Source organism: Nicotiana tabacum, chromosome 6 (genome assembly GCF_000715075.1).
Source record: "Nicotiana tabacum cultivar K326 chromosome 6, ASM71507v2, whole genome shotgun sequence".
Lineage (NCBI taxonomy): Eukaryota > Viridiplantae > Streptophyta > Magnoliopsida > Solanales > Solanaceae > Nicotiana > Nicotiana tabacum.
Window position 1 is genome coordinate 96143513 of NC_134085.1, and position 72089 is coordinate 96215601.

Genomic DNA, 72089 nt, shown 5'->3' on the forward strand with positions numbered 1-72089 from the left:
AATTGGTTATTTTCGAGTGGGCTTTGTTCCCTTAGAATATTTTGATTGTATAAATCTATTTTTGGATAGATTTGGAGCATTTGGAGGCCGATTCGAGATGCAAAGGCATTGTGGGCTAGAGTTTGGATCGGATAGAGGTAAGTAACGATTGTAAATGATGTCCTGAGGGTATGAAACCTCGAATTCCATATCATTGTGCTACTTTGAGGTGATGCACACGCTAGATGACAAGCGCGAGGTTGTGCACTGTTGGGGATTGTGACTTAGTCCGTCCCACGTGACTGTTAAACCGTGTATTTGGTTGAAATTTGTTTGCTATCACCGTGTTTTGGAAAGTATAATCATATTTTGGGCTAAATACTATATTTGGGCCTCGTGCCAACTATTTTGGACCCTTAAGGGATTTTTACTACTATTCCTCACTGCTTTGACTTCATATTTGTACTCAGTCATGCTGTATTCTACTATTTTCATAACTCAGCCATATTTACTCCGTTTTTGACATTTTAAATGACATTTTGGGCTGAGTATCATGTTTTAATTTTGCCCGAGTGGCTTGAGAGATTTCTGACTGACTGAGGCCGAGGTCCTATGTTGTGAGGATATTATGGGATCGGGCTGCGCACTGCAGCAGTGTGTACTGATTCATGATTATGAGGCTGAGGGCCAGTTCGATTATGCCACGATATGGCTTGATATAGCCCTTGGGCTGTAGGAGCCCCTCCGAAGTCTGCACACCCCTGTGAGCGCAGGTACCCAGTGTGAGATGTGATATTGTCCGAGCGACTGTTATCGTTTCATGTTATTGCCCGAGGGGCTGATATGAATGATTGTGAGATAGCCCGAGGGGCTGGTTCTTTTGGTATTTTGCTCGAGGGGCTGATTTATGTTTCTATACTTTTTCCCTTATTTTCATCACTCGTTTGAATTACTCAAATATGTTTTAAAGAGGTTTTTACTGAACTAAGGTGTTTCTACGAGTTTTTACTGTTTTATAGCATTGTCTGGTTTTATACTATTTTGTTGTAGCATTATGTTGTGTTCTACGTGTTTTCTTATCGCCCAGCTGCCTTTACTTTTATTACTTAGTGAGTTGGCATACTCATATTACTCCCTGCACCCTGTGTGCAGATCCAGGAGTCTCGGGGCATGCTAGAGAGTGCTGATTTTGCTTTCCAGCAGGCTTGTTCAGAGTTGACTAGGTAGCTGCTCGGCATTCGTAGCCCAGTTGTCACGACCCCCAGTTCGCCCTACGTGAACCATCATGACAGCACCTAGTCTCTACGACTAGGTAAGCCTAAAATGCGGAAGAAAATAATTTAAAACAGAAATAGAGTAATAAAACAGCATTTAAAAGTATCGCTCTACATACACAATATTTACTCTTAAAACCAATACATTTTCCCAAAACCCGGAAACCCATGAATCATAAGCTAAGAGATACATAAGAAGCTCTAACTCCAGAAATGTCTAACAAGAAAGAAAATATAGAAGGGCAATGTTTAACTGCTAGAATAGAAAGGGACTTCTTGGTCTGCGGACGCGGCAGATGTACCTCGAAGTCTCTAAAGTAGTCGCCTCCTCAAGGATGGTAGGCCTAAGTAGCGGTACCTGGATCTGCACATGAAAACATGCGCAGAAGGGGCATGAGTACACCACAGCAGTACTCAGTAAGTGCCAAGCCTAACCTCGGTTGGGTAGTGACGAGGAAGGTCAGGGCCCTACTAGATTAAATAAATATAAAAATGACAGGATAAGATAAGCAGTACAATTGAGAATCTACAGTAAGAATCTATACATGATAATAAGAGTACAATAACGGAAACAGAGATGAAGGCGCAAGGAAGTATCACTCATAACAAGGATGATAACCAGGGATCTCTTGGTATCCCGAGGATCTCTTGGTATCCTCAATATATTCTAGAGATCTCTCGGTATCCCGAGGATCTCTTGGTATCCTCAATATACGTGCCAAGGATCTCTTGGTATCCTCAATATACGTGCCAAGGATCTCTTGGTATCCCTCACCTCAGTTCAGATCATAAATACGTACATGGGATCTCCCGGGATGTCGTCCCGTAGTCCCAAAATAGAATCACATAGCAGCAACACAAGAATACTCAATTAAGCTAAATTTCGTACCAAGTAAACAGTTAATTCTAGCCTAACATGCTTCACGTAATGTAATTAAGGTAGTTTAAGCAAATAGGAAATTAAGTGAACTAAACATGCTTTTCTAAACTAGCAACAGGCTAAATTCGCAAGTAGAATAAAACAGGAAAAAGAACTCAATTGAAATACTTAAGGAAAAACCGGATTTTCAACAATTAGCTCAAGTAGCACACCTCACCTCACGTACAAGGAATTTCAATTATCAAATATATCATATCCTAAGGGGAAGGTCCCCCACACAAGATTAGACAAGCCACTTACCTCGAACCAGCTCAAATCACCCCGAAAACACGCTTTTGCCACGAGTACTCGACTCCAAATGGCCCAAATCTATTCAATTCAATTGTATAATGTAAATAACACTTCAAGTAACTGATTCTACAATTAAATTCTAAGTTAATACGCGAAATTAGGTAAAATGACCAAAACGCCCCTCGGGCCCACATCTCAGAATCGGGTAAAATTTGTAGTTTCAAAATCCTCAAACTCTCACGAGTATAACCATACCAAAATAATCCAAATCCGACGTCAAATTCCCAATCAAAACTCAATTTTTTGGTCTAAGAACTTTTCCCCAATTTTCATACGAATTTCGAAATTAAATGATGAATTCATGTTTAGATTAATGAGTTACAAGCAAAAAGGAGTCTAGAATCGTTACCCAATCAATATCTCTGAAAATCCCTCAAAATCTCGCTCAAATCCGAGCTCCCAAGCTTAAGTTTTGATAAAAATGGTTAAACTCTAGATTTTGAAATCTTATATCTTCCCAGGTAATTCGTTCTTCGCGAACGCGGTCAAACCCTCGCGTTCGTGAAGCACAAAATGACTTCGACCATTTTTCCTCTTACGCGATCACGGCCAATACCTCACGAACGCGATGCTTTGCACAAGTAGGCCTTCGCGATCGCGTTCCACCAATCACGAACGCAATACATTAAATCTACTGAAACTCAGCCGCTTATTTTCTTCTATGCGAACGCGACACCACCCACGCGAACGCGACGTACAACCCTTAGCCCTTTGCGAATGCGGTGCCTTCCTCGCAAACGCGAAGGCTTAATTTTTACCTTCCTCAATTGACTCTTCACGAACGCGAGGGCCCACTCGCGAATGCGAAGAGTAAAATTCCTCTGCAACAGCTGAACAAAATCTGCAACTTTTTTACAACTTAAAATGATCCGTTGAGCATCCGAAACACACCCGAGGCCCCCGGGACCTCAACCAAACATACAAACATATCCTATAACCTCATTAGAACTTGTTCCAACCCTCGGAATGTACAAAACAATATCAAAACACCTATTTCTCATCGGATTAAAGTTTAAGAATTCCAAAAACTCTAAAAATACGCTTTCGATCAAAAAGTCTATTAAACCTCGTCCGAATGACCTGAAATTTTGCACACACAACACATTCAATTCTACGGAGCTACTCCAACTTTTGAAATTCCATTTCGACCCTCGGATCAAAATCTCGCTATCGAACCAAAAACTTCAAAAATTCAACTTTCGACATTTCAAGCCTAAATTAGCTACGGACCTCCAAAATACAATCTGAACACGCTCCTAACCCCGAAATCACTCAACGGAGCTAACAGAACCATCGGATTTCCATTCTGAGGCTGTCATCATACTGTTCCGACTATGGACAACTCTTCGAAACTCAAAATCGAACATCCTGGCAAATCAAAATAACATAAATAAACTTGGGGAAAGCAGTTAATAGGGGATCGGGGCGTAAATTCTTAAGACGACCGGCCAGGTCGTCACATCCTCCTACACATAAACATTCGTTCGTCATCGAACGATCATAAAGACATACCTGAAGTAGTAAAAAGATAATGGTAACAGTTGTGCATATCCTGCTCGGTCTCCCAGGTCACCTCCTCGACCGGCTGACCCCGCCACTGAACCTTCACTGATGCAATGTTCTTTGACCTCAACTTTCTAACATGCCTGTCCAATATTGCCACTGGCTCCTTAACATAAGATAGATCCTTGTCCAACTGGACTGAACTGAAATCCAACATGTGCGATGGATCACCGTGATACCTCCGGAGCATCGAAACATGGAATACCGGATGAACTCCGGCCAAGTTGGGAGGTAAGGCAAGCTCATAAGCAACCTCCCCAACACGCCTCAATATCTCAAAAGGGCCAATAAATCTCGAAATCAACTTTCCTTTCTTCCTGAATCTCATAACGCCCTTCATAAGCGAAACCCGAAGCAGAACCCACTCTCCATCCATATAGGAAACATCATGAACCTTCCGGTCCGCGTAACTTTTCTGTCTGGACTGGGCTGTACGGAGTCTATCCTGAATCACCTTAACCTTCTCCAAAACATCCTAAACCAGGTTTATGCCCAACAATCTATCCTTACCCGGCTCAAACCAACCCACTGGGGATCTACACCGTCTCTCATATAAAGCCTCATACAGTGTCATCTGAATGCTGGACTGATAGTTGTTGTTGTAAGCAAACTCTGCCAATGGCAAGAACTGATCCCAAGACCTCCAAACTCAATCACACACACACATATGGAGCATATCCTCAAGAATCTGAATAGTACGCTCAGACTGCCCGTCCGTCTAAGGGTGAAGTGTTGTACTCAACTCCACCCGAGTACCCAACTCATGTTGAACGGCCCTCTAGAACCGTGATGTGAACTGAGTGCCTCTATCTTAAATGATGGACACTGAAATACCATGCAGACAAACAATCTCCCGGATATAAATCTCCACCAACCGCTCCGAGGAATAAGTATTACACACAAGAATGAAATGAGCGGACTTGGTCAGCCGATCCACAATCACCCAAATAGCATCGAACTTTCTCAAAGTCCGTGGGAGCCCAACTACAAAGTCCATGGTGATCCGCATCCACTTCCACTCCGGAATCTCTATCTGCTGAAGCAACCCACCCGGTCTCTGTTGCTCATACTTCACATGCTGACAGTTGAGGCACCGAGCTACAAATCCAAATATATATCCGCCTCCACTAGTAGTGCTGTCTCAAATCCTGATACATCTTTGCGGCACCCGAATGGATGGAATACCGCGAACTATGGGCCTCCTCTTAAATCAACTCTCGAAGCCCATCAACATTGGGTACACATATCCGACCATGCATCCTCAATACCCCATTATCACCAATAGTCACATCTCTGGCATCACCGTGCTAAACCTTGTCCTTGAGGACAAGCAAATGAGGGTCATCATAATGTCGCTCCCTGATACGATAAAATAAGGAAGACCGAGAAACCACGCAAGCTAGAACCTGACTGGGCTCCGAAAGATCCAATCTCATAAATTGGCTGGCTAAGGCCTGAACATCCATCGCCATAGGTCTCTCCGATGCTGGTAAATAAGCCAAACTCCCCAAACTCTCTGCCCGGTGACTCAAAGCGTCGGCTAACATATTGGCCTTGCCCGGATGATACAAAATAGTGATCATAGTCCTTTAGCAACTCTAACTACCTCCTCTGGCGCAAATTTAGATCATTTTGCTTGAACAGGTGCTGCAAGCTCCGATGGTCGGTGTAAATCTCACAAGGCACACTGTATAAGTAATGGCACCAAATCTTCAAGGTGTGAACAATGGTAGCTAACTCAAGGTCGTGAACAGGGTAGTTCTTCTCATGTATCTTCAAATGTCTGGACGCGTAGGCAATCACCCTACCGTCTTGCATCAACACCGCTCCGAGGCCAACCCTTGAGGCATCACAATAGACCATATAAGACCCCGAACCTGTAGGCAGTAACAAAATTAGGGTTGTGGTCAAAGCTGTCTTGAGCTTCTGAAAGCTCGCCTCACACTCTCCCGTCCATTGGAATAGAGCACCCCTCTGGGTCAACCTGGTCATAGGGGCTGCAATCGATGAAAACCCCTCCACAAAACGATGGTAGTAACCCGCCAAACCAAGGAAACTATGGATCTCTGTAGCTGAGGATGGTCTGGGCCAACTATACCCGGCCTCTATTTTCTTCGGATCCACCTAAATGCCCTCACTCGATACCACATGGCCTAAGAATGCCACTGAATCCAACCAAAACTCACATTTCGAGAACTTCGCATATAACTTCTTCTCTCTCAGAGTCTGAAGCATAGTCCTCAGGTGCTGCTCATGATCTTCCCGACTCCGGGAATACACCAGAATATCATCAATAAAGACAATGACGAACGAGTCAAGATACGGCCGGAACACACTGTGCATCAAATGCATAAAGGTTGATGGGGCATTGGTCAGCCCAAATGACATAACAAGGAACTCATAATGACCATACCGAGTCCTGAAAGCAGTCTTCGGATATCTGGCTCCCGAATCTTCAACTGATGGTAACCTGAGCGCAAATCAATCTTAGAAAATGCCTGTGCGCCCTAAAGCTGGTCAAACAGATCATCAATACGAGGCAAAGGATAACGGTTCTTCTCTGTAACCTTGTTTAACTAGCGATAATCAATACACATACGCATAGAACCATCCTTTTTCTTCACAAACAAGATAGGAGCACCCCCAAGGCGATACACTAGGCCGACTATAACCCTTATCAAGCAATTTCTATAACTAATCATTCAACTCCTTCAATTTAGGAGGAGCCATACAATACGGAAGAATAGAAATGGGCTGAGTTCCCGGCAATAGATTAATGCCAAAATCAATATCTCTATCAGGCGGCATGCCCGGAAGGTCAACTGGAAACACATAGGGAAAATCTCGTACTACTGGGACTGAATCAACTGAAGGGGTATCAATATTGACATCTTTCACATAAGCTAAATACGTGTTACACCCCTTCTCAACCATACGCTGAGCTTTAAGAAAAGAAATGACTCTACTAGGAGTGTGATCTAAAGTACCCCTCCACTCAACACGCAGAATACCTGGCATAGCAAGTGTCACGATTTTGGCGTGACAGTCAAGAATAGCATGATGGGGCGACAACCAGTCCATGCCCAAGATAATATCAAAATCAACCATGCTGAGTAACAATAGATCAGCTCTGGTCTCAAAATCACTAAGAGCAACCAAACATGACCGAATCCACAATAAGAGAATCTCTCACAAGAGTAGAAACATAAACAGAGGAACTCAAAGAATCCCAAGGTACACCCAAATACGAAGTAAAATAAGAAGACACATAAGAGCAAGTAGAGCCTGGATCGAATAGAACTGATGCATCTCTGTGGCAAACCAATATAATACCTGTGATGACAGAATCGGATGCAACAGCCTCGGTACGGGCAGGAAGGGCATAGTATCTGGCCTGGCCTCCCCCTCTAGGGCGAACTCTACCTCCCCAGCCTCCACCTCTAGTTAGTGAGCAGGTGGGGTAGCAACTGGAGCTGTAATCATAGCTTGAGAACTCTGCGGGACACGCTGTGGCTGAGATGTCTATGGAGGTGCACTTCTCCCAAGTCTAGGGCAATCCCTCACCAGGTGGAGTGTGTCACCACACTCAAAACAAACTCTGGGAGGACGTGGTGGCTGTGACTGGCTCGAGCCAGGTCTACTGGACTGACCTCTGAAAGCACCCCGCGCAGGAGGCGCGCTAGAAACCGAAGGTGCATAATAAGGCTCATGTGGCCTAGGAGGAGTTGGAGCACTACTGGCTGCTGGAAGAGCTGAATGAATAGGACGACTCATATAACCCCTACCATGACGACCTGCAGCTGGGGTACGGGCACCAGAATAATGGCCCGACTCTCGAGACCTCTTAGCCTCCCTCTCCTCTCTCTCCCTAGCATGCATACCCTCAATCCTCCTAGCAATGCTCACCACCTGCTGATAAGAAATATCCATCTCCCACTCACGAGCCATGCTAGACCTGATGCTGGGAATAAGGCCCTCAATAAACCGGCAAACTCTCTCGCGAACAGTAGAAACCAAGGCTGGTGCATGCCTAGCCAAACTAGTGTAACGGACAGCATACTCTGAGACAGTCATAGCACCCTGGCGCAAATGCTCAAACTCTGCACGCCAAGCGTCCCTGAGTCTCTGAGGAACATACTCTCTCAGGAACAGATCTGAAAACTGAGTCCTAGTCAGTGAAGCAGCCTCATCCAGATTGTCCAACTCATAAGTGCGCCACCACTCATATGCAGCTCCTCGAAGCTGGAAGGTAGTGAAGGAAACCCCACTCGATCCTGATATACCCATGGTACGGAGAATACGGTAGCTCTCATCTAGAAATCCCAGAGCATCCTCCGATGCTAGACCACTAAATACAGGAGGCTTGTACTTCTTGAACCTCTCATGCCTCAGCTGCTCCTCCTCGGAAGCCGCTGCCCTGTCCTCGAGCTGAACTGGCACTGCAAGTGGTACAAGAATAATCTCAGGGACCTGCTCAACATGAACTCGCTGCTCAAGAGTGCGGGCGGTGGGAGTCTGTGCTCTTCTCCGGCCTAAGATGTAGCTGCAGCAAGGGGAAGCAACCCTGCTTGAGCCAGAGTGGTGTACATGCTCATGAACTGTGCCAAAGTCTCCTGAAGGGCTGGAGTAGTGGTAGCAGTAGGCGTGTCAGGCGCCTGGACTTCGGCTGGAACTATTGGAGGTACTTCGGCAGTAGCTCGCGCAGGTGCTCTAGCTGCACCATGTGCGCATCCTCGGCCTCAACCCCGACCCTGACTTCTGACGACTGTAGTAGGAGGCGCGGGTGCCTGATCATCTCGGGTAGCACGTGTCCTCACCATCTGTGAGAGAATAGAAGACAGAAGTTTAGAATTGTGATGTCAAAATATCGCATGACAAGGAAATCAAATGAAGTGGAATTTTCCTAACAGTTACATAGCCTCTCGTAGATAAGTACAGACATCTCCGTAACGATCAGCAAGACTCTAATAAACTGGCTTGTGATCCATGACTCCTATAAACCTAGAGCTCTGATACAAACTTGTCACGACCCCTGGTTTGTCCTCCGTGAACTATCATGACGGCACCTAGTCTTTACGACTAGGTAAGCCTAAAATGCGGAAGATAAACAAAATTTGCGAAAGAAAACAATTTAAAACAGAAATAGAGTAATAAAACAGCATTTAAAAGTGTCGCTCGACATACACAATATTTACTCTTAAAACCAATACATTTTCCCAAAACCCGGAAACCCATGAATCACAAGCTAAGAGATACATAAGAAGCTCTAACTCCAGAAATGTCTAACAAGAAAGAAAATATAGAAGGACAATGTTTAACAGCTAGAATAAAAAGGGACTTCTCGGTCTGCGGACATGGCAGATATGCCTTGAAGTCTCTAGAGCAGTCGCCTCCTCAAGGATGGTAGGCCTGAGTAGCGGTACCTGGATCTGCACATGAAAAACATGCGCAGAATGGGCCTGAGTACACCACAGAGGTACTCAGTAAGTGCCAAGCCTAACCTCAGTTGGGTAGTGACGAGGGAGGTCAGGGCCCTACTGAGATTAAATAAATATAAAGATGACAGGATAAGATAAGCAGTACAATTGAGAATCTACATTAAGAATTTATACAGGATAATAAGAGTACAATAACGGAACCAGAGATGAAGGCAAACCACAAGGAAGTACCACTCATAACAAGTATGATAACCGGGGATCTCTTGGTATCCCGAGGATCTCTTGGTATTCTCAATATATGTTAGGGATCTCTTAATATCCTGAGGATCTCTTGGTATCCTCAATATATGCTAGGGATATCTTGGTATCCCGGGGATCTCTTGGCATCCTCAATATATGCTAGGGATATCTCCATATCCCGAGGATCTCTTGGTATCCCGTTCCTCAGTTCATATCATAAATACGTACAGGGGATCTCACGGGATGCCGTCCCGTAGTCCCAAAGTAAAAACCCACAGCAACAACACAAGAATACCCAATTAAGCTAAATTTCGTACCAAGTAAACAGTTAATTCTAGCCTAACATGCTTCACGTAATGTAATTAAGGCAGTCTAAGCAAATAGGAAATTAAGTCAACTAAACATGCTTTTCTAAACTAGCAACAGTCTAAATTCACAAGTAGAATAAAACAGGAAAAAGAAGTCAATTGAAATACTTAAGGAAAAACCGGATTTTCAACGATTAGCTCAAGTACGCGCTCGTCACCTCACGTACAAGGCATTTCAATTATCAAATATATCATATCTTAAGGGGAAGGTCCCCCACACAAGATTAGACAAGCCACTTACCTCGAACCAGCTCAAATCAACCCGAAACCACGCTTTTGCCACGAGTACTCGACTCCAAATGGCCCAAATCTATTCAATTCAATTGTATAATGTAAATAACACTTCAAGTAACTGATTCTACAATTAAATTCTAAGCTAATAAGCAAAATTAGGTAAAATGACCAAAATACCCCTTGGGCCCACATCTCGGAATCGAGTAAAATTTATAGTTTCAGAATCCTCAAACTCTCACGAATCTAACCATAACAAAATTATCCAAATCCGATGTCAAATCCCCAATTAAAACACAATTTCTTGGTCTAAGAAATTTTCCCTAATTTTCATACAAATTTCGAAATTAAAGGATGAATTCATATTTAGATTAATGGGTTACAAGCAAAAAGGAGTCTAGAATCATTACCCAATCGATATCTCTGAAAAACCCTCAAAATCTCGCTCAAATCCGAGCTCCCAAGCTTAAGTTTTTATAAAAATGGCTAAACCCTCGATTTTGAAATCTTATATCTGCCCAGGTAATTCCTTCTTCATGAACGCGATCGAACCCTCGCTTCGCGAAGCACAAAATGACTTTGACCATTTTTTCTCTTACGCGATCGCGGCCAATACCTCGCAAACGCGATGCTTTGCATAAGCAGGCCTTCGCGATCGCATTCCACCTATCGCGAATGCGATGCATTAAATCTACTGAAACTCAGCCGCTCATTTTCTTCTATGCGAACGCGACACCACCCACGCGAATGCGATGTACAAATACTTAGCCCTTCGCGAACGAGGTGCCTTCCTCGCGAACCTGAAGGCTTAATTTTCACCTTCCTCAAATGACTCTTCACGAACGCGAGGGCCTACTCGCGAATGCGAAGAGTAAAATTCCTCTGCCACTTTTTTACAACTTAAAATGATCCGTTGAGCATCCGAAACACACCCAAGGCCCCCGGGACCTCAACCAAACATACCAACATATCCTATAACCTCATTCGAACTTGTTCCAACCTTAGGAACGCACAAAACAACATCAAAACACCTATTTCTCATCGGATTCAAGTCTAAGAATTCCAAAACCTCTAAAAATACGCTTTCGATCAAAAAGTCTATCAAACCTCGTCCGAATGACCTGAAATTTTGCACACACGCCACATTCAACACTACGGAGCTACTCCAACTTCTGAAATTCCATTTCAACCCTCGGATAAAAATCTCGCTATCGAACCGGAAACTTCAAAAATTTATCTTTCGGCATTTCAAGCCTAAATTAGCTACGGACCTCCAAAACACAATCCGAACACACTCCTAACCCCGAAATCACTCTTCGGAGCTGACGGAACCATTGAATTTTCATTCCGAGGCCGTCTTCACACTGTTTCGACTACGACCAACTTTCCAACACTTAAGCTCTCATTTAGGGACTAAGTGTCCCTAAACTCTCCGAACCGAACATCCTGGCAAATCAAAATAGCAAAAATAAACTTGGGGAAAGCTGTTAATAGGGGATCGGGGCGTAAATTCTTAAGTCGACCGGCTGGGTCGTCACACCAGTGCTTCTCCTTCCTATCTCTATTTACACTTGTATTAGACTACTCTTAGATGGATTTTAGATGCTCATGACTAGTGACACCCCGATGTCGGACTGTGTTTGTTTCCGCACTATTCTATTCTACTCTATATTTTGGGATTTATAGCTTAGTAATTACTTAAAATGAATTATAATAACTGTTTAGTTGGTTTGGGGGTTTGTGTCGGCTGGCCTTGTTTCACGATAGGCGCCATCATGACCTGGTCCGGTTAGGGTCGTGACAAATTGTGTTAACCCGGAAGAAGGTGTTAGGCACTCCCGAGTTCCGTGGTTTTAGCATGGTCGCTCAACTATTAATATTTAGCCTAATTATCTGATTTATTACATGTTTAATACCTATTGTGCTTTCTTAAAACTTTATAACCGCTTTTATTTATTTATGGAGTTGTTCTAGAACATGTCACGATTGTCGTACACTTATCGTTTTGGTACATATTGCAAACCGCGTCACGGGAACCGTACTCACGATCTACAATATATTTATTTTTATTAGAAGTTATGGTCGGGTCAAATAAAATACATACCCGAATTGGAAAATTACGTATCATAACTATGCTACGGGAACCGTACCTATAATCACGATGATTTATTAAACATAAATAAAAAAATAAAATTCACTAAGTAGAGCTTAAATTTTTAATACGTAGTGTGAAGGAAAGTTAGAAATATTTTAAGGTCAGGAGGCAGTGCAACTACTTTTGCATCACACGGAAAAGTAGAAATATCTAGCTCCAACGGAAGAAAATCAAATAACAATTCTTCCTCATTTAAGAACAAAAGTTCTAGTGATATGTAGTTTTATCAATGTATTCAATGAAATCACGTTTCTGCATTAAAACGTTCAACTTCTCCCATTGATTTGGCATTAGGAACAAGAGAAACCAAGGGGAAAAGAGGAGCAGCAGCAGTATTATCTACATAAGCCTCATCATCGTCAAGTTCAGATTTAAATTATTTTAAGCTAGCTTAACACGATTCCTAACTCAAACTTCAAAAACAATTTTAGATATTATATCCAGGCAATGATTTTCAAAATCAGAATTGACTTTAAATTGACCAAATTCAGTTGCTTAGCATTCATAAATCTATCACTTATAACATTCAAACATGCTAACATATAGATTCTCACGAATAGGAATTTGAACTAAATTTTATTTCATTCATACACAAGTAAAAACACAAAAGAAACTCAGGGGTATATGTGTACCTAGTTTAGAAGCAGGAACAAGAGCTCGGATAGCAGCAAAATAAAGGGAGATCTGCAAATTATAGCTTAGCAAAACAAAATCAATGAAACACAGCATCAGCTTCTGAGATCACAATCAAAACTCGAACACCCAGGAATTGGAGAGATAAAGCATCGGTAATCAGCATAGGCTTTGAAACTCCCTGTTTTTCTTCTAATTTTGAAACCTTTTGTGTGTTTTCAACCTTCAAAATCTTTCAGAACTCTCAATTTTCTTCTTGCTTTTCATTTGTCGCTGAATGCGTTTGTATGTGTGTGCTCTGTTCTATTGAGAGAGAGATGGGGAAGAATATAGAGGGGAAAACGACGCTAATGAGTGAGAGGGAGAAGGGTTCTAGGGTTTCTAATTTTGGGAAGGGTTCCTCGGATTGTTATGATGATATTAGGATTTTTTCACAAAGTACCATCTTTTAGTCCTAATTAACCATTAATAGAAACCTTTTGCTATATTACGTCCTATAGATATCTTTTATGCAATTCTATAATGTATTTAATGTATTTAAGGTAGTGTATTTAATAATACAACAAAAATTAGCGGCGTACAAAAAGGAATCCAGCTAATCCTGATATGTATTTACTTGTATTCAAACGTATGTAGCGCTAAATACGTAACGTACCTGCGCAATATCTGGGTCGACGAAGATGTTAAAAATGGAAGGAAATCAAATCAATTCTGATTTCCCTAATTTTACTCAACAAACTTAAAAAGTTATCCCATCAATCTGTATTCTTCTCAAAGTCAGAAATACATAAACGTGAAAGAAGCGAAGAAACAGAGCAACTTGCTTCTATTTGTGCGATTTTCTTCTCCTCCTTATCGATTGATACAATTATATACAAAAGAAGGTATAACTCTTCTATATATATGGAAAGCTTGACAGTTTTGTTGCGTCATTCTGGAAAGTGGAACGATGAGGGCAATTATATCGACTTTTCCATTGAGGGAATACTGATTAAGGAGTATGCTTCCTTTAATGATCTAGTTGGTTCAATTTCTAATCAACTGGGTATAGATTTGAGCACAAATACCATTAAAATACAGTACAATGTTGAAGGCAATCGCACGCCAATGGAAATACACAATGATATGGGTTACAGAGTGTATGTAAAATTGCAAAAGAGAACAGAGGATTTGGGATGTATCCTCTGTGCATTACAACTATGGAAAAAGAGCTTATCTCCGGAGATGGTTTAAATCAAGGCGACATTGTGCAGATAGACGAAGCAGTTCAAATGTACGATTCCGATACAGATGATACACTAGCTATAGAACTTGCCAATTCAGGAGAAGCGATTGGAGTGTTCGAACTCCACAAGGATTTGATAATTTCAAAAAATAATCAAAAGGAGGTTATGGCTGGACAAGTTTATAAGGATAAGGCTACATTGAAAGAGGTGATGAAGAATTATGCTATAGCTCAAAGGTTTCAATTCCGTGTTGATCGGTCTAATGCTGTCAGGTTTGATGTTTGTTTAACTTTGTTGTATTTAATTGTAGTTGTGTGTTTCCTCCAGATGATGAACACCTTTGAAAATTTATATTTGTTTAGTATTCTTAATAATATCTATTCAGGTGTATTTTACTATTGAAAAAATACAACAGTGGCTATGATTATTTTCATATTATGTCTATAATGTTACTAAGTGTTTGATTATTCATACGAATGTATTTAGTTGTATTTATTGTATTTAATCACATCTAACAATATTGGAATTCGTTAGTATACAAAATTACATATACACAGATATCAATTTGGTACTTTATGAATAGGAAGTATATATGTCAGATTCGTTAAGTTGTCTGATGTATGAACTTTTTTTTCCAGCTATGCATTAATATGTATTTCAGAAGATTGTGATTGGAGGTTTAAGGCTTCAAGCATTAACAAATCAGAATTATTCAAGGTGAGAGAATTCAATGACAACCATAAATGTCCGCTGAAGGATAAAGTGTATGAGCAGCGGCAGGCTAGTAGCAGCCTTATAAGTGATATTATAAGGACAAAGCTTACAAACCATAAGAGGAAATACACTCCGAGGGACATTATTGATGACGTGAAATCAGATCTAGGTGTTGATGTTAGCTATATGTTGGCGTGGAGGGCTAAAGAAAAGGCAATGAATTTTCTTAGAGGTGAACCGGCTGATTCATACAAAAAATTACCAGGATACTTATATACAATGGATAAGACATATCCAGGTTCTCACATAAGAATGGAAAAATCGTCAAAGAATGAATTCATGTACGTGTATATATCATTGTATGTATTTATAAGGGGGTTTGATCATTGTAGACCAATTGTTGTAGTGGACGGAAGTCATCTAAAATCCTACTACACCGGGACATTCGTTTCTGCAAGCACGTTGGATGGTGCAGGTGAGTACCTCAATAATAATACAATTTGTTAATATTTAAAGCATTGGAAAACATGTATTTAAAAACAATTATATTCAATTGTATTAAACAGGTCATATATTGCCACTTGCATACGATGTTATTGATTCAGAGAACGATGCTGCTTGGACGTGGTTCTTTGAGCAATTCAAGATAGTATACGGTGTAAGGGAAAACATGTGCATTGTTTCGGATAGAAATGAGAGCATCATTAAATCTGTATCGAGAGTGTATCCGGATTTACCGCATTGTGCTTGCATATGGCATCTATGGAATAACGTATACAAGAAATTCAAAAAGAGCCATGCTAAGTTGAGTGAGATATACTTCTCGATGGCAAAAGCATACACACAAACTGAATTTGATAGTCTGATGGAGAAGGTTGAGAAGGTAGATATTAGGGTGAAAGAATACTTAGAGTTAGCTGGTTACGAAAAGTGGGCTAGGTTGTATGCACCTGTTAACAGGGGATGGACAATGACGTCAAATATCGCTAAGTCAATCAATGCAACACTAGTTTCAACAAGGGAATTGCCAATATATGACTTCCTCGAAGAAGTTAGGAAGATGTTTGGTCGTTGGAATTGTAGTAACCGTAAAGAAGCTACTTAGACATACAAGACGCTTGGGAAAAAATACCAGGAAATGCTGGAGTTGAATGAGACCATGTGTACCCGTATGACTGTAAGTTAATTTTTTATGGCATTGTTGTATACAACTGAATACAATTTTTTTAGGCAGAACTACCCGTTAATTTTTATGAATATTTGCTTGAACTAGTAAATAATATAGATGAATACAGTTAAATACATGTTATTATTAAGACTGTATGCACGTGATAATGATTACAATGGAATTCAGGTGATTGATATAGTTTAAATTGATTGGAAATACCTGAATACAGTTGCTCAAAAAAGGTTGAATACAAATGCATACAAATGCAGACTGTAGAGTAATACAGTTGAATACAGTTGCATACAGTTGCTGGAATCAGCTGAATTTAACTGAAATTGGATGAAGTTGCAATTTTCGAAGTTGATAGTAACCATTTAACTCAGTAGTATATATTTGTTAATTCATGTAAATGTGTTCAAAACTTATATTTCTGTTTTTAAATGTAGGTGGTACCCTCAACTGAATACTTACATATTGTTAACGATGGTGGGAGGAATTACACAGTCTGCCTGCTCGAGAGAAAATGTGTTTGTGGGAGATTCCAAATTGATGAATTGTCATGCCCACATGCCTGGGCTGTATTGAAGAGCAAGTTTTTAATGCCTGAAGAATATTGCTCTAGCTATTACAAGTCAAGTGCAATTGTAATGACATACGATGTGCCAGTGTACCCGCTACCGGACAAAAATGACTGGAATATACCAGAGCATGTTGCAGAGATGTTGTACTACCACCCAAATGGAAAAGACCTCCTGGAAAGCCAAAGAAGAAGCACGACAAAAATTTAAGTGAATTGTTGTTGCCGAAAAATCAACATTCATGTAGCATATGTGGGCAGGGAGAACATAACAAGCGAACTTGTAGGAATGCTCCACGTAATAAATAGTTGTATTCTGACATGTATTGGTGACTCGACAATTTCTCAACACTTATTATGACATTATCAGCTATAATAAATTCTCTTTTCGAAGTAATATATTGTGGAATGACTTTCGTTAATATTTTCTGAATTTATTTAGTTGAATCATTTTTATATAAATAAATATATATGAAGTGGCTGTGAGAGTATCTTAGTATAGTTGAATACAACTATATCAATTCCTTAATACAGGTGAATACAACATGTTGAACATAGTTGAATATAGGTTAATAATATAGTTTAATTCAATTGACTTTGGAGGAATACACTGTAATACAGTTGAATACAGATCTGGACAGCTGGTTGAAACAGTTGAATTTAACTGACATTGGATGAATATAGGTAATTCAATTGTTCAATACATTTGAATACAACATGTTCAATAATGTTGACTATAGGTTAATAATACAGTTCAATTAAATTGACTATAGCTGAATACATATGAAATCAGAGAAAAATACAGCTGAATACAACTGAATAATACAACTAAATACAAGTTAATAAATATAACTTGTATTGTTTTAGTCAATTCAAAGTTACATCTGAATGGATGCAGCTGAATATACTTGCATACCAACTGTAGACAACTGATAAATACACTTTAATACAACTGAATTGAATTGAATAATATAGATTAATACAATCAGCTAAACAGAATAATACAACTGCTTAATACTGAAAGATAAAGCTGATCTTATGCAGCTGAATACAATTCAAAAATTGGCATTAACAAAAATCATTCAGCATACATAAAGTTTCAGAAATTGTAACTAACATGTGTGTTAACTAAAACCTGTTCAAGCAAACTTAACCAAATTTCAGCATGTAAGTAAATAGCATCTACGACCAAAACCACTACAATCAGTATCATTGTTCAAGCTAAACTCAAAAAAAAACTAAAGCTATTCTAAAACTATCTGCATCTTTGCCTCCGACTCAAAGATTTGCCTTTCAATCTTTGAAGGTGCTTCACTCTCGCTTATTGCATCAGCATCTATCTTGCGCATAGCATAGTCCCATAACAGAGCACCATATCTTTGACGGAGAAGAGTTGCATCAAATGGTGTTTTTTGTGTAATCTCTCCAATAGTGCTCAGAAACTCCGCGAAGGCTGCAACATGCACTCCACAATCCCTAAAAAATAATTGATTGAAACAGAATATAAAATATTAATACAATTAGATTTGTATAAAACATATAAGAAAGATGATTTGATACTTACATGCTGCCCGCTTTCTGTTGAGGCAGATTTGGAACGAAGATAACTTCAAAAGGTTCGTTATGATCCTTGTTTGTGTATGCGGGATAAGCATACCAGTCAATGCCTTGACTATCTCTATAAAAGCCACTAATTGACAGATACAAAGGTAGTAGCTTAGCTAGCTTTACAATCTCAGAGACTACGTATGCATCATTACCGGAAGACGTGTACGAGTCGTACACTTTGATACATCTATCTTTGAAAGTCACAACAACCAACACCCAATGAAGTTTTTCCTTCAAGTTCACTGGTATCAAGACATTATCCACTGTATGTCAGGGTACATTAGCATGCAATTTGTAGCCCCTAATATACTCACATACAACGTCTTCTTGTTTGGCTACATTAGCATTACTATCTGTATCTTCATACCTGTCATATATTTCAGCTATTCTTGTCTTGAATATACAATCAACAGTAGTAAACGTGAAGTCCCTATGCTGATTGTTCTTGCCCATCTTTCACAAATAGTAGAATATGACATCCATATGCTATAAACAAAAGAGGTTGGTAGATAGTATGAGTTTATTTGCTTGAACTAAGAAATAATATATATGAATACCTCAATACAGATGCTAAAAAAAAAGTTGAATACAAATGAATACAGAAAATAGAGGAATACACTGTAATACAGGTGAATACAACTGTATTCAGATTATGGACTACAGTTGAATTCAACTGACATTGAATGAATACAACTAATTCAATTCCTTAATATAGGTGAATACAACATGTAGAATAGAGTTGAATATAGGTTAATAATACAGTTCAATTCAACTGACTTTGGTGGAATACACTGTAATACAGTTGAATACAGATCTGGACAGCTGGTTGAAACAGTTGAATTTAACTGCCATTGGATGAATACAGGTAATTCAATTGTTCAATACAGTTGAATACAACAGTTTTAATAAAGTTAACTATAGGTTAATAATACAGTTCAATTCAATTGACTATAGCTGAATACATAGGAAATCAAAGAAAAATACAGCTGAATACAACTGAATAATACAACTAAATACAAGTTAATAAAACAACATGTTATTATTTAAAGATAAGATTATCATTTTTGGGAAAGACTCACATTGTCATCCCATAACTTCCCGTTAATGGATAGAAGGTAAAACCATTTTTTGGAATCAACGTGATCAACTCCAAAATCCAATAGAATGTGAAGTATAGACTTGTTTTTCTTGTAATGGCCGTCGAGATTACCTTTACAAGTATGATATAAAACTCATTATGTACATACCTTAAAAAAATGAAAACATAATACAATGAACGGGGGAAAACTCACTTCTGATCATGTCTTGCTAGAAGACCTTCACGAACCCACTTGTCATATTCTTGAATGAGTAACATAGGATGTGGCCCCATTGTTGGATCTTCCTCAAACGGGTGTCTTTTCTCAAAGATGGGTGTCAACTTTACAGAGGAACATGCTGTAAATTGAATTTGTGTTTATGGACTACTATAAATGATTCAATCAAGATGAATGCTGAATATTACGTTTGTAAAATCACTTACCTCCTAAGTCGAAGTTAGACTGATAAGGCGAAGAGTTCCATCTACTTGGTCACCTATTTCGTTGAGGTTGCACTGGTGTGGCTTCATCTTTTTTTGCACTGGCGTGAACAACTATTCTAGTTTCTGGAATTTGACTGGGTAGAAACTTGTCGTCCAGTTTAAATTGAGAAACATAGAATTCTTTAGATACATCCTCTTGGTTTGTGGTAGATGGTATGATGGACGGTACCTCTGAAATAGTTTCTGGTAGTTGTATGTATCATTGTTAGCATGGTAACTTAATGTTAGAAAAAAGATTAAATACATATAAGTAGCTAGTATACATTACAGAAAATGCAGATTAACCAAGCAGAATACATGTAAATACAGTTGAAATAAAAATAAATATGGCAGTTTAAAGTTATATTACAGATTAAGTGTAACACAGTTATGAATACATCTAAAAAAATATGCTCAATATGTTAAGATTTAAAAGTCAGAATACATATATATAGAGCTGAATAACAGTTAAATACAACAGTAAAATGGCTAGATTAAAACATATATGAATACAGCTAAATACGTATGTTCAATATGATAACTGCTTTTATACCTCATTATTATCTCCGACATCTGTGTCAATGCCACCATCATGTCTCACTATGGGTTCAGTTTGCTGATTTTGTTGAAGATGGTCTGAAAGCATCTTGAAGTTATCATTGATCAATGTCCTTAGAGACTTGAACTCTCCAACAACCTTAACAGTACAAAATAGTTAGAAAAATACTAAAACACATAGCTATCAAACTTTATTGATTAATCGGTGGGTAAATACTCACATATTCTTTGAATGATTTTAGGTCTTTCCTCAAAGAAGATACTTCCTCATTTTGGCCTTCTGGGAGCTGATGGTCATGCACAAGTTTATGTCCAATGTCAGAAACACAAACATGAGGGACTTTGGGCTGATATTCTGGTTCTTTTGTAGGAATCTTGGGTTGTTCCTTGACCTTCTTATGTGGCGGTGATGAAGATGGACCAACACTTTCAATATGTTTCTTCTTGATTGAAGATTGGGTGTAGGAGAAAAGTCATCCGTATCCTGTCCCGATTAGTCTGAATGCGCAGGAGTAGGTATTTTCTCAATATCGGCGCACACTTGAGAAACCTGAATAACAACAAGCTCTATATCTAGAGGAGTGATGTCCTTGAACACAATCTGTGAACAAAAATAAGTTATGAATTACAAAAAACATATTAATGCAGAACTGTATAATGCTATATTCAGGTGTATTTAACTCTATTGTATTTAGAATGTATTAAAATGTATTAATATGTATGCAAGTATTCATGTATATAAGCTTATGAATCCAATGTATATTACAATAGGCTTTCCCTCTAACTGAATGCAAATGTATGCAAATTATAGATGTATTTGTGTTCAATTATCTTCAGAATATTGATAACATTTGTATATTACCGTGTTTCCGGTGTCTTTGAACATGTCGTTCGTCAGATAAGAAAATGTTGGCTGATTTCCGGTGGTTCTCCAATTGAGTATTCTGGGGACCACGTCGCAGACTCGGACTGCAATTTTGGAATCAACAGAAGAACAGCACTCATAAAACCACACCTGCATAGCTAGGGGCATCCCAGCTATCCTGTAATACTTCTTCAAAGCATCCATCTTCTTGCTAATCAAGTTTATCAACAGCTCAAATGCTTTAATACCCCAGTAATATTCAGAATAGCGCCCACTCTCTACTAAGTAAAAATCTAGCCTCGGTATAGTTGCACTATTCTTCTCAGATGAAAATATAAAGGTGTGGATGAAATACAACAAAGATATCTTCAAAGCATCCTCATCATTGTCGGGGCCCCATGCCTTGTCATTAAAGCATTGTCTCAAGTGTTTCTTCTTTACAATATTAGCACTTCCAAAATAAGTCGCAATAAGCCGGTTAGGAGGAGTTTCACTAAACTCAAAATCTTCATCTTTACCTACATATTTGAGGCCAGTCACAAGCGCAAACTCCCTTAATGTGAAATGTAATTCAGTACCATTGACGTATACTGCAAATACATTGTTTGGAGTGTTGTTTAACTGTCGAGCCATGAAGCATCTGAAGAGTTGATGTTGAACATCAAATCGCTTCATTTGAAGAAATGAGCCAAAGCATGTATTGTCGAATTGTTGGAACTGATCGGGAGTAAGCTTATCTTTTAGCTGGGATACTATATCAGTGTTAGTGTAACTACTAATATGGGGTGCTAATTTTGGCTGGTGTTTCACAAACAAATCAATTCCCTGCAATGAACATTGAAATATACATGTTAATACAGATGAATACATTGCAAAAATACATATTAGGTTTTTTTGGAATACATGTAAGACATGATACAGTGACAAGGCCAAATGCATGTCAGACAACTACAAACACTTACAGAAGACTAGATACAGTGACTAGGCTAAATATATGCTAACATACTTTGTAACATACAAATATAATACAAAATATTTAAGATGAATACACCTGAATACATATGAATGCATATGAATACATTTGAGGTCAAACTGGACAATTGAATTATCGCAAATATACATTAGCAAACGCTAAATACACATGAATACATATGAATACAGGTAAGATTACATTAAAAATGAACTGTTGGAAACAACCAAATACACATGAATACATAAACATACTATAGAAGAAACAGAATACACTATACAAAAAGGTACAAAAATACAAGAAGATACATATGAATACAACAGAATACATGTAACAAATACCAATTACCTTTTGGTTTCTTGAATCTTTCATAGGTTTTTTCCTCTTTGAGCGAACTTGATTTTTGGTTTCTTTTGAAGCTTCATCAACTTGGACTTCTTTCAACTTGTCATTGTGTAATTTACTTCTTCTTTCATCAACTTTGGATGCTGATAAACCTGCAAAATCTTTCTCCGCTTGAGTCAGTTGCAACGAGAAAGAGGGCCCATCAAAATAGAGAATTTTGGTGGGTATACCTCTGGGTAGTCTGTTGAGTGGCGTTGCATCCGACATTAGAGAGAAAACTCAAAGAATCCTGGTGATTAACAATACAAATGGAAGATATATCAGAAAATTGTGTAAATTCGCTAAAAAAACTTATTGAAACAAACTAATGAAAAAGCAATTTCGAAGTAATTGAATTACCTACGGGGAGAAGATTGCCAAAATACAACTGTGAAGCTCTAAAAAACACTTGAGAACCAACTTGCCCGTCAAAATACGCTTGAGAACAGTTGCGAAGAAGAATGGCGTGTGGGGTGATAATGGCGGAGAAGTATACGCGATAATGGCGGAGGAGGGTTTTTGAAGTGTATGGAACGTGTGTTTGTGGGAGAAGAGGGAAAAGTGTATTGAAGAAGAGAGAGAAAAGCTGATGAGAGGAGATATACGCTAATTAGGTGAGAGAAAATAAAAAAAATGAGATAGAAAAATATTTTGTAGCATATATTAAGCCTTAATTTTAGGATGGAACTAAATTTAAATTTTTTGCTATAAACTAAAAAGGGTATTTATAGAATGTAATATTTTAAAAGGGTATTTATAGAATATAAATAGGGTACTAAGCTATTCTATAGGTGGTAAAATTTCCTTATTTTAATGGGTAGGTAAAGGGAAAATGGGTTAGGCGGGTCGGAAGATTGGGGTTTTGGGCCGCTGGAATTCTGGGCCTCAATAAGCAAACCTATTTTCCTTTGCAAGATTAACCCAATTCAAAAATCAATTAAATCCTCTTCTTTTAAAATTAACCTCTTAGTTTAATACTCCAATTTTGCATCACTAAGGCACTAAAATTGTGAATCAATTTAAACTAATTAATTTGAACATACAAACAAAATGACCAATGTAGTATTATTTTTTGTGATTTTGATTGATAATGCAATTAACTCAATGTAATTAATTCCTAAATGTAAATTAAACCTAAGATGACATGAAATTAAAATGTGATAATTTTTATGGTTTTTTTTCTATGATTTGAATATATTAAAATGCATAAAATTCAACTAAATAATGAAAAACTCATAAAATCCATTAAAATTATTTTTGGTCTATTTTTAGGAGTTATTTCCATGCGGGAAAAAAATTAGGTTCCCACACACAGTCATTGGGCAAGTGATTTTTATCCTATTTTAGTTATATTACATGATTATTTATGAGATTTAACATCTAATTCATGAAATCTAAGAAATTTTGGGGGGATTTTGTTTATGTTTTAAAAAAATAAAAATTTTAGATTTGAGAGTCGAATTGGACTCGGATTTGAAAATAAAATACATATATAGGATTGTGGCTTATGGTTAGTCGAGATCTACTTTTGGACTCAGATTTTTACTAGTCGAGCCCCGGTTGACTTTTGTTAACTTTTACGGAACTATGTAAAGATCTTAACTTTATTTATTGGAATTGGTTTCCCTTGAATTATTTGATATTATTAAGTCAATTTTAGTTATATTTGAGAAGAGCAAAGGTGAATATTAGAGGAAAAACATTTTTAGAGTATTGATTGAGGACTTTTGAGGTAAGTATCTTATCTAACTTTGTGTGGGGAAAACTACCAAGTAGGATTTGGTTAATTGCACTATTTGAATTATATGGAAGACGTATACACAAGGTAACGAGTGTGTGCATGATCTTATATGTGAAAATTGACCGTTTTAGACTCTTAGATTTCTTATATGCCTTCAATTAAAGTTGTTATTACATGTTCTATATTTCATTGCTGTGTTTACTCTTATATGCTTTAATTGAAGTTTTTATTACATATTCTATATTTCATTGTTGAGTTTACTCCTATATGCATTTAATTGAGGTTGTTATTACATGTCATATGTTTTATTGTTGAGTTTATCCATATGCATTTAATTGGAGTTGTAGTTATTGGGAGCTATTAACATGTTTCAATTGAAGTTATCTTTTATGAAAATATCTTTTATTGTTGAGTTAATTATGTTTCATTGTGTTGTTATTGATACTCTTGCATGTATTGTCATTAAGTTGTGGGCTATGCGTTGTTGTAATTTTGGTATTGTTGTTTTAGCAATGATGTGGCATATGGGCACCTGAATTGATATGTTATATTGATTGTGACTTTGACACATGTGGAATTATTGAGAGGATTGTTGGAGTGTTTGCACGAGGTTTTTATCGTGCTATTGTTATTATTTATATTTGCATATGCAGCGAGACAAGGCGGGCTATATGTATATATATCGGGTTTGAGCATGTGGCAAGACAAGGTGAGATAATTATTGATGTGCGTGTGACGAGACAAGGCGGGCATTTATTTTATTATTGCACGCGCGGTAAGACAAGTGGGCTACATTAGGGATAATATGTTATGGCCTGGGGGCTTGTTATTGGTGATATTCGTGTGGTGGTGTGACTTCTTTGTGTTTGTAATGCATATTACGTAATTTGTTGTGTTGTTTTCAATGTGCTACTTGGTGTCTCTAATTTTTCTTGTTAACTTAAGGTGTGATAGTACACTTGCACATGCATATACTATATCTTGTCATTTATACCAGTTTATGAGTATGAAACTTAATGATCATTAATCATGCACAAGTATTATTGTATATCTGCTTTCTTTGCGATATGGTTGGACTGTTAGCCCAGGACCACATTGGAAGAATTGGGATATTGAGCATGTGATCACACCGAGTGGATTGTGATAGTGAGCTTGTGACCATGCGAGGTGGATTGTAATATTGGCACATAAGTTGTCAGTGCGGCACGCGAGTTATCTGTGTGGTTATTATTGATAATGTTGGCACAAGGTGCCATGTGCGGGTTGTAATATTGGCATGTGTATAATGACCCGATCGGTTATTTTGAGAGTTGTAGCTCGTTCCCTTATTTAATGCTCATTCCCTGCTTAATTATTTTTATGTGACTTGCCGAAGTAGTTGGTTCGGGTCCGGAGAGGTTTTAGAATGAGTTGAGACATTTAGTCTCAAAGTTGGAAGCTTAAGTTGAAATGGTTGATCGGATGTTGACTTGTATGTAAACGACTCTGGAATGGAGTTTTGATGGTTCCGTTAGCTTCATTGGGTGATTTGGACATAGGATGTGTCTTGATTGTGATTTGGAGGTCCGTAGTGGAACTAGGCTTGAAATGGTGAAAGTTGAAAATTTAAGAGTTTTACCGAGAGTGGACGTTGTGGTTATCGGGATCAATTCAGGTTCCAGGAGTTTGAGTCAGTCCGTTTTGTCATTTGTGAATTGTGTGCAAATTTTGAGGTCAATCAGACGTGATTTGATAGGTTTCGACATCGAATATAGAAGTTAGAAGTTCAAAAGTTCATTAGGCTTGAATAGATATGTGATTTGTGGTTTTAGTGTTGTTTGATGTGATTTGAAGTCGCGACTAAGTTCGTATTGTATTTTAGGACTTGTCGGTATATTTAGTTGAGGTCCCAGGGGCCTCGGGAGTGATTCGGATTAAACTCGAATTAGATTTTGGAGTTTTGAAGGAACTGGTGTGATCAGGTCTCGTGCAACCGCACCTGCGAGGGATAGGCCGCAGGTGTGGAACCGTAGAAAAGGTCATGGGGTCGCAAATGCGATTCTGGGTAAGTGTAGGTGGTTTCATAGGTGCGAGGAAAAATATCGCACATGTGATCTCGCAGATGCGGAGGATAGTCGTAGAAGCTGAGAGGGAGTTGGAGTCACTGGTCCGCAAAAACGGATAGGCTTGCACAGGTGCGCACCCGTAGGAGCGGGATATAGGACCGTAGAAGCGGATTTATGGACAGTAGAAGCAGAACCACTGGCAGTGCATATTAGTTCAAGGGTTCACGATTTTTTTTTTTTATCATTTTTGAACATTTCAAGCTCGGGATTAGGCAATTTTTGAGAGGGATTTCGAAGAGATTCTTGAGGTAACTAACTTGTGGTTAAATTTATTCAATAATTATGTTTTTCCATTAAATTTCCCACCTAGATTGTGTCATTTTGAGGTATAATTTGGGAGTTTGAACCTAGAGATTTGGGTGACAATTTGGCATTGAATTTTCGTAAAATTAGTATGGTTGGACTCGTGGTTGAATGAGCTTCCGGATTTTGTGACTTTTATTGGATTTAGAGACATGGGTCCGGGGGTTAATTTTTTAGTTGACTTTTTAATTTTGATTCAGAACTTAGTATTTTCTTATGGAATTGATTCCTTTAGCACGTGTTGATTGTATCGAACTGTTTCTGGATGGATTCAAGGCATTCAGAGGCCGTTTTGTGAGATAAGGGCGTGTTGGAGTAGAGATTTGCACGGTTTGAGGTAAGTAACACTTCTAAACTTGGTTCTGAAGGTATGAAACCCCAGATTTCATGTTATGTAATTGGTGTTGAGGTGACATATGTTCTAGGTGACAGACACGTAGGTGTGCACCAAAAGAATTGTGACTTTGTTGATTCCATGTAACTGAATAGTTGATTAATCTTGTTGTTACCCGTATTCTCAACATGTGTTAGAGCTACTGAGCTAGCAGTCATGCTAGAAATCCTGTTTATGCTACGTATTGGTACTGTTGGTATCCACAGAGGTCGTTTCACATGTTGAATTATTTGCTTAATTTGTCAAATTGTATTCAGTCATACTTATTAATTGCATAATATGTCTCAGTCTCTATTATCCTTATTTGATACAGCATATCACTATTATTTAGGTTGATTTATCATGATTCTGGTGAGCCTGAGAGACTGGAGAGCTTATTGACTAAGTGAGGCTAAGGGTCTATTGTGAGTGATATTCATGGAATCGGGTTGTACGCTGCAGTAGAATTTATTGATTCATACCAGGATTTGGCTTATTATAGCGCTTGGGCTGAATCGGCTCTTTCGGAGTATGCACACCCTAGTGGGCGCAATGCTAGCAGTTATTTACATTTAGGTTGGATCTGTCGTGGTTTATTTGCATTAAGGCTGGATCTGGCCTGGTTTACTTGTATTCGGGCTGGATCTGCCCTTGGTTGGATCTGCCATGTTTTGTGTTAAGTTTTGTTGTGAATCTGAATGCATGCTAAATTCTTGTACCTTTACTTGTAGACTATGAATTTTTGAGATATCACTGTCATATTTTTATAACTTTCCGTACTGTTAAATGTTGAAAGTGGGCTATAACATTTGAATTCGTCACTACCTTCGGTCTAAAGATTAGATTTGTTACTTATTAAGTTAGTTGTACTCACGCTACACCCTGCACCTCGTGTGCAGATGCAGGTGCTTCCGGTCACGGCGATTGCTGATTTGTATAGTCCAGACCATTGGAGATTATCGAGGTAGTTGCTTGGTGTCCGCGGACCTTGACTTTCTTCCCTTATCTTTTAGTTTATTTATTCATTTTTACTTTCTAGATCATGTACAGACTATATAATTTTTAGATGCTCATGTACTCAATGACACCCCGATTTTGGGGAAAAATTATGTATTGAGTTATGATATTCCATCCTGTTTTATGAGATTTTTATTTATTTAAACTGATTTAGTATATTTCAAAGATTAAAAGTGTTGGAAATGTCTGAGCAGTCGGCTTGCCTAGTACCATGATAGGCGCCATCACGAAAGGTTGGATTTTGAGTCGTGACATAGACAACCCATACAAGTGAAACCACGTTATAGAAAGCAACAAATATTACAAAACTATAAGGCAACTAAGACCTATTCAATTAGGATTCGTGATTCCTTACAATCTACTCTTGGAGATTGCAGTGATTATTGCCGTGTTGGCATGTATCACCTTTAAATTTCTCATTTATTTAAAGTTGTACTTCATAATATCATATTTAATTGGATTAATTGTTGTAAGTAATCGACTTACCTAATTTTAAAGATTAGCTGGCATCACAATTCGATTTTGGGTCTTTGACGAAAGAGAAGGCCGAGAGGAAGTTCGTTTGAATATGTAAAGTTTAGAATGTGACTGATGAATCAAGAATAAGGGGTCTCCACACACATGCCATTCATGATCACTTTCATTTGAGAATAAGAAAAGGGCATTGAAGAAATGTCATTTCCATACTTTCCCACGGTGGACCAATTTCCTTTACCTGTGGCTTTCGTCCTTCTTAAAAATCAAACGTCCCTATCTTTCCAACTATTACTGATCAAAGCATAAAAAGAGAGCCAGAGAGCTTCCCTTTAGAAAGTATTTGATTTGATGTTTTTTGTTTTTACCCTCTTTGTTCACTTTTGCAACCTTTTCATCTACTCTTTTTCATGGGTACCCGACAACAATGCTTTCTCTTATACAACTTTACAAATGCCACAAAAATATCCTCTTTTTTTTCAAATTTTCTTTTTTTTTTAAAAAAAGCAAGATCTTTCCCACTCTATTGGAAGATAAGACGCTTTGGGAACTGTTGACTCCTTGTTCTTGTCAAATTTGTTGACCAGAGAAAAATGCAGAAATAAATTAGAGTTACGCTAGTAACAGATCTTATTTGGTTTGAGGAACAAAGAAAATTTTATCTCAGTATAGAAACTCTATTACTTATGCAATGTTGGTTTGTGGTGTAAAATCATGCATTACTGATATAATCTCCACATAACAGAATGTGGCATTTAACATAGAAAATCAAATATTGTGTTAGTTACATATGCAGAGAATATATTAGCAATTCTGAATTTTATACCAAACTAAATGCATAATTTAATATCGCATAACAAACACATATTGTTAATACTGGTATAACATAAGTGATTTGAAATTGACCCTAGTCTGGCAGGCTTATAAAGATGCAAAAAGTTGCAATAATCCTCAAGCGTGTGAATTCTAGGGCCTATTTTAGGAGGCATGACAAGCTTTGTTACTCACATATAAATACATGTGCGTCTTGCCAAATAAACTTCTTTCTTTTCGAAAGAGAGTTTGGTAGTGAAAAGCAACCTCTTGATTGGGAATATGAATTGATGTTGGTACGTTCTTCCTCAATCAACGGATCTCCTTGATCACAATACTACCAATGTAAACATTGTCATCACAAAAGAAAAAGTGGTACTAATTCCCACATAGAAGATCATGACAGATAAGTTTTAAGTCGTCCAAGTAAGATCTAATCGAACACAAAATTTATTAGTACAAATTATTAAAGAGAGGAGGACAGGGATACGGAGTAGAAATGAAATTATTATGCAATGAAGCATCTTTCAGGAAGCTGAAAGTGCTTATTTAAATCAAAATTCAATTTATATCCATAGAAATTGTTAAATTTGTAATTACGTCCCTTTCACTTTCTCATGTTACATTTTACCCCATTATCATTGAGTGCTATAGCCCGTTTGGACATGATTTTAGAAAGCTAAAAATGTTTATATTTTGGAGAAGGTGTTTGGTCAAAACTTTCGGGGTGAAAATCAAGTTATTTTGAATAGTAGCATAAGTTGTTATCTTCTTTATGGAATCAGTTAAAAAATTAGTTTTTCTCAGAAATAAAATCAAAAATTATTTTTAATTTTTGTTCAGGATAAAAGTACCCTTAGAAAAAATTCATATTTTTGAGAATACATAAAGACCACCTAAACTGGTCCCTAATTTCGAAAAAGGCACTTAAAGTTTGTGGGACCTATATCTATTCCTATACTATAAGTGGGAATAACCAGGCAGCTCATGGTCAACATGTCTGCCTGGCATAAGGATATTTCTGGAATTTCACAGTTACTTTGGCAACGCCGTTTTTTTGAAGAATTCTTATGCCCCTGAATAATCTCTTTATTGCTTCAGTTGCCACTGGTATTTGAGTAAATATAACAAACTTTGAGAACAATTTGACTTTTCAAAAAGCGCATGGTTCTGATTCATGTTGAAGTACACGTACAACAACATTTTCCGTTCCTTTTTTTTGTGTTCTTTTTTTTTTTGGGCTAAAAAACATGAATGTTTTACTTGCACTTTTCTTCAGTCAATTTTGCTTGTCCAAGGTTGTTTGACCCTTTGACAGTGTAACTATACAGTAATTCTTCCAAAAGTGAAATTCTATTTCCCGGTAAAATAGAAGTAACAATAGACTTTCCTACAGCTAAAATTTATTTAATTTAAATATTAAATATGTATTCTACGATTATTAAGCATGTTAATTTTTATTTAATTTAATTATTCAGTGTCAGCCTTTTTATGTTCTAATTATGAAAACAGTGTAACCCATGTTTCCTCTCTGAATTAATTGTACCGGATCCTTACTAGACCTTTACACATCATTTTACTCATTTATTTTATTTTATAGAGCTTTTCATTAATTTTATAGATCTCTAAAGCATTAGTAAAAGTATCTTTGCCGAGGGTCTATCAAAAACACTATCTTTGTCCGTTCAGAATAGGGGTAAAGTTGCGTATATCTTATCATTCCCAGACTCCACTTGTGAAATTACAGTGGGGGGCTGTTATTGTTGTTGTCTAGAGTATTAGTAAATTGACATTGATATACCTGAAAATAAAAAATTCATTCAAAATATGTTTTAACAGTAATAGTAGCGCTTATAATTGGAGCAGTAAATTGGTTAACTAAAATTAAATTGATCCATTGTAACCGCACATATCTTCTTTCACAATTCCTATGACTTTGTATTGTTTGTTATTTTCTCCCACTAAAAAATTGTAGATAGTTTATCCAAAAAGTGGTACTGCTTCTGGTAAAAAACAATAATGACATCAGATGCTTAAGAGATAAATTTTATATAGATCTTAACTATGCCGAATTGAAATTTTTTAAAATTATTTTACCTTTTTAAATAATATCTAAATATATAATTTTTGGAAAAAATAAATTAATTTACGCCTGACTTATCAATTATGGCATTGCCTAGATGGTATATTTTTGGGATAGAAAAACATTATTGTACTATTATATATTTTTAATTTGGGTTCGACGAATGGGTATAGAATGACACCGATCTTACTTGGTAGGCGCTACCATATCAGGTTATACAAAAAAATTAATTGTTTTGTGAGAGAGATTGCAATTTCATTTCCAAATCGCTATTTTTTTTTAGAATAACCAATGAGTTACTTTCAATTGTTTTTTGGATTATTTTGTCTGACCGTTTTTCCTTTTTAGCTTATTGTAGTTGCTAAGCAGCCATTCTTTCTCTTTTTGGTTTAATTATAATCATATTTTAAATGTACTGCATAATTTAGATTGTAAAGGACTTTGTTGATTTCTAATGAATAGGGATAAAATTTTCTGAAATCTTGGCCAACCATATATTGTTACTATAATATTAAGAAAATATTTTTTAATTAAAGCCTAACACAAACTTCTACTCTATAAAGTACTTTTTCAAATAATACTGTTCAAAAATCTTAATATATTTTTAAAATTTATAATGATACCTAATTCAAAACTATTTTACAAACTAAAAATTAACAATGTGATCTCATTGTTATCCATTCATTTCATATCAAACTTGCTTTCTTACAAATTAACCTGTTCAAACTTATAAAATTATGCGATAAATGAATTCAAATAGACACCATGGCCCATTCTATTATTAATAATGCAGGAACGCGGAACAGAAACATAGAATTTAATCATTTTTTTTAATTTTATAAATTGAGTAAAGTGAATACCCAAGTTGGATAATTTTGTGACAAAAGGGAATCTAAAAACGTTCTTTAATTACGAAAATACAACCCCATGATTTGTTATTATGCCACCAATAAAAGATAAAACCACTCTAAAAGAAATACAAGAGTCCAAAACACTTAACAACTAGAATGAGTAGGAACAATTGTATTTTTGAAGTTATATCATACAACTTAGATCACCAAAAATTTGAATGAATAACAAAAAAAAAAAAAAAAAAAATCAAATCTGCAATATAGTGAGAGCATGGGCCATTCTTTACTAGTATGATAGAAACCATGATGCCTCACCAACACGTGGCGCAACAGTGAAGGAGTCACTCCTAATATTCTATGGCGAGATTGTATGCAAATAAACTCCAAAAGAAATTAGTTGAATTGTAAATGAAGATCAAGAAGTATTTTCTTCTTGAAAAGAAGCTAAAAGGCTTAAAACTTAAAAGTACCTAATAAATAATTTCATGTGCACCAAAACTAAGAGCACATGATCGTCAGCTAGTGACATAACCCACACCGAGCGAACCACAATTATATATATACACTGATCATAACATGTGAACCATTAGCTTTTTAAATCATTTTTAAAAGGCAAAATACATAAGTACCCACCTAACCTATGACCCAAATCCCCCTTACACACTTTCTGTGGATGATAATAATATTACACATGCAACCTTTCTAAAGTGTAGCTAGTACACACCACTTTTTTCTTGACCAACTTTTCAAAATATGTGTGAGGTCACGCGCCAATAAGGCCGTGACACGTGTCCTAACTCAAGAAAAAAAAAGAAAATACTAAATTTACACCACTTGATAATATTTAAAAGAAAACAAATAAAAAAGAAACAAAGCCCCCCCCCCCATCAGCTATGTGAAGTTCTCTACTATCAACGCAACATCATCCCTAACCTCACATTAAAATTATTTTTCCTTCACTTTAAAAGAATCCCATAATAATAATCTGGATTAACTTCTTTAAGTAAGAAGGCCTGCACATTTACTGTCGAACTTATTATCTTTCTACTAAAATCTTTAAATTCTATTTTATTCTTCATAAAAATCAAGGATGGAAAGAACCACCATAGAGGGCAGAGGAGGACTGGCGCTGGCGGCCAAGGCGGTGGCTGAACTAAAAAAGAGTTGGAGAGAGCAGTGAAGGCTCTAATTGATGACAACATCGACCATAGATTCACCTTCTCATCAACCAATCTCTATTAATTTGGAGAAACCCAAAAGATCTCTCTTCCAAAAGACACTATCTCTCTCTACCTTTAAAATTCCATAGGCCATCAAGCTTCATTTTTGGACTCTTCACAAGAAAACAAACAAAGGCCGGTCTGGGGATATGGGGGATTGTGGAAGACAAATATGGGGAGAACTTTTTGTTTCGTTGAAGAATGAACAAAACAAACTAAAAGAAAAAGGAATAAAAGAAAGAAAAGAAAAAGAAAAATTAATTTGAACCGTTAGATAAATTTCGTTAGATCTGAATCGTTCAAATAAAATATCAGATCTATATTTTTGTTTCTTCACACGCCTTATTTTGTTGGTAAAACACGCGCTGACCACGTAGGTAAAATAGTGTGTATTAGGCACATTTTGGAAAGGTTGAGTGCGTAAGGTAATTTTTGTCTGCAAAAAGTGTGTAACATGGATTTCGTCCATAATTCAGGGGGTAACTTATGTATTTTGCCTTTTTCAAATGAACATAATAAACATTTGCATTGTTTGACTCAAAAGATATTAAAACCTTTTTGAACAAATCAATCAAATATGAAGGGGTAAATCCTATTTAAAAATAATTAACTCTAGATCCGAGATGAATAATATGAATAGAAAAACATAGCCGAGTATAAATATTGGCCGTGATTATGGCTAGATTTAATAGCATAAAGAAAGAAGCATTAAGTAACATTAAATGGTAATAAAATATAAATAAAGGAAAAGATTCACCAAATCTTGAGTGGAGCGGATCTGGACGGGCGAATAGGTCGAATGTGAATTCGGGCAAGGTCGAAGATTGATTCGGACGAGGCCGAATGTTGATTCGGACGAGGCTGAATGCTGATTCTGTCGAGGCCGAAGGTTGATTCGGTCGAGGCCGAATTCTTCTTTTTGGCGATGGCCCTTGGCCGTAGGTGTACTATTTCGAGCTTGTTGAAATGTTAACCCGTCGTGGTTCGAACGAGGTCGACCTCTTTTTTGGCGATGGCTCTTGGTCGTACGGGGTCGACCTCCTCTTTTTGGTGATGGTCCTTGGCTGTACAGGGTCGACCTCCTCTTTTTGGCGATGGTCCTTGGCTGTACGGGGTCGACTTCCTCTTTTGGCAATGGCTCTTAGCCGTAGGGGTCGACCTCCTCTTTTTGGCGATGGCTCTTGGCCGAAGGGGTCGACCTCTTTTTTTTGGCGATGGCTCTTGGCTGTACGGGGTCGACCTCCTCTTTTTGGCGATGGCTCTTGGCCGTAGGGGTCGACCTCTTCTTTTTGGCGATGGCTCTTGGCCGTAGGGTGTCGACCTCCTCTTTTGGGCGATGGCTCTTGGCTATACGGGGTCGACCTCCTCTTTTTGGCGATAGCTCTTGGCCATACGGGGTCCACCTCCTCTTTTTGGCGATGGCTCTTGGCCGTGCGGGGTCGTCCTCCTCTTTTTGGCGATGGCTCTTGGCCGTACGGGGTCGACCTCCTCTTTTTGGCAATGGCTCTTAGCCGAAGGGGTCGACGTCCTCTTTTTTGCGATGGCTCTTGGCCATACGGGGTCGACCTCCTCTTTTTGGCGATGGCTCTTGGCCGTAGGGGTCGACCTCTTCTTTTTGGCGATGACTCTTAGCCGTAGGGGGTCGACCTCCTCTTTTGGGTGATGGCTCTTGGTTATACGGGGTCGACCTCCTCTTTTTGGCGATAGCTCTTGGCCGTACGGGGTCGACCTCCTCTTTTTGGCGATGGCTCTTGGCCGTGCGGGGTCGTCCTCCTCTTTTTGGCGATGGCTCTTGGCCGTAGGGGTCGACCTCTACTTTTTTGGATATGGCTCTTGGTTGTACTTGGTCAACCTCCTCTTTTTGGTGATGGCTCTTGGCCGTAGGGGTCGACCTCCTCTTTTTGCCGATGGCTCTTGGCCGTACGGGGTCGACCTCCTCTTTTTGGCGATGGCTCTTGGCCGTAGGGGTCGACCTCTTCTTTTTTGGCGATGGCTCTTGGCCGTACGGGGTCGACCTCCTCTTTTTGGCGATGGCTCTTGGCCGTACGGGGTCGACCTCCTCTTTTTGGCGATGGCTCTTGGCCGTTGGGATCTATCTCTTCTTTTTTGGCGATGGCCCTTGGTCTTAAAGGGTGTTATTTCGAACTTATCGAAATGTTAACCCGTTATTTTACAGTCAGATTTTGGAGAACCGCAGGTCGCCGTACTGTTCGTGCATATGTCGGGGTGAATCCCGGCGTACTGAATTTTGTTTTTACTGGAGAATATTTGGCTTACTTGCCCCTGTGACTTGTTTTCTTCCTAGAACTGTAAAGCATAAGCCAACAATAATAGTTAAAAGAATATCTCCTTAACTATGTTTTATATATTACTGGCTGAATATCCTCTTCTAGAATCTGTACCAATAACAATCAAGTACGTCCATATAAATTTGTTAAGCCATAAAAGCAAGTCATACCCTGAGCACGACTATGAAAGATGGTAAATCGAATCAGCAGCAAAAGTGAGTATATAGTCATGCACGTTCGCTAGCTGGACAAGATATTATTAGCAATCAACATGCGTTTTCCATGTAAGTTACTTCCCTGAATAGGAAATGCAACCATAAGGAAGCTAAGATTCATAATCATAAGCCTCTAACACAGACAATGTTTAAAACCTGTAACAACGGAAGCAAGAATTGAAGACCAAGAAAACTATGGCATAAAATATCATAACTAGAACCCAAAAAGAAGGGAGTCCCATTTTTGCTTAGCTTCTGCGTTTCTTGGGTGAGTCCCAGTTTGCTTAATTTTTTTTCTTGCGCATGGGGAATACGATGCGTTCCCTGTGTGAGTTCCAGTTTGCTTAATTTTATTTTCATTGGAGAATACGATGCGTTTCCCGGGTGATTGCTCCTGCTTTTATTTTACTTGGAGAAATAGTTAGTTAAAACAAAATGAAAGCGTTTGTTACCTCGATTTGATCGGTCAACGAGTGGAGAGGAGTGACCATGTTCCCTTCTCCGGTTATGCTTTCAGTAGCTGCTACCAATTTGGCGTGGTTGTCCGCTTTAGTAAAATTTTATGTCTACAATTGGGTTTGTTGTTGTAGAGGCTATGAAGATTTTATCTTCCATGTACTTCTTCGTCTTCCTTTTCTCTTTGTGTTGCTGCTACCGTATCTTGGCGAGACGGTACGATATGGCTTCTTATAGCAAACTGGTGCCTGCAGCCATGGCGGCATCGCCTTATCTTTTGCTTAGTTCAAACACGCCAAATCCAAGCCCTCAATACCCAATTCATGTTCTTCCAGGGTAAGTCTTTATTCTCTTTTTAAGAGAGATTTTAACCCAAAGACTCTTGTAGGTCTCATTTTAAGACCGTAACCCGAGACTTTTTAACCGAAAGGACCATGTAATTCTTGATTTAAGAAACTATCTTGTACCTCTCTTTTTTTTTAATCTTGTTTTTATAGTTAAGTTGAGTATATTTTTCATTTTAATTCCTGAAAAAGCACTGGCGTTCCCGTCTTACTAGCTATACTAAAAAAGTAAAAGCTGCTATTTCATCACCATCTTCTTCAATTCCTTTTCTTTTCCTAATCAGCACATTGTTTTCCTTTTTTTTTTTTCTTTTGTAGGTAATCATAGCGTTCAACCAAAAGTAAAGATGGGAGCAATCGGTAAAATTACTTTACCTTCCCAAAATAACATTTACGTCAATAAATAAATGTATTGGCGAGGTGATGATAGAAATGTAGCAAATCGGTGGGGCGATTATTCGATTTGAATGGTATTGATGAGATATTTATCAACGAAAGTGGAGCTAGAATCGAATTTAGATCTAGAGGAAACTAAAATTTTAACTAGAAAATCCTCACAGACGGTGCCAAATTGTTTGACTCAAAAGATATTAAAACCTTTTTGAACAAATCAATCAAAGATGAAGGGGCAAATCCTAGTTAAAGATAATTAACTCTAGATCCGAGATGAATAATATGAATAGAAAAACATAGCCGAGTATAAATATTGGACGTGATTATGGCCAGATTTAATAGTATAAAGAAAGATGCATTAAGTAACATTAAATGTCAATAAAATGTAAATAAGGAAAAGATTCACCAAATCTTGAGTGGAGCGGATCCTCTTTCATTTGATAAAGACGAATGATAATACATACAAGAACCTTAAGACCCTTTTTGGATCTGATGAAGGTCTGGGATCACAGATCCTCTAATCTCTTTAAAGAGGTATGTTTACATATTCTCTAGAGAGAGGGAGAGGGAGGGAGAGAGAGAGCCAACCCCCCCTCCCTCCCTTTTTTGGAAGTCCTCTCTTCCTATTTATAAGGGCATCCATAGAAAATCCTAAAAAAGTACAATTAGACCCTTTGAGGATTCCAAAGCAAACTAGCTATTTCATCACTGTCCGACCTTAGCCTTATTGATGACGGTCCGACCTCGGCTTTATTGGTTACGGTCCGACCTCGACTATTGGTGACTGTCCGACCTCGGCTATTGATGAATGTCCGACCTCGACCTGTCCGACCTCGACCTTATATCTCCGCGTACCGAATATCTTTGATCTAATATTGACCCATACATGCATCAACATAAAATGTATTCAAAATATACATGTAAAGGTTCCTTCATAAATCCATACAAGTGCCCATGCAAAATAAAATCCAACTACATCTGCTTCTATGGTGAAATGAATGAAATAATGCACGAGAACATGGTCTCCAGCCTCCAGGGTACCAAAAGAATGATAAAATGTCTAGCTTTAACCGAAGAGAGGTTGATGCATAGCTCCAAGAATTTTCTCGGTTGCCCTAATGTCTCCCAAAATCATTACTACAAAATATCTCATATTTATCCCAAAGGATCATTTGTCGCCTGTGTCAATGTTAGTTATTATATTGGGAAAAATTGTATTTAAATATAAAGGTGACGTGTCTCGATACGTAGACTGGTCAAATAGTCAAAAAATTACAATTAGTTAAGAGACACGAGTTGCAACAGATACGAGAAAATGACAGAGGAAGAGGCACGGGTAGTTATTCAAATAACTCAGCGCCCATACCTATCTAAGTCATTTATGTCCGAGAATCAAAAGGAATGAATCTGACAATAGAAAAGAGTGCAAATACGGCATTTAATAGGCATTAAATATGGAATACGTTAGAGAATTTGTATTGAATGTAATGATTATGTAACGTAGCATTCAATGTCTTTAATTACTCATAATAGCCTCATTATGATTTGGGCAAAACGTATATCTCCAAGATATCTATAAAAGGGAGATATCTGATCAATTGTAAGGATACGAAACACTATTGGAATAAATTTTGGTTTACTTGTTTTTCTCTTGATTACTCTCTTGCTACCTAAATTACTTCCTTTTATACATTCATTTGATTATCAGTAACCCGTGTTCTTCTAAATTCTAGCTTTGACTAAAATTTTATTTTTTGGTTAAACAAATTGGTTCCGTTACCGGGAAACTGATAATCTATTTTCTTTTCACGTAACTTTCCTTGTTGCATCAATTATGTAGAACAACAATGACAACATTCAAGAAAACCAAGCGAACCAACAAAATCAGGGAGATCCACAGAATACTACTCCACGAGACTCTCCACGGCAATCTCGTGAGGGTACTCCTGATGGGTCTCAAATAAACGAGTATGCTCAATTTGAAAATGCTGAAGCTGTTGATGAAGCTTTGCAGAAATTAATTGTTGTTCAGGTCAACAAAGTTGTTAAGGCACTTGTTAACCAGTTACCTGTTGCAACACCCACACCTACTCCAAATAATAACACTTTGGAAAACCCTCGTTCCGGGCTTGTTAACTCAGGCAGCGGTGGAACTCCCAGTGAATCACAAGAGAGAGAACCAAGTAATGTAATTAATTCTGATTTACAAAAGTTAGTACTAACCTTGCAGAAACAGCTCAAGGAGCAAAGTGAGCGCATAGAGCAGATACCCGGGGTGCCGCCCATAATCAAAGGGGTAGATATGAATAGATATTCGCAACAACTCTGGAAGCCAAGTGCTGCTCCATTCCCAATTCCAAAAAAGTTCAAAATGCATGATATTCCAAAATATGATGGAACAACAGACCCACGAGATCATGTGACTGCATTCACAACGGGCGTAAAAGGCAACGATTTGACTAAGCATGAGATTGAATCAGTATTAGTCAAAAAATTTGGTGAAACGCTCACCAAAGAAGCGCTAACATGGTATTCTCTTTTACCCAAAAATTCTATAAATTCTTTTGCTGAGCTTGTAGATTCTTTCATCAAAGCACACTCGGGAGCTCAAAAAGTAGAGAAAAGAATGGAGGATATTTTCAAAATCAAGCAAGGGACTCAGAACTGCTTAGAGAATTCGTGGACAGATTTCAACGTGAAAGAATGACATTGCCACATGTACCTGACAACTGGGCAGCTATAGCTTTCACAAGTAATTTGAATGAAAAAAGCTCGGAAGCTACGATGAGACTCAAGGAAAGCCTTTGAGAATTCCCAGCTACAACGTGGAATGATGTTTATAACAGGTATAGCACGAAGATGAGGATTGAGGAAGATACTGTTCCACGAGTTCAAAAAGAAGAAAAGGTAAGTTCGAGACGTGTGGAGACGAAAAAAAGATCTGGTAAAAATAGGTACGAGACTTACATGGGACCTGCGGGAAAGGACTCACGGTCAAAACAGGATAATCAGAGGTACGATCACAGATCAAGAAACAGAGAATCAGGTTCTTCATCAAGATTCAGGAATGAGCAAAATAATTATGAGTCACGAGATGATGATAGAAATTTAAAAGCGAGATTCAGTGGTTACAATTTCAATGTCAGCACCTCCGACTCGTAGCTATTTTGAGAAGCATGGGAGATAAGGTTCGATGGCCAAAGGAAATGAGATCGAATCCAAACATGCGCAACCCTGACCATTGGTGCGAGTTTCATAATGACCACGATCATAAAACAACAGATTGCAGATTTTTACAAAGTGAAGTTGATCATTTATTTAAACAAGAATATCTTACTGAGTTGTTCAGTGAGAAAGGCAAGCAAGCTTACATGAAGAACAGGCAGAAGCCTCCAAAACCACCTTCTCCCAAAAGAACTGTCAACGTTATAAGTGGGGGTGAAGACGTCAATGGAATATCATATACTGCAGCTAACAAAATTTCCAAAGTAACAATTACCTAAGGAAAATGGGTGCGACATGTTTTAGAGGAAGACAACATTACATTCAATGACGCAGATGCAGATGGCGTATTAACCCCTCATAACGATGCACTAGTAATATCTTTAATTGTACATAATACTAATGTGAAACGAGTTTTGATTGATCCAGGTAGTTTTGTGAACATTATTTTGCTAAGAGTATTAGGTGAGATGCAAGCTGAAGATAAAATGATACCAAAGGCACATACTCTATCTGGATTTGATAATTCTAGTGTCCTCACGAAAGGAGAGTTAACACTCACCACATTCGCTGAAGGAATCGTCAAAGATACAAAGTTCCAGGTGGTAGATATGGAGATGACTTACAACATGATTCTTGGGAGACCATGGATCCACGAAATGGATGTTGTTCCTTCAACATTGCATCAAGTTATTAAATTTCCATCGCCATGGGGAATCTGTCAAATTCGTGGAGATCAACATATAGCCAGTGCTATCAACTCTGTTGCAGATACAAGCACGAGAAATGAAGGTAAATAGCAATCACAGAAGGCAGTTGAGGACACCGCAACACAAACCTCAACTGAACAAGGGCAAACAGATGTAGATTCAAGGCCTGATACCATTCAAGAACCAGAAGAGAATGAAAATATCAAAAAAACAATAGAGGAGTTAGAGCCTATCGTGTTATTTGCTCAATGGCCTGATAAAAAAGTCTATATTGGAGCCAATCTTAGCCAAGGTATGAGAGGTAAGTTAATTGAATTTTTGAAAACTAACGTGGACTGATTTGCTTGGTCCCACTCTGACATGATAGGAATACCACCAGAGGTGATGACTCATAAACTAACTGAAGATCCATCAACCCTCCTATCAAGCAAAAGAAAAGAAAGCATCAAGAATCAGGTGATTCAAGAAGAAGTCTAAAAATTGCTAAAAATTGGTTCCATTCGTGAGGTAAAGTATCCTAACTGGTTAGCTAACACTGTTGTAGTTCCAAAGAAGAATGGTAAATGGCAGGTTTGTGTAGATTACACAGATCTTAATAAAGCCTACCCTAAAGATTCTTTTCCACTACCACACATAAATCAATTGATTGATGCTACTGCAGGTCACAAACTATTAAGTTTCTTAGATGCATATTCAGGTTATAATCAGATTAAAATGGATCCGGGAGATGAAGAAAAAACTTCATTCATAATAGACAGGGGAACTTACTATTATAAAGTAATGCCCTATGGTCTTAAGAATGCAGGTGCAACATATCAGAGGTTAGTTACCAAAATGTTTCAAGAGCATTTAGGAAAGACTATGGAGGTATATATAGATGATATGCTTGTTAAAACTCAGTATTCAAAAGATCATATATCACACTTATCTGGCACATTTTCAATTTTGCGCAAATTTAATATGAAGTTAAATCCTGAAAAATGTGCATTTGGCATTGCATCAGGTATGTTTTTAGGTTTTCTTGTTTCTAACCGTGGTATTGAAGTGAATCCTGCACAGATTAAGGCCATTGAAGAAACCCTTGATATACTTTCAAACAAGAAAGAAGTTCAAAGATTAACAGGGAGAATTGCAGCCTTGGTAAGATTCATTTCTAAATCATCAGAGAAGTGTTTTAAATTCTTCTCAGCCCTTAAGAAGTAGGATCTTTTTGAATGGAATGAGGAATGTCAACAGGCACTCAGGAATTTGAAAACGTACTTATCAAATCCACCTTTGCTGACAAAACCAAAGGCTGGGGAAAGACTACTCATTTACCTTGCTGTTTCAGAAGTTGCGGTAAGCGCTATTTTGGTCCGAGAAGAACAAGGAAAACAATCCCCTATCTATTATGTTAGTAAATCTTTGTTAGATGCGGAGACGCAGTATCCTCAGTTAGAAAAACTTGCACTTGCATTAATCATGGCATCTAGAAAGTTAAGACCTTACTTTCAGTGTCATCATATCGCTGTAGTAACTACCAACCTAGAACTGCTATAAAATCACAAGTGTTAGCTGATTTCGTGGCTGATTTTATGTCACGACCCAATTCTCGGACCCGGTCATGATGGCGCCTTTCGTGAAGACAAGGCCAGCCAGACCAAAACGGAACACCTCTTTTAAACAGTTAATTATCATAAACAGTAATAACATATAATATAATGCTCATAAATTGCGGAATTTAATGATAATAAAGCAGGAACCATCCCGACACAGCCCAAACCGGGGAGTCACAAGTCATGAGCTACTACAAAATCCGCTATAGGTCTACAAAGTACGGAATCCGATACAACAGTCTGAAGAAAACATAAATGATAGAGGATAAGAGAGACAAGGGGGTTGCGGACGTCAACAGCTACCTCGTAACTCCAAATCATAGCCTAGCCTGGAAGGAATCAACGCTCAGGTGAGGACTCTGCTATACCTGAATCTGCACACATAGTGCAGGGAGTAATGTGAGTACTCCGACTCAGTGAGTAATAATCACAAATAATGGCTGAAAGTATGAAAACACATAAAGGCACAAAGCAATTCCATATCAAGCAGTAAAATCCCTTAAAACAGTAAATCAGTAAAGAAATCAAATGATATTCCTTTTTAAAACAAGTAAAACAGGTAATTTAACAGGTAATTAACAAGTAGAAATCCGCCCCTCGGGCACAGTATCAATCGCTCAACATAGTATCAGCCTCTCGGGCTCACTCTCAGTACAGTATCGGCCCCTCGGCCTACCTCACAATCACTCAACAAAATGGTCAGCCATTGTACCTGACAAATTGCATCATACAGTGTCATTGTTACCACTGTTTCAAATCACATGGGTACCCGCGCTCACTGTGGATGTGTAGACTCCGGAGGGGCCCCTTACGGCCCAAGCGCTATATCAAGCCACCTCGTGGCATCATCACTCAGCATATCCTCACATCACTCAAGCCACCGCATGGCATAAATAGTATCTCAGGCCCTCGGCCTCATATCACTCAACATATCCTCACATATGGCCCTCGGCCTCACTCAGTCCAGAAATCATCATAAGCCCCTTGGGCATTAGTAAAACAGTAGTTCTCAGCCCAAAACATGATGTAAAAATATCATTTAAGTTTCAAATCTAAGCAAAAGTGGCTGAGTTTGTAAAACAGTAGATATCAACAGGACTGAGTTCAAATAATAAGTCAAGCAGTAAGGAAAGAGTGATAAAAATCCCTGAAGGGTTCAAATAGTTGGCACGAAGCCCAAATATGGCAATCAGCCCAAATCATGATGATAACAAATGAATTTCAGTCAAATATTCGGTAAAATCATCAATCGGGATGGACCAAGTCACAATCCCCAGTAGTGAAAGACCCCACGCTCATCATCCAGCGCGTATCTTGCCTCAATATAGCACTACGATGTGCAATCCGGGGTTTCAAACCCTCAGGACATCATTAACAACCATTACTCACCTCGAACTAGCTAATTCTCTAGCTCGCGACGCCTTTGCCCCTCGAATTGGCCTCCACGCGTGTCGAATCTATCCAAAATCAGAACGAATACGTCACAATATGTTAAGGGAACAAAGCCCAAGCGAAAACATTCAAAAAATATCAAAAATCTCGAAATTAGCAAAACCTGAGCCTCGGTCCCATGTCTCGGAATCAGGTAAAAGTTACATTTTCAGAATCCTCATACCCTCACGAGTCTAACCATACCAAAATTATCCAATTCCGATACCATTTGGTCCTTCAAATCATCATTTTACGTTTTTGAAAGGTTCCACAATTTTCTTCCCAAATTCCATCTCAAATCACGAATTAAATGATGAATTCAGTGATAGATTCAGGTATTCTAGCCAAATCTGAGTTAAAATCACTTACCCCAATGAATTTCTTGAAAAACCTTCGAAAAATCACCAAAATCCGAGCTCTCTAGGTCAAAATATTAAATAAAACCCAAAACCTCGTATTTATAGGTACCCCTCAGGTTTCAGCTCACGCGGGCCGCACCAAAACGCACGCGGTCCGCGCAGCCAGTGTTGTCCGCGCAAAGGCAACGTGCGGCCGCACAGGCCTCCCTCTGCAGTGACAGACTCTAGTATTTTGGCCATAACTTTTGCTACAAATGTCCAAATTGCGATATCTTTACCTTTCGGGAAACTAGACACGAAGGGCTACAACGTTCGGTTGAATCACCCCAAAATTCCTTGTAGATTAAAAGATATGAGCTTCCGAAGTAGGACTAGCGGATCGTTCCCCACCGCGGCCGCACATCACTTTGTGCGGTCCGCATGACCCCTACCGCAGCCGCGCTCGACTTTGTACGGTCCGCACGGAACTCACCGCGGGTGTACTCATTTTTGTGCGGACCGCATGGGTGAGTTCTGGGGCCTGCAACCCCTGTAGGCCTGCTACAGCTATGATTTTTGCACTAAAACATCCCGGAACCTACCCGGAACTCCCGGAACTTCAAACAAATTGTGCCAATACATCTCATGACATTGTTCAAACTTGCTCAAAACTTCGGAACGCTCACAACAACATCAAATCACCAATTTAACATAGGATTCAGGCCTAAGAACTCCAAGAACTCTTAAATCAGGCTTTCGATCAAAAGGTCTATCAAATCTCGTTCGAATGACCTGAAATTTTGCACATACATCCCAAATGACACAATGAAGCTACTGCAACTCTCGGAATTCCATTCTGACCCCTATATCAAAATCTCGCATGTCAACCGGAATTTGCCCAAAATATCGATTTCGCCAATTCAAGCCTAAATCTTCTCTACAACTCCAAAACCCATTCCGATCGCGCTCTTAAGTCACAAATCACCTCCCGAAGCTAATCGAACCATCAGAACTCATTTTTGAGCCTTCTAACACATAAGTCAACATCCGGTTGACTTTTCCAACTTAAGCCTTCTTAAAAGAGACTAAGTGTCTCATTTCTTACCAAATCCTCTCCGAACTCGAACTAATCAACCCGGTCACATAAAACACGGATAACGAAATGTAAAGAAGCTGAAATGGGGGAAATGGAGCGGTAACTGATGAGACGACTGACTGGGTCATCACATCCTCCCCAACTTAAACAAACGTTCGTCCTAGAACGAGTCAAGAAACATACCTGAAGCCTCAAACATATAAGGATATCTGCTCCGTATCTCCCGCTCGGTCTCCCAGGTAGCCTCCTCCACGGGCTGACCTGTCCACTGCACCTTCACTGAAGCTATATCCTTTGACCTCAACTTCCGAACCTGGCAACCTAAAATAGCTATTGGCTCCACGTCAAAGGTCAAATCATCATCCAACCGAACCGTGCTGTAGTCCAAGACATGAGACGGATCCCCACTATACCTGCAGAGCATAGAAACATGAAATATCGGATGTACACTCGACAGGCTAGGTCGCAAAGCAAGCTCATAAGCTACCTCCCCAATCCTCTGAAGCACCTCAAAAGGCCCAATGAACCGAGGACTCAACTTGCCTTTCTTCCCAAATTTCATAACACCTTTCATGGGCGAAACCTTCAGCAAGACCTTCTCACCGACCATGTAGGACACATCTCGAACCTTCCGGTCCGCATAACTCTTCTGTGACTGCACTGTACAAAGCCTCTCCTGAATCACCTTCACCTTCTCGAAGGCATCCTGAACCAAATCTGTCCCCAATTGTCTAGCCTCGCCAGGCTCGAACCAACCAACCGGAGATCTACACCGCCTCAACAAAGCCTCATATGGAGCCATCTAAATACTCGACTGGTAGCTGTTGTTGTAAGCAAACTCTGCAAGTGGTAGAAACTTATCCCATGAACCTCCAAAGTCAATAATACAAGCACGCAACATGTCCTCCAATATCTAAATAGTACGTTCGGACTGTCCGTCCGTCTGAGGATGAAACGCCGTGCTCAATTTTACTTGAGTACCCAACTCTCTCTTCACGGCTCTCCAAAACTACGAAGTAAACTGAGTACTTCTATCTGAGATGATGGAAACAGGAACGCCATGCAACCGAATAATCTCCCGGATATAAATCCCTGCCAACCGCTCTGAAGAATAGGTAGTACACACAGGAATGAAGTGCGCAGACTTGGTCAGCCGATCCACAATCACCCAAATAACATCGAACTTCTTCAAAGTCCGAGGAAGTCCAACCACAAAGTCCATCGTGATTCTCTCCCACTTCCACTCTGGAATAACCATCTGCTGAAATAAGCCACCCGGTATCTGATGCTCATATTGCACCTGCTGACAGTTGAGACACCGAGCTACAAATCCCACAATATCTTTCTTCATTCTTCTCCACCAATAGTGCTGCCTCAAATCCTGATACATCTTCGCGGCACCCGGATGAATGGAATACCGCGAGCTATAGGCCTCCTCCAGAATCAACTCTCTAAGCCCATCCACATTGGGCACACAAATCCGGCCCTGCATCCTCAACACACCATCATCACCGACGGTCACATCTCTGGCATCATCATGCTGGACTCTGTCCCTAAGGACAAGCAAATGCGGATCATCATACTGGCGCTCTCTGATGCGATCATATAAAGAAGACCGAGAAACCACACAAGCCAACACCCGACTAGGCTCCGAAATATCCAACCTCACGAACCGATTGGCCAGGGCCTGAACATCAACCGCAAGAGGTCTCTCCCCAACTGGAATATATGCCAAACTCCCCATACTCACTGCCTTTCGGCTCAAAGCATCGGCCACCACATTGGACCATTCCCGGATGGTACAATATAGTGATATCATAATCCTTAAGCAACTCCAACCATCTCCGCTGCCTCAAATTAAGATCCTTTTGCTTGAACAAATGCTAAAGACTGCGATGATCAGTGAACACCTCATAAGATACACCATACAAGTAATGCCTCCAAATCTTCAATGCGTGAACTATGGCAGCCAACTCCAAATCATGAACGGGGTAGTTCTTCTTATGGGGCTTCAACTGCCGAGAAGCATAAGAAATAACTCTACCTTCCTGCATCAACACACACCCAATCCCAACTCTTGAAGCATCACAATACATAGTATATGAACCTGAAGCTGATGGCAAAACCAACACTGGAGCAGTCTTTGTTCATCAAATGTATGAATGCATGAATGCTGAAATACAATGTTCATCAAATGCATGAATGCTGCTGGGGCATTGGTTAGCCCGAAGGACATAACAAGAAACTCATAATGACCATATCTGGTCCTAAAAGTCGTCTTAAGAATATCCGAATCCCTGATCTTCAACTAGTGATAACCCAAATGGAGATCAATCTTGGAGAACACCCTCGCTCCCTGAAGCTGATCAAATATATCATTAATGCGAGGCAAAAGATACTTGTTCTTGATTGTTACTTTGTTCAATTGCCTATACTCAATGCACATTCTCATCGTGCCATCCTTCTTCTTCACAAACAAAACCGGTGCACCCCAAGGGGATACACTAGGCTGAATGAAACCCTTATCTAGGAGTTCCTGAAGCTGTTCTTTCAATTCCTTCAACTCTGCTGGTGCCATACGTTATGGTGGAATAGAAATGGGCTGAGTGCCCGGCACCAGGTCAATACCAAAATCAATATCCCTGTCTGGTGGCATGCCTGGCAGGTCTACAGGAAAAACATCGAGAAAATCCCTCACAACTGGGACAGAATCAATACTAGGATTCTCAGCTCCAACATCCCTTACAAATGCTAGATACGAAAGGCAACACTTCCCAACCATACGCTGGGCCTTCAAGAAAGAGATCACTCTACTAGGGATTTAATCAGTCACACCACGCCACTCGATCCGTAGTACACCCGGCATAGCCAAAGTGAATGTCTTAGCATGACAGTCTAGAATAGCACGGCACGGAGATAGCCAATCCATGCCCAAAATGACATCAAAATCCACCACGCTCAATAGCAATAGATCCACTCGGGTCTCCAGACCCCCAATAGTCACCACACATGACCGGTACACACGGTCTACAACAACAGTATTGCCTACTGGGGTAGATACATGAACAGATAAGGAAAGAAACTCACGGGGCGTACCCAAATAACGAGCAAAGTATGATGACACATAAGAAAAGGTAGAACCTGGATCAAATAATACAGAGGCATCTCTGTGGCAGACTGAAACAATACCTGTAATGACAGCATTTGAGGCAATAGCATCTGGCCTGCCAGGAAGTGCATAGAAACGGGCCTGACCGCCCCCTGATCGACCCACCCCTCTGGGGCGACTCTTAGCTGCATGACCTCCACCCATAGCTGGCTGGGCGGGTGGTGAAGTAACTAGAGCAGAAGTCGAGGGCTGACCCCTCTGTTAAGATGAACTAGCCATGCGACGAGGACATTGCCTCCATACATGTCCAAACTCTCCACACTTATAACAACTCCCAGGTGCCAGAGAAGGGGAATGAAGGGAACCCCTCACACCGGAGTGACCAGCTGATGCACTCGGCATAGAAGAACCCTGAGCTAACGGGGCACGAGATGAACTCTAGGCTGGAAGGGCACTGAGTGATGACTAGCCCCGCTGAGATCCATGATGACCATGACCCGAAGATGCCCCGCGATACTCTGGGCGGGCTGACTGAGCATGCCTGAAAGAATGGCCTCTACCATGCTGAAATTGGCCCCTCGAAGAAGCACCACTATAACTGCCAGATCCTCGAGGCTTCTTGGACTCCCTCTCCTCTCGATCCTGACGGCGAACCGTCTCAATCTCGCGAGCGATATCGACCACCTCCTCGAACGTAGCACCCAACACCCTCTCTTGGGTCATAAGAATACTGAGGTGATAGTTAAGGCCATCAACAATATCCTGATCCTCTCACGACCTGTCGGAACCATCCAAATGGCATGACGAGCCAACTCAGAAAACCTCGACTCATACTGTGACACAGTCATATCCCCCTGTCGCAACCACTCAAACTGTCTACGCAGCTCCTTTCTGCGGGACTGTAGCACATACTTCTCCAAGAAGAGAGTGGAGAACTGCTGCCAAGTAAGGGGCGCTGCTCCAACCGGCCTACGCCTCTCATACGCCTCCCACCATGTGAAGGCAGCCCCAGTAAACTAAAAGGTGGTAAATGCCATACCACTAGTCTCAAGAATCCCTGCTGTACAGAGCATCCGGTGACACTTATCAAGAAAACCCTGGGCATCCTCGCCCTCGGCACCACTGAATGATGGAGGCTGGAGTCTACCAAACCTCTCAAGACGACGCTGCTCATCATCCGGCATAACTGGCACAATAAACTCATGAGCTGGTGCAACCGGCTGAGCTGGAGGTGCCCCCGGTGTCTGTAGTCCCTGCACTACCTGCTCAGGTGTGTGAGCAGCGGGGGTCTGATTGCCTTCCCCGTCCTGTGAAGTAGCTGCTGCTGTAGTGGCTGAAACCGCCTGAGCCAGGCCAGTGCAAACTGATAAGATCTGTGCCAAGGCCTCCTGAAGACCCGAAACCACGATAGGCACAACTGGTGCCTGAACTGGTGCTGCTAGAGCATCCATAGCGGGAGCCTGATCCGGAGACGGGGCAGCCGGTGCATCAACAGGTACTGCCCTCGCTGATCTACCTCTACCACTCCTACGACCGCGTCCACGGCCTCTGGTGGCCTCAACGGGTGGCACTGGTGGTCATCCACCTCGTCCGGTAGCTCGCGTCCTCACTATCTATGAGAGAATGGAATATCAGACGTTTAGTACTCGGACCAACAAGTTCGCACAACAAGAGTTTCAAGAATATGAAATTTTTCTTAAAGGTTCTGCAGCCTCTCGAGGATAAATACAGACGTCTCCATACCGATCCGCGAGACTCTACTAAACCTGCTCATGACTCATAAGACCTAAGTAACCTAGGCTCTGATACCAACTTGTCACGATCCAATTTCCAGACCTGGTCGTGATGGCGCCTCTCATGAAGACAAGGCCAGCCAGACCAAAATGGAACACCTCTTTTAAACAATTAATCATCATAAACAGTAATAACATATAATATAATGCTCATAAATTGCGGAATTTAATGATAATAACAGCAGGAACCATCCCGACACAGCCCAAACTGGGGAGTCACAAGTCATGAGCTACTACAGAATCTTCTATAGGTCTACAAAGTACGGAATCCGATACAACAGTCTAAAGAAAACATAAATGATAGAGGATAATAGAGACAAGGGGGCTGCGAACGTCAACAGCTACCTCGTAACTCCAAATCACAACCTAGCCTGGAAGGAATCAGCGCTCAGGTGCGGACTCTACTATACCTGAATCTGCATACATGGTGCAGGGAGTAATGTGAGTACTCCGACTCAGTGAGTAATTATCACAAATAATGGCTGAAAGTATGAAAACACGTAAAGGCACAAAGCAATTCTATATCAAGCAGTAAAATCCCTTAAAATATTAAATCAGTAAAGAAATCAAATGATATTCCTTTTTAAAACAAGTAAAACAGGTAATTTAACAGGTAATTAACAAGTAGAAATCCGCCCCTCGGGCACAATATCAATCGCTCAGCATAGTAGCAGCCCCTCGGGCTCACTCTCAGTATAGTATCGGCCCCTCGGGCTACCTCACAATTACTCAACATAATGGTCAGCCATTGTTACCTGACCAAATTGCATCATACAATATCATTGTTACCACTGTTTCAAATCACATTGGTACCCGCGCTCACTGTGGGTGTGCAGACTCCGGAGGGGCCCCCTACGGCCCAAGCGCTATATCAAACCACCTCGTGGCATCGTCACTCAGCATATCCTCACATCACTCAAGCCACCGCATGGCATAAATAGTATCTCAGGCCCTCGGCCTCATATCACTCAACATATCCTCACATATGGCCCTCGACCTCACTCAGTCCAGAAATCATCATAAGCCCTTTGGGCATTAGTAAAACAGTAGTTCTCAGCCCAAAACATGATGTAAAAATATCATTTAAGTTTCAAATCTGAGTAAAAGTGGCTGAGTTTGTAAAACAGTAGATATCAACAGGACTGAGTTCAAATAATAAGTCAAGCAGTAAGGAAACAATGATAAAAATCCCTGAAGGGTTCAAATAGTTGGCACGAAGCCCAAATCATGATGATGACAAATGAATTTCAGTCAAATATTCGGTAAAATCATCAATCGGGATGGACCAAATCACAATCCCCAGTAGTGAAAGACCCCACGCTCATCATCCAGCACGTATCTTGCCTCAATATAGCACTACGATGTGCAATCCGGGGTTTCAAACCCTCAGGACATCATTAACAACCATTACTCACCTCGAACTGGCTAATTCTCTAGCTCGCGATGCCTTTGCCCCTCGAATTGGCCTCCACGCGCGTCGAATCTATCCAAAATCAGAACGAATACGTCACAATATGTTAAGGGAACAAAGCCCAAGCGAAAACATTCGAAAAATATCAAAAATCTTGAAATTAGCAAAACCTGAGCCTCGGTCCCACGTCTCGGAATCGGGTAAAAGTTACATTTTCAGAATCCTCATACCCTCACGAGTCTAACCATACCAAAATTATCCAATTCCGATACCATTTGGTCCTTCAAATCATCATTTTACGTTTTTGAAAGGTTCCACAATTTTCTTCCCAAATTCTATCTCAAATCACGAATTAAATGATGAATTCAGTGATAGATTCAGGTATTCTAGCCAAATCTGAGTTAAAATCACTTACCCCAATGAATTTCTTGAAAAACCTTCGAAAAATCACCAAAATCCGAGCTCTCTAGGTTAAAATATTAAATAAAACCCAAAACCTCGTATTTATAGGTACCCCTCAGGTTTCAGCTCACGCGGGCCGCACCAAAACGCACGCGGTCCGCGCAGCCAGTGCGGTCCGCGCAAAGGCAACGTGCGGCCGCACAGGCCTCCCTCTGCAGTGACAGGCTCTAGTATTTTGGACATAACCTTTGCTACAAATGTTCAAATTGCAATATCCTTACTTTTCTGGAAACTAGACACGAAGGGCTACAACTTTTGCTTTTGAATCACCTCAAAATTCCTTATATATTAAAGGTTATGAGCTTCTGAAGTAGAACCAGCAGATCGTTCCCCACCGCGGCCGCACGCCACTTTGTGCGGTCCGCATGACCCCTACCGCGGCAGCGTCCGACTTTGTGCGGTCCGCACGGAACTCACCGCGGGCGCACTCATTTTTGTGCGGACCGCATGGGTGAGTTCTGGGGCCTGCAACCCCTGTAGGCCCGCTACAACTATGATTTTTGCACTAAAACATCCCGGAACCTACCCGGAACTTCAAACCAATTGTACCAGTACATCTCATGACATCGTTCAAACTTGCTCAAAACTTCGGAACGCTCACAACAACATCAAACCACCAATTTAACATAGGATTCAGGCCTAAGAACTCCAAGAACTCTTAAATCATGCTTTCGATCAAAAGGTCTATCAAATCTTGTTCGAATGACCTGAAATTTTGTACACACATCCCAAATGACACAATGAAGCTACTGCAACTCTCGGAATTCCATTCCGACCCCTATATAAAAATCTCGCCTATCAACCGGAATTTGCCCAAAATATCAATTTCGCCAATTCAAGCCTAAATCTTCTCTACAACTCCAAAACCCATTCCGATCACGCTCCTAAGTCACAAATCACCTCCGAAGCTAACCGAACCCTCAGAACTCATTTCCGAGCCTTCTAACACATAAGTCAACATCCAGTTGACTTTTCTAACTTAAGCCTTCTTAAAAGAGACTAAGTGTCTCATTTCTTACCAAATCCTCTTCGAACTCGAACTATCAACTCGGTCACATAAAACACGGATAACAAAGCGTAAAGAAGCTGAAATGGGTGAAATGGAGCGGTAACTCATGAGACGACTGGCCGGGTCGTCACATTTTATCTAGGGGATGCAACTAGAAGCAGAAAAAGAATTACATGCATTCAATGGAGCTAACCCGAGAACTTGGACTTTATTCACTGATGGCTCATCTAATGTAAAAGGTGCATGTTTAGGGATTGTCTTGGTACCACCTATGGGTGAAACCATTCGACAAGCTATTAAATGTCACTCTATAACTAACAATGAAGCGGAGTATGAGTCTGTGATTGCAGGTGTAGAATTGGCAAGCGAGCTTGGCATAAATCAGATTATAATCAAGAGTGATTCGCAATTCGTGGTTAATCAAACGTTAGGGACTTATACAGCCAGGGAAGCAAGGATGCAACAATAATTAGAAAAGGTACGGGAATTGATGAAGCAATTTCAAACCTGAAAAGTTATACAAATACCAAGGTATGAAAATGTTGAAGAAGACGCCCTAGCTAATCTCACATTTGCAGCTGATGTGGCAAGCGATGCAAACCCCTCAATTATACATTTATTTAATTCAGTTCTCGATCCTGATAAGAATGAGGTAAATTTTAATAATTTAACTTGGGATTGGAGGAATGAGATTGTTGCTTTTTTACAGTATGGTATTGTTCCTGATGATAAGAAAAAAGCTCATGCGCTTAGAAGAAGGCTGCTCGGTACTGCTTAAAGCAAGGCAATTTATATCGTAAAATGTTCGGCGGTCCCTTAGCAAGATGCCTTGGACCTTCACAAACGGATTATGTAATGAAAGAAATACACGAAGGACATTGCAGGAATCACGCAGGAGGAAGGTCATTGGTGAGAACCTTAATTAGGGCAGGTTATTACTAGCCTAAAATGGAAGAAGAAGCAAAAAGTTTCGTGGCCAAATGTGATAAATGTCAAAGGCACGGTAACAATATCCATAGACCTGCGAAGTTATTACATCCGGTCATTACGCCATGGTCATTTATGAAATGTGGAATGGATATCATGGGTCCATTACCACAAGCAAAAGGACAGGTAAAGTTTCTGTTCGTATTCACAGATTATTTTACTAAATGGGTGGAGGCAGGAGCATTTAAACAAGTGCGAGAAAAGGAAGTCAAAGTTTTTATTTGGCGGAATATCGTATGCCATTCGGTGTACCAAACGAGATCGTGTGTGATAATGGCCCTCAATTTATTGGAGCTCAAATCACAGAATTCTTTCAAAGTTGGCAAATTAAAAAGATTATGTCAACACCTTATCATCCGGTGGGTAATGGGCAAGAAGAATCAACGAACAAGGTTATTATCAATAATTTAAAGAAACGAGTAGAGGAATCAAAGGTAACTGGCCTGAAGTGTTACCTAGAGTTTTATGGGCATATCGCACAACTGCAAAAACAAGTACAGGAGAAACACCGTTTTCATTGGTTTATGGAGCTAAGGCTTTAATTCCAGTTGAGATAGGGGAACCAAGTACACGGTTCACACAGGCGACACAAGAATCTAATGACGAGGAGATGCGGGTCAATCTAGATTTACCCGATGGGAGGAGAGAAGCTGCATTAATAAGAATGGTAGCACAAAAGCAAGTCATAGAACGATATTACAACCGAAAAGTACGCCTCAGATTCTTCAAAGTGGGGGACTTCGTGCTTACAAAGGTTTTTCAATCTACAAAGGCAGCTAACGCGGGTAAATTAAGTCCAACATGGGAAGGACCCTATAGAGTTTGTGATATTGCAGGAAAGGGAGCATATGAACTGGAAACAATGGATGGCAAGACACTACCTTCACATTGGAATGTCGTTCATTTGAAGAGATACTATTTCTAAGGAATACCTACGGTCAGGTATCACCATTTTATATTTAATTCTTGAATTGTTAAAATTTTACTAATGATTTTAGATGATAGGCAAAAAGCTAACCCGTACTAAATAATGAGTCATGACCTGTAAGGCACATATAATAACCTAATATTCCTAGCCTAGGGTTACAATTATTTTGATAGAAATTCAAATGGGTTAAGCAGTCTTCATCTATAATCGTACCTCCGAGTTTCGTATGTTTTTCCTTTTCAGGAAAAGGACCAAATGAGAGAAACTATCAAGTGCTCGAGGCTTCATACTTCAACACTCGAACACTTGGGGGACTATATAATATACACAGACATGTGTATAAAGAAGGCAAAGAAGATTGAGGAAACATCAAGCCTAAAAGAGTCAAATGTAGAGTAAAAGTCACAAAGTCAGGAGATAGAGCCACGAGCTAAGGCCAAAGAAAAACCTCACTATAGTTAGGGTAAAGGCTATGTACTAAAATAGGTTATAAGGAAAAATCCCGTGTCTATTATTCTTCTTTTGTAAAAATCTGTTACAAGAAAAACAGTTACGAGAAAGTTACAGATGTAATTCAAATACATGTAAAGTATTATTCAAAACTTGTCAAATTATTTCAAAGAAACATGTGTGTTCCTATTTCTTTTATCGTATGATAATACCATTATGAAGTTGAGACGTCTTCTTCATTAAGTGTCGAAATATAAAAGGGCCCTCTTTTATAAACTCATGTTTAAATTAGTTAGTCATGAGATTAACAGAAGCATTTTCGAAGAACAAAAATGCAAATTATTCTATAAGTCCTTAAAATTAAAGGCAAGAATAAAGCAGACAGAAGTTTAAGATAATAACATGAAAAACTTCTTAATACTTGAAAAACTGAAGACTAAGTACGAACTTAGTCATAAACCTATGAAATTATTTATACAAATTGCCCCATAAAAGACTTGGGGACCTGCGTTTCCAAAACCAACCCTCAAATGAAACTAACGGTTTGATTACAATTTTCCAAAACAAAATCATTCGAATGATTAAAAGTGGTCACTGAAAAGTTTGTGGAACTGAAGCAGGAGCATCAATATCAGCGGGCTCAATTGGGGCAGGTGCATCAACAAATGTGGTTTCAACTTGGCTTGCAGCAACATGCTTGATTGGGCTTGAAAGAGTTGGGATACCCGTATCAGCTTCAACATTCACGGGAGCTTCAACCACGGGAGAAGGGAAGTCCTGAGTTTGCTGAGCTTTTTCAATGGTTTTATTGATCTTAGCTAACTCCGATTCCAGGTTGAAGTTTTCTTGGCCAGCTTCAACTAGGGAATCACGATGTGAATTCAAAAATGCCCAACTTACCTCAATAGCAGATTGTTCTTCAAGGATCTCATAATCCTTTTCCCAATCAGCAATCTCATTCTTTAGCTCTTCATTTTCAGCCAAGGCGGAGTTATAAGAATCTTGAAGAGAGGAATGGGAGCTCTCTAAAGCACGCACCTTATCAGCAGAGACTCGAAGGTTTTCTTGTACTTGAGTTAAGCTTTGCACGAGCTCCCCAGCGTAAACTTCTTTTTGACTCAAAAGAGCCTTCAACTCTCTGTTCTCTTCACTAGCCTTAGATAGTTGCTCCGAGAAGGAGGATTCGAGACGTTCTTTTTTCTTTTTTCTGCTTGGCTTGGGGAAGCTTTTACAACCGCTAACTCTGAAGTTAAAGCCCGCACCTGCCGCTCTAAGGTACTCTTGCTCTCTTGTAAATATTCCATATCAATTTGTGCACTCTCAAATTGTTCCTTCCAATTGATCTCCTTCAACTGAGAATCACATGCTATCTTCTCTAAATCACGTGCTACCTTCTCCAAGAGGGGGATTCTGTTCATCATTTCTGTGCCGGAAGATTGGCCTAAAAAAAGGGAAGGGAAATAAGAATCCAAAGATAAAAAAATTTTACAAAGTAAAGAAGGGAGAGAAGGAAAATACCTTCAAAGTGGCATGCACGATATCATTCATTAGAGTCAGGGAACTATGGTTCTCCAACTTTGCTTTTTCAATTGGGCCAACTAAAGGCTCCAACCATACATCTGCCTGACCTAACTTCCTCAAAAGGCTACTATCAGCAAAACTTCAATAGTTACCCTCCTCATAGCAGCAGTTCTACTTGAAGAGCCCACTTCTGTATGATGAACGATAGGAGGGGGAATTGTCAAAGGAGGAGCGGTAAAAGAAGTGAAAACAGTAGAAGAAGGAACAAAAACAACTGGGGCTGGTAAGGAAAGAATCACAGGCATGGGAGTTGAAAAAGAAGATAAGGGTATTTCATCTAAAACAGGCCCTAAACTTCCACTACCAATACCACTAATGAAAAGTTGATCAATAGACTAACGGGTATCATGAGGAGTGACATCATCTTCAGGAATTATTACTGTGGTTTCAACAAGTTTGGTAAGAGAAACAAAAAGACAAGGGGAAACTTCAGCTTTGTCATCAGAGACGATGCGTCTCCTAGCTTGTGTCCTCGTCACCAGGGAGCCCCCATCTTCCTCTTCTTCAGAGTCTTTCTCTTCAACAACTTTCCTTTTCGAAAAAGAACCCAAGACTATTTCTCGAGCTCTTTCTAAGGAGATACGGGTCCCTGAAGGAGTACAGGTTCCCGAAGAGACACGAGAGGCCGCAACTGCTTCAGGAGTAACTCCTCGAATAGCAAATCCTGATAAAAAGAAGGATGGAAGTTAGAGCAATAAAGAAATATATATATATATATATATATATATATATATATATATATATATATATATATATATATGCGTGAAAGATGAAATAAAAACTCTTACCATGAGTGTTTACTTTCCAACTGTAACGGTTAGAAAGTGTTCTCTAAGACCTACCATCTATTGGTGCGGTCTTCAGCAATTTATCTACCCAACCACGGAAATTGGGAATATCCTCCACAACTCCCATGGTTGCTAAAAAAAGGGTAAAATTAGAGAAGTTGATAAACTTGAAGAAAAAAGGCATGAGAAGGATAAAAGACTTACGTGCAAAATTCCACTTCTCAGGGAAGGGAACGTTATCCTCACAAACTAAGCCAGCAGTGGGGGCAGCAACAAACCGGACATACTTTCCATGGTCCTTGTCATCTTTACGGCTCACCAAAACCCTCTTACTCCTAGCCACTAGGGTAAAAATGCCATTACGGAAAAGCCTAAGGGATTACAGATGAATCAAGTGAGGGAAAGTAAAGGAAACGTCAGCCATATTGGTTAAATGCCTCAAACAGGCAACAACCCTCCATGTGATTGGGCCAATTTGACCCAAACAGACATTAAAGAAACGATAAAATTCAAGAATGACAGGGTCAATAGCTGATTTGAACCTTAAAGTGAAAGGGTATATATAAATAAAAGAGAACCCAATCAAGTAAGAAGTAATTCTCTGATTTGGATTAGGGATAATAATGGGAAAATCATTACTCCAATGGCAATCTTTGCAAACTACAAGAGTCAAAACTTCTGTAATTTGAGTGGGGTAAGCATCAACACGATCTAAAGCGGAAACCTGGTTTCTAAGAGATTCCCTATCATGGTAAAAAGATAGTTCTGTAGGGACTATCTCCTCTATTAAAGGCTCACGTAATGGTTCAGAAGGTTCTTTACCCCTAGAAGAAGATTTGTGAGAAACGGAACCTCTGGTTCTAGAAGAAGGACCAGAACTAGGAGAAGGTATAGATGAACCACAACCACGAGTAGACCCTAAGCTACGAAACCTTCCTCTCCTTCTATGCCTAATGGGGGCATTAGGGAAGGTATCAATAATGGGAACTCTCCTAGGGTTCGGGTTTGGTGAAGACATGGCGAAGAAGAATAATGTGAGAAAGAAGTGAACTAAGGTTTGAGGAATTGAGTGTTTAATAAGCTTTATGTGGTAAAAGACAAGGAAAGAAGTTATATTTATATTAATAAGCAACCGCCAAAGGTAAAAGTGCAGTGATGGAAGGACCATAATAATGATAACTGGCACTTCGTGAATAGTGGAGCCGTAAAAAGACTTGAAAAGGGCTGCAAAACTGCAGAACCAATGGAAAAATGACACGTGTACGAAGCATTAAATGGAAGCGACAATTAAAGCGTCAATTTTGTCATAGCATTAATGGTGACAAAAATTTCTCTTTTAATGAAATCCACTTTCCAAATATTCAACGGATGAATAAATGGAAAGTGGGGGACTATCTGTATTGAGAAAAAATTGTATTTAAATATAAAGGTGACGTGTCGAGACACGTAAACTGGTCAAATAGTCAAAGAATTACAACTAGCCAAGAGGCACGAGTTGTAACAGATACGAGCAAATGGCAGAGGAAGAGGCACGGGCAGTTATTCAAATAACTCAGCGCCCGTACCTATCTAAGTCATTTATATCCGAGAATCAAAAGGAATGAATCTGACAATAGAAAAGAGTGCAGATACGGCATTTAATAGGCATTAAATGTGGAATACGTTAGAGAATTTGTATTGAATGTAATGATAATGTAACATAGCATTCAATGTCTTTAATTACTCATAATAGCCTCATTATGATTTGGGCAAAACATATATCTCCAAGATATCTATAAAAGGGAGATATCTGATCAATTGTAAGGACACGAAACACTATTGGAATAAATTTTGGTTTACTTGTTTTTCTCTTGATTACTCTCTTGCTACCTAAATTACTTCCTTTTATACATTCTTTTGATTATCAGTAACTCGTGTTCTTCTAAATTCTAGCTTTGACTAAAATTTCATTTTTTGGTTAAACAGTTATATAATTGGATATAGAAGTGAGCACTAGTTTTAACTCTATTTTTTCTTCTAAAGTGATAAAAAGGCGATGCTGAATGAAATTTCACTTTAAATCTTTAAAGTCCAACATTAGTGAATTTGCAATCTCTAAAGACCAAGGGTGGAGCTACACATAATGAAGGGAATTCAATTAGTCATAAAATTGTATTGGGTAAATAGGATCGAAACAAATTTTGTGTTTTTTTTTCCAATTGTGTACGGGTAAAATCGGAAATAAAGTTACCTTCGATTTTTCGGTAAATAAAAGAGAGGGAATCACGATCTGGAATGACCTCAATTAAAACCGAGGGGTTTCACGTCACAGAGGCCGGGGAGGATGAATGGTACATCCGGGTCCAGATAGGGCTGAGCATCGGGTCCGAACAGAGTGAAGGGTCGAGAACAAGGGAAAAATGGTTAGGTACGATAAGTGGGGAACCGTAATATCCGCCCTCAATCGGATGTTATAACGTGAATTCCGCCTAATATCAATTGTAGATCAATATTTACTGGAAGAAGACTATTTTTTACCATATTTAGACTTGTACTAGGATTGAAACTCCCCTGCTATATAAAGGGGAGAACCTTTTCCATTTTAAAACCATTATTGGCACGAATATCAAAGCAAAAAATGTTTATTTTTGTTATGTAGCTACTATGCATAGTGTTCGCCAGCGGCTTATTTACTCAGCTGCAACCAAGCCCGACTGAGGTCAATTTTTAGTTTTCATCCAAAAGCCATGCTTAATTGTCTCTTACGCTTGGTTTGATCGTTTTACATCTCTTTACCTTAATTATTTTCTGTTTATAGATTATTCGTGCTAAATCAAATCACGTATCCTTTAAATCGCTTACAAATTTAATTATTACTCATTTTAAGAGTAAACAGTTTGGCGACCACCGTGGGGCTAAGGATAATAGTGGCGATTTAATACGAATCTCCATAACACACCCTATTTTATATTTTTTTTGAAGTTTGATTTTAGGTTAGTCTAAAGATTTCAAATTCTCAATCTGTGCACTTGAACGTTGACACCGAGTCAGGCTACCACGGTTAAAACAATAACGTGGTACCCAACAATGACGTACCCCCTGTTGATTCCAATGGTATCCTAATTGTCACACCCCTTTTCTACTCCCGAAAGATATGTGTATGGATTTGCAGGTTAAAGAGTTTTTCCAATTAAAGTGACCATTTTGAAATAAGGATTATTTTGTTTACAGAGTCGCCACTTGGAATTGATTTTAGGGTGTTCCATGTCACATTTTATTTGAATCCCTATTCAAAGGAAGATTTGACTCTTTTATATCGGTCCGCGAAAACAAAGTTCGAATAAGGAATTTTGTTGATCGGGGAGAAGGTGTAAGGCATTTTTCGAGTCTTGTGGTTCTAGCACGGTCGCTTTATCAACTTAAAACTTGGCTTGAATTAATTTTGGACAAACCGTGATTTAAATGATTTTCATGTTTAACCTATTCGCTTCTATTTCTCGATTAAATTATAAAAAAAAGATTTGGATAAATTACATCGTCATAACCATGCTACGTAAGCGATGCGTGATTGACTAACAAAATTAATTAGCTTATCATAATTGCGCCTCACAAGCGAATCTACAATCACAATAATCAACTATTTGTAGTATTTTTAAGAAATTACTATATTTGAGAAAATTGATTCTTGAATATTAGTAGAAAAGTTAACTATCGCGCCACGCAAGCGAATCCGCAATTTTAACAAAGGATTAACTAAATTAAAAATTAACTGAAACTAACTGGTATGATATGAGATTATTGAATTAATTTATTACATGTTAAAAATCACGCTACGCAAGCAATTCTGTGAGATAAAGAGAGCCTACTAATTGCCTAGTGTTTAAATTAATTAATTAAGAAAGAGATTAAATTATTTAATTAATTATTCAAGAGAAGAGGATACACTACTATTGAACTTTATTTAACTAACCTATAGCTTGAACTTGCTAGGCTTATGCTTATTGGAATTGCATGACATTAGGCCACTTATTTGATTGTAAAAGAAGGGTTGGTTTATTGATTAAGAAAAGAACTCAGCTTATGGATACTTGATATCAATGAGCCAAATCAGTATGTTATTGATGGTGTGTGTGTGTGTGTATATATATATATATATATATATAACGAATCCTTGAAGCCTATTAGTAGTTAAACCCCATATCTCTTTTTAAATCCCACAAAATAAACTTTATTTCAACCTAATTACCATAAAACTGACCAAATTTGATGCTAATAACAATTCACCTCAATAAATGATGTAACCGAAACATGATAAAAGCTCACTGATTCTAACGCTAATAAACGAAATAAAGATTCAAGCAAAATTCAACAAGGATATTTTTATAAACTAAAGAAATTAGATTCACATCTACAACATGCTTACCTAAAGTAGATTAAGGACTTTTAAGTACAACAAGGTGAGAAATGGACTTTCAAAAACTAGATAACAATAAGTAGAGAGTTATTCTCTAAAAGCATTAACCACTGCATATTTACATATTTTTATACAGAGGTACAACATTTATTCTTAAGCAAAGATCAAGTACAACATGTTTCAGCCATCCAGACAAGTTCGAATCTTCTTATTACTATAAAAAATCTGCAATACAAAGACGTAGGAATTACCTGGTTCGCAGAATAAAAATACAGCAATGAGATGAGCAGAAATAGCTACAAATTAGTAGAAAAACAACAATGAAAATGAGCAAAAATAGCAGCAGATTCGTATCCAAACAACCCCAAAACCTTAAAGAAGAAGCCCAAAATCAACTCTAAAAGACTTATTCTTTTTGAAAGAATTTTCACTCTAAGAAGCTCTCATAAAGCACACAATTTCAGCTTACTTTCATTAAGTTCAACTGCTGATTTTTACTCCTAAATTTGTGTTTTTAGTGTGTAAAAATGTCTAGCAGATGTGTGTTCCAGCAACTCTCAAGGTGTGTGTAAGTGTAAGATAGAGTCCCTCCCCCTCCCCCCAAGTGTGAAAGAATGACCTCTTTATGTAAAAAAAAAAAAATAAGTCCTTTTGGATAGATTTTGGTTCACCAAAAATCTGTCCAAAAGGACCAACTTTTGTGTGCCAAACAGTCCACTTTTTACCAAAAATCTAACACAAAGCAAGGTAGTTGTATTTCTTAGCATGCCGAAACAGTAAAAGTAAACTAACATGTACTTATTTCATGATTAACACATTCTAACTTTCAGTTTTACACCAAAACAGTACCACCCTATTTGATTCAAACTAAACCAAGCAAACAAAGCAACTAATCAGTCATCAATTGAACTGCTAAAGCAAACACACTTAGATTGCAACTCGAATGAGGATTCAAATGAACTAGATCAAATTGGTTCAACCCATGCAAGTTAAGATAAAGAGACTAATATTACAATCTATTATATGACGCAGAAGTTAAACAAAAAATATTGAATCGTCGACGAAAGATAACATCGACGAAATGACTTGCTAGATGAACACTGTTTCGATAACACAAAAGATTAGCTTGGTTAATAACAATCTAATAAAAACTAAGTTAGATAGTGATAACCAATTAAATAAACCTGAACCCTAAATAACAAACAACAAACCAAAACAGAAAAAAATAAAAAAAAATCAGAAATTAACCTACTACTATAAAAAGATCAGAAATTAATTAAAGGGATGAGCTTACATCAATCGAACATGCTTGAACTATTCGAGCCATGAGAAGATGCCGGAGATGTGAAGTTATAGCTGGCCGACCCTGAAACACCTTTTTCACTCCGGCAAATGCTAAAACAAAGGGATTCCAACATTATGCCGGAAGGAAAAGAGGATTCTCGGGACTAAAGAAATAAAGATGGAGAAGCAGTGGTGGCAGGCAGCGGGCAGTGGGGTGGTCGATGGTGACTGGCCAATGTTCGCCGATTTTCGGAGGGGTTTGGAATGTTTTGGGGAGGGGAATGGAGAAGAGAAGGGTGAGAGGAGGCCGGTGGTGTCAAATTTTCGGAGTTTGGAGTGGTGAGCGGCAGTTAGGGTTTCAGTTAAGCTAGATTTATGGAGATTGCGAGGGGTTATGGGGATTTGGGGTTCAGATTCATGGAGAGGAGGTTAGGAGGAAGAAGTGGTGAAATTTTAGGGTGGTTTGGAGGTGGTCCGCCGGAGGTAGAGATTTTCGATCGGCGGAGATGGGTGGCGGACGGTGGAGGCGGCAGAGAGGAGAAAGAGAAGAGAGAAGAAGAAGAAAGGGGGAGAGTAATAAGAGAAATGAGGCAAATTTTTTGGGATTTTAGGCTTTATATACCTAGGGTAGAGAGTGAATGAAAGATGTTGGATCAAGATGAAATGGATGGGCAGAATTTGATCTTAGTAAACTAACAAAACTACGTAGTTTTGAAGTCTTCTAGGCCAAAGCATATGGACCAAGTCTTGGGCTGTTGGGCCACCGGTTTTGGTCCAATATTTGGGCCAATTTTGGCTTTAAAAATGATTAAACCCAATCCCCTAACCCTCATCAAATTATTTAACATAATCTAATTTAAAAGCCTAAAAATACACATATAAGAATTCTAAAATTTATAATGTAAAGAAAAAGTCAAGAGCAAAAATTAGGCATTTACAAGTGCCCCTCTTTGCTCGAGAACATGGAGAGTTTTCGTGCAAAGAAAAGTAAATGCCATGGCTGATTTTTGCTCAAATATCACTCCACTGAAAGCATTTTTGAAAAAATGGTGACCGGACCTTGCCTTCGAGGTTGCCTACAAATCCTTGGCTATAAAGGAACCATATCAGTGTAGTTCTAAGAAAATTTGGTAGTTGGGACTACCGAACACTAGAGTTAAGACTGCTTGATGCTGTTGTTGTCACTGTTACTCGCTTCTTACATCAAAAGAAAAAGAGAAGAGCACTACATATGCCTGCAAGCTAAGAGTTACAAAATTCCTATCTATGTGTTTTGTTGATCCAAATCTTTATTCTTGACCTGTTCGCTTGTGTTGACCTTAGATTGGATCTTGATGCTATTTGAAGTAAAGATTATGGCTCGTTCTCGATTGCTTGCTTTCCGGATCAGAATTTGATAAAATGAATATTGAGAAGTTGGGCTTGCTGACACATTATCAAAGCTAAACTCCAACTATCTTGTGATCGAAAGACTTCTTTCTTCTGATGAGAAACTGAAACTGCAAGCTTTAATCGTCACTTGTGCTATACAGCAGAGCCTGCAAAGCCATCAAAGAAGAACAAAACGAACAAAAATTGTCTGCCCCAGTTTGGCACTAGAAAAATATTGTGAGCTATTAAAGAAAGCTATAAACTATCTAATTTATTGAAATGAAGACAGAGGAAGTAGTACAAACTAGCTATGTGAGGATATACAACCACGAGGGGTAGTACCTTATGTTACCAAAGCAATAGATTTAGAGGATGGTAACCTGTATTACTAGGAAGGAAATAAAACCAGGGGTTGGTGCCCTGTATTATTGATAAAGTACTAAATCCCTCTAGGCGAAACGGTTCTACCTGAGTTAAGCTACGCAAAACAACCTGAGTGAAGAGTACTTTTACCTGGACTATGAGCTGGATCCCCCTAGGCGAAACGGTTCTACCTGAGTTAAGCTACGTAAAACACCCTAAGTAAAGAGTACTTCTACCCTAAACTATGAGCTGGATTCCCCTAGGAAAAACGGTTCTACCTGAGTTAAGCTACGTAAAACATCCTGAGCGAAGAGTACCTCTACTCGGAATTATGAGTTGGATCCCCCTAGGCGAAATGGCTCTACCTGAGTTAAGCTACGTAAAACATCCTGAGCGAATGGTACTTCTACTCGGAACTATGAGCTGGATCCCCCTAGGTGAAATGGCTCTACCTGAGTTAAGCTATGTAAAACATCCTGAGCGAAGAGGTTTTCTACTCGGAACTATGAGCTGGATCCCCCTAGGCGAAAGGATTCTACCTGAGTTAAGATACAAAAATGGGAGGTGTGAACAATAGTGATGCATGCTCAAAATAAAAGAAATGGAGATATTAATGAGCTTACGTTTGGTGACATTCGTTCTTTTAGAATCGTCATTCTACACTGCTTTGTTCTAGCTTCAAACAAAGAAAAATTTGTGAGTTTTCAAAGTGGTGGTTAGTTTGTGGCGTTGATGCCTTGATGCCTTGAGTAGTTTGATTCATGGTCACTGTTGTCGAAGAACTGATTCTGTCAGTGTGGTACCGAGATGCTCGGCTGCTCTATATCATTTTCTAGAGACCTTGGCTTTCCAATGTTGCCCCCAACTTTTTCATACCCAGATGACCATGGTACCGCTACCCTTGTCTTTAAGGCAAGGCTATTTTTCTTTAAAATCAAACTCAGTTTTCTTGCACCCAGTATTAGTTTGTGTCCGTAGTGCTTATCAACTTTTCTCATGAAGCAGGTCTTGCTTAGGCGACCTTTTTATTTTCTTTGAGACACTTTATTCGTCTTATCAAATGAGATCATAGATGGATTCGTGCCTTCGTCAATGCCATATATGCCCTAAATTGTGCTCGATATTACGAGGAAACTATAGCCAGTTTTGCAGCCCTTTCTTTGCTTTGATTTTGATGCAGGATTAGACCGAAAGGGACTCAAAGAAAAATTATGGGTAAAATAGAATGGCGATGCATGATTTTAAATTGTTCGCATACCTCTTTCATCAAATGACTATTTAGATTGGTTGCATTGTCAGTGATAATGGTCTTTGGGATACCAAAGCGACAGATGATGTTGGAATGAACAAAGTCTACCACTGCTTTCTTGGTGACTACTTTGAAAGTGATGGCCTCCACCCCCTTAGTGAAGTAATCAATTGCAACCAAAATGAATCTATGCCCATTTGAAGCCTTTGGCTCGATTGGCCCAATAACATCCATTCCCCAAGCAACGAAAGGCCAAGGAGAGGACATAGGATGCAACTCCGAAGGAGGCGAGTGAATCAGGTCACCGTGAATTTGGCATTGGTAACACTTGCAAACAAAATTGAAGCAATCTCGCTCCATAGTAAACCAATAATACCCTGCACGCAGAATCTTCTTCGCCAAAGCATATCCATTCATGTGAGGTCCGGATACCCCCGAATGCACTTCGCTCATGATCTGCTCCGCTTCTGCGGCATCTATGAATCTCAACAAATTTAAATCTGGGGTCCTCTTGTACAGAATTTTCCCATTTAGGAAGAAACCACTGGCAAGCTGCCTTATATTTCTTTTTTGATCTCTTTTGGCATGTTCTGGATATTCTCTTGTTTTCAGGAATCATTTTATGTCATGATACCATGGTTCACCATCTGGTTCTGTCTCAATTGTATTGCAGTAACCGTGTTTATTCCGAACTTGGATTTCTAGTGGATCAATATGAGTGTTGCCTGGATAAGGGAGTATCGAGGCTAAAGTTGCCAAGGCATCGACTAGCTCGTTGTGAAACTTGGGAATGTACGTAAACTCAATAGATTTGAATCTTTTGTTCAAGTCTTGCACACATTGTCTGTATGGAATAAGCTTGATGTCTCGAGTCTTCCATTCGCCCTGGGCTTGCCAGATAAGCAAGTCAGAATCTCCCATAACCAATAGTTCATGCACATCAAGATCAATGGCCATTTTCAGACCCATGATACAAGCTTCGTATTCAGCCATATTATTGGTACAGAAGAACCGATGTCAGGCCGTTAGAGGGTAATGATGTCCAATAGGTGAGATAAGGATTGCCCCGATACCAACTCCTTTGATATTGACAGCCCCATCAAAATACATTTTCCATACAGGGTTATCGTTTTGAACTGCTTCCTCTATTGAGTTGACCTCTTCATCTGGGAAGTATGTGCTAAGTGGAATGTACTCATCATCAACTGGATTCTCTACCAAATGATCTGCCAAAGTCTGTGCTTTCATCATGGTGCGAGTGACATAGACAATGTCGAACTCTGTGAGCAGGATTTGCCATTTTACGAGCCTTCCAGTGGGCATTGGCTTTAGAAAGATGTACTTCAAAGGATCCATTCTGGATATGAGGTAAGTATTGTAGGCCAAAAGATAATGTCTCACCTTCTGAGCGATCCAAGTCAAGGTACAACATGTCCTTTCTAAAAGGGTATACTTAGACTCATAATTGGTGAACTTCTTGCACAAATAATAGATTGCCTGTTCCTTTTTTCCTGCTACATCATGTTGCCCCAGAACGCATCCAAAGGAATTATCCATCAGTGATAGATATAAAAACGAAGGCCTACCAGGTTCAGGTCAGACCAGTATTAGGGTTTTTGACAGATAATCTTTGATCCTGTCAAAAGCTTTTTGGAAATTGTCTGTCCACCTGATAGCGGCATCCTTTTTTAGCAACTTAAAGATGCGCTCGCACGTGGTTGTGAGTTGCGCAATGAACCTACTGATATAGTTCAACCTCCCGAAAAAACTCATAACTTCCTTTTTGTTCTTCGGGGGTGGCAAATATCGAATAGACTTTATCTTGGATAGATCCAATTTGATTCCTCTTCGGCTAACTAGAAACCGAGGAGATTCCCAGATGGAACCTCAAATGCAAACTTGGCTGGATTAAGCTTAAGGTCATACCTTCAAAGCCGTTCAAAGAACTTTTTCAAATCGAACACGTGATCAGCTTGTGTCTTTGATTTAATGATGACATCATCGATATATACTTCAATCTCTTAGTGCATCATGTAGTGAAAAATGGTGGTCATGGCCCTTATTTAAGTTGCCCCTGAATTCTTTAAACCGAATGGCATGACCCTGTAACAATAAGTATCCCATGGAGTGGTGAAAGCAGTCTTTTCTACACCATCCTCATCCATTAGAATTTTGTGGTACCCAGCATAGCAATCCACGAACAATTGTATCTCATGCTTTGCGTAATTATATACAAGAATGTGGATATTTGGTAAAGGAAAATTATCCTTTGGACTTGCTTTATTCAGGTCCCTATAGTCAACACAAACTCTGGTTTTTCGTCCTTCTTTGGCACATGCACAACATTTGCCACCCAGGTGGTGTATCGGACAGCTCTGACCACATTGGTACTCAGTTGCTTCATTATTTCCTCTTTGATTTTGTCACTCATGTCTATTTTAAATTTTCGTTGCTTTTGTTGGACTAGTGGAAAACCAAGATACGTAGGAAGCTTATGAACCACTAGATTAACACTTAAACCCGGCGTATCATCATAAGACCAAGCAAACACATCTTTGTATTCAAATAAAAGTTGAATCAAGGCATCTTTGGTTTTTTGTTCAGTGTGAATTCTTATCTTCATTTCTCTAACTTCTTCATGACTTCCGATATTAATTGGCTCAGTTTCATTGAGGTTGGGCTTAGGCTTGGTTTCAAATTGTTCAAACTCTTTTTTTATTTTCTCGACAACCTCATCTTCATCATATTCAACCTCTTGATGCATTATTTCGATATTAGACAGCTTTTTAAGAACTGGGCGTGAATTCCTCATGCATGTCATGTTATTAAAGCCGGCATTAACAAAACTGAAATGGAAATAAAATACAGGAATTAGGAAAAGGAAAAGATAGAAAACTTAATAGGAAACTGAACTGCCTTTCATTGAATTCGAAAGGATAGAAGGGTTAACATCAAAACAAAACAATCATACTGAGATGTTTTGATTACAACCTTGAAAGTAACAAAATACAAAAAAAACTACAAAAGCAAACTACCAAGACTCCTTCCTTATGAGGAGAGGAGTTGCTTCCAGTTGTTGAGCATGGTGTCTGGGCCAATTAGTTGCAGCACGACTAGTGCCTTCACCAGCCTGGATCATATTCACTTCAGAAAACATTTGGCTAAGGCCATGACAAATTTATCTATGTTTGTATGCGCCGAGGAATTTTTACCCTCTTGGAGTCGTGGCTTGACAAAAGTGTAGAAAATATGATGGATAGGTTGTTGCAAGACCCATCCATGCTTTTTGCAGTGCTTGGCTTTGTTCTCGTCGGCTTGTGTTGGCCTGAAGCCTAGGCCAAAAGTACCCTGATTACTAAACGGGAAAATAGGCTCCAAAATTCCTTGCAATGATACCCCCAAGCCTTTTCCCGGCTCTTAACCTTGTCTCAACATAACTGCAGCCACCATTATAGATGTGGCGGAAAGACGAGGATGTAGAATAGGCTTTCCTTCCTCAACATGGTCTACAACAACCACTTCAAAATCCTGATAGACAATGGACTCACACCCTTCCTTGGCCTCAATATAGGGGATTACCGGGTCTTTATAAATGGAAGACTCATCTTCCCCATGAACAATAATTTCTTGCCTATCATGTTTGGATTTGAGCATCTGATGCAAGGTGGATGGCACAGTTCGGGCCGTATGGATCCATGGCCTTCCAAGAGGAAAGTTATAAGAAATATCCATGTCCACTACTTGGAAGACAATCTCAAAGTCAACCGGCCCAATCGTCATGGTGGGGTTGATCTCCCCAATGGTATCTCTCGCTGAGCCATCAAAAGCTCGGATGCGAACATTGCTGGGTCGGATTCTGTATGTATTGATCTTCATGCTTTGCAAGGTAGAGAGAGGGAATACATCTACACTTGATCCTCCATCAACCATGACTCACTTTACATAATTCCCCTCACATTTGACCATCAAGTGCAAAGCCCTATTGTGCCGACTCCCTCATCGAGAAGTCCATCATCAGTAAAGGAGATTATGTTCTCCTCAAAAAATCTGTTGGCTATCTTCTCTAACTGATTCACTGTGGTCTCCTCTGAGATATGTGCCTCGTTCAGGACCTTGATTAGTACACGAGCATGCTCTTTGGAATGTATGAGCAGAGATAGTAGAGAGATTTTGGTTGGAGTCTTTCTTAGCTGGTCAATGATTGAGTAATCCTGAACTTTCATCTTTTTCAAAAACTCTTCCACCTCTGCTTCAGTGACTGGTTTCTTTAATGGCAATTGGCCTTCTCTGATTTGCTTGGCCTTCTTAAACTCTTATGGAGAGTAACACCTCCCCAATAGAGTCAAACCTCCAGTTTCCTTGCCTTTGTAGGTCATCACAGTTTTGTTGTAGTTCTAAGGAATGGTTTTCGTGTTTGTCACAGGGGGTTGCACGACAAGTTTGATTATGATCGACTCGGTTATGCCATTCGTACCACTCTAAATCTGCTTTGTATTTAGGTGGCCTCCAAGGACATATAACCTTCGGCTTGGAACATTGGAGCGAACTTCCAATATTGAGATTTTTGGAACAAATAAAGTTTCCTTCTTTGAGTTCTGGGCGCCTTTCACAATCAATGGAACATCTCGGCTAGGACTTACTTCCAGACCTATTTCTTATTGAATTGCACCCACTGTCATTTTTGCTCGATTGACCGACTTGTATTCTTGATCTCGACTAATCATTCCCACAAAATGAACATCATTGTGCGCTGGCAACAGGTTGTTTGTCCCATTAGGAGTGTCCTCTCCATTTGTCACTACAATCAATTTTTTTAGAAATAAGCCTCTCTATGGCTCTTTTCAGAATCTAACGGTCATTAGTACTATGCCCTGGAGCACCTGAATGATATTCACATCTAGCATTTGCTTGAAATCCACGTGAATCAGGATGCATATGGTGGGGAGCGATGGGTCCAATCACACCAATTTGCTTCAGCTTCTGGAATAGACTAGAGTATGATTCGGCCAATGGAGTGAATTTTTTTGCCGGCCTCTACTCTTGACCATAATCCTGCCTGGGACGAGCATTGTAGGGTGCTCAAAAATTTTGCTGCTGAGG

At 39.3% G+C, this 72089-nt stretch overlaps 4 protein-coding genes across 8 annotated transcripts; 2 read left to right on the forward strand and 2 right to left on the reverse strand.

Moving 5' to 3' along the window:
• Nucleotides 1-1333: 1333 nt before the first annotated feature.
• On the reverse strand, nucleotides 1334-13538 carry LOC142181651 (uncharacterized). Of its 5 annotated transcripts, XR_012710509.1 has the most exons (5): nucleotides 13112-13538; nucleotides 10335-10403; nucleotides 9402-9476; nucleotides 7381-8867; nucleotides 1334-1617 (listed from the first exon to the last, which is right to left on the reverse strand). XR_012710509.1 is itself a non-coding variant. In XM_075255002.1 (4 exons), exon 4 carries the CDS (start codon nucleotides 8332-8334, stop codon nucleotides 7570-7572), a length of 765 nt encoding a protein of 254 aa, XP_075111103.1. In that variant the 5' UTR covers nucleotides 8335-8867; nucleotides 9402-9476; nucleotides 10335-10403; nucleotides 13112-13538; the 3' UTR covers nucleotides 7124-7569. The 5 variants fall into 5 exon arrangements, 1 of the variants encoding a protein (XP_075111103.1); XR_012710511.1 differs by lacking the exon at nucleotides 10335-10403; XR_012710510.1 differs by lacking the exon at nucleotides 9402-9476.
• A 773-nt stretch (nucleotides 13539-14311) lies between these two features.
• LOC142181943 (uncharacterized) lies at nucleotides 14312-16157 on the forward strand. The gene is made up of 3 exons (XM_075255649.1): nucleotides 14312-14610; nucleotides 14977-15527; nucleotides 15619-16157. The coding sequence occupies exons 1-3, from the start codon at nucleotides 14312-14314 to the stop codon at nucleotides 16155-16157; spliced, it is 1389 nt and encodes a 462-aa protein (XP_075111750.1).
• A 180-nt stretch (nucleotides 16158-16337) lies between these two features.
• LOC142181944 (uncharacterized) lies at nucleotides 16338-17008 on the forward strand. Its single transcript, XM_075255650.1, has 2 exons — nucleotides 16338-16406; nucleotides 16667-17008. Exons 1-2 carry the CDS (start codon nucleotides 16338-16340, stop codon nucleotides 17006-17008), a joined length of 411 nt encoding a protein of 136 aa, XP_075111751.1.
• A 1033-nt stretch (nucleotides 17009-18041) lies between these two features.
• Nucleotides 18042-22731, reverse strand: LOC107818512 (uncharacterized). Its single transcript, XM_075255651.1, has 12 exons — nucleotides 22708-22731; nucleotides 21387-22214; nucleotides 21075-21125; nucleotides 20746-20967; nucleotides 20520-20663; nucleotides 19723-19825; nucleotides 19485-19615; nucleotides 19183-19250; nucleotides 18963-18975; nucleotides 18720-18858; nucleotides 18362-18668; nucleotides 18042-18273 (listed from the first exon to the last, which is right to left on the reverse strand). The coding sequence occupies exons 1-12, from the start codon at nucleotides 22729-22731 to the stop codon at nucleotides 18042-18044; spliced, it is 2262 nt and encodes a 753-aa protein (XP_075111752.1).
• Between the last annotated feature and the right edge of the window lie 49358 nt (nucleotides 22732-72089).

Coding starts and splice junctions, on each gene's coding strand:
- LOC142181651 (XM_075255002.1), bottom strand. CDS start 8,334: ATGGGTATATCAGGATCGAGTGGGGTTTCCTTCACTACCTTCCAGCTT.
- LOC142181943 (XM_075255649.1), top strand. CDS start 14,312: ATGGAAAAAGAGCTTATCTCCGGAGATGGTTTAAATCAAGGCGACATT. Junction 14,611..14,976: donor GATCGGTCTAATGCTGTCAG/GTTTGATGTTTG, acceptor TTTTTTTTCCAG/CTATGCATTAATATGTATTT. Junction 15,528..15,618: donor AAGCACGTTGGATGGTGCAG/GTGAGTACCTCA, acceptor TGTATTAAACAG/GTCATATATTGCCACTTGCA.
- LOC142181944 (XM_075255650.1), top strand. CDS start 16,338: ATGAATACAGTTAAATACATGTTATTATTAAGACTGTATGCACGTGAT. Junction 16,407..16,666: donor ATGATTACAATGGAATTCAG/GTGATTGATATA, acceptor TTTTAAATGTAG/GTGGTACCCTCAACTGAATA.
- LOC107818512 (XM_075255651.1), bottom strand. CDS start 22,731: ATGAAAGATTCAAGAAACCAAAAG. Junction 22,215..22,707: donor AAGATTCAAGAAACCAAAAG/GTAATTGGTATT, acceptor TGTTCATTGCAG/GGAATTGATTTGTTTGTGAA. Junction 19,826..20,519: donor ATGTCGGAGATAATAATGAG/GTATAAAAGCAG, acceptor TCCTCTGTAAAG/TTGACACCCATCTTTGAGAA.